The sequence below is a fragment of the Scomber scombrus genome, chromosome 11 (genome assembly GCF_963691925.1).
Source record: "Scomber scombrus chromosome 11, fScoSco1.1, whole genome shotgun sequence".
Lineage (NCBI taxonomy): Eukaryota > Metazoa > Chordata > Actinopteri > Scombriformes > Scombridae > Scomber > Scomber scombrus.
The window spans coordinates 21,151,191-21,212,138 of record NC_084980.1 but is presented as its reverse complement, the minus strand read 5'-3'; the positions used below and the strand labels follow the sequence as shown (position 1 = coordinate 21,212,138).

The window sequence follows — 60,948 nt, the reverse complement described above, 5'->3', positions numbered from 1 at the left end:
TCGATGAAAGTATTATAACATTTATGTGTATATAATTACTCTTAATGACACTGAGCTGGAAGTGATAAACAAGTTTATTGTCATAATGCTTTGTGGGAACACATATTACAAGACGTATATACAAAATGTATGAAAAGACAGACATTAAAACAATTTAGACGTTTTCACCATTTCTATGACACACATTAAAAAAAGTCACTTACATTCAAGAATTAGTGTTTGCAATATACAAGTATTTGCTAGATTTCTGGACACATGCTAGAATTTCTCCAAATATTACATTTATACATGATTTTAATTCACACTCCATCACCATTTAGATAATTAAACAACTTATTTAGTGCCTAAAAATGCAAAAAATATGGTCACAAACATTCTCATTGAAGCAGCAATTGTATTAAAGGAACAAAAATGTAATGTGTGGTGGCTGGTTGGCATTAGCAGTCTGACACTAAACAGCCAAGTGTTGATGTTCTACCCACGTTTTGACCTTTATCTTAAGGCAGAATAAAAGCAAAAGTAATGCTACAAGATATCCATGATGCGCTCCTCCTCTTTTGCCCTGCAGTCACAAACCATAAAACCATAAATCCTCTTCAAGCTTAATGATGGAGACTTGCCAGATGGTGGAAGATGAATTAGGGCTACTGCAGCTTTTCTACAGCCGTGGTTGATATCGCTGTGGAGAACAAAGACATCCGTTTGAATACCACTTGACACTTATTAATTTGACTTTAAATGTTCAGGCCAAAAACTGTCTTCAGTCATCACCTTCCCGACGAGATTCCTGTCTTTCGGGGTTGCCTTTTTGTCAATCTTCTCCATTAGTTCTGACACCCATTGCTCCCTTGGGTTTGCACAAAGCACACGTCCCCTCCTCATGGTCAAGCTAAAGGATAAATAATGCAAACAGATCTTAGTTCATAAAAGCAATAATGGAAAACAACTACAAATATTAAGAAACACTGTCAAGGCTTTTATTGCATATGCACTTACATTACAGCAGGGATGTTGCAGCCTCCATCTGTCTCCTGTCGTCTGTATTTCATGACATGTTTCAGAGTTTTGTCGCTCAGTTTCTTCACATATTTCAGACAGCAGTCATCATAGGAAACTGAAGGATCATAAATCCAGTACAGCACAGTCAGACATAAACACCAGTGCCAAAACTATATGTATGATATAATCTCTACAATAATCAAAGTTCATTGAAATAAATTTGCTAATCAAAAGGCAATTTACGCAATTGGGGAGTGCTGAAGGCAATCAAGGTGAAGACACATCCTCCCACACAGGTATTTATGCAATAAAGAAGCCCCATAGACCCTTATTTTATCTATGCTGTGTTCACAGTACATGCCAGATACAGTACTTTACTGCGTCTTACCTTGTGCCAATGCAAGATAGATACTGCATAAGATCACCAGAAAGCACAGCGCATTGAACCGCATGGTGCAATAGGTACAGTGGCAGCTCTGTAAAAAAAAAGATCAATGCAAAGATATGTAAGGTTTACCTGCAATCAGCCTCATCTGATTATTTTTACTCAGCTCCTCCTTCCCTTTTCCACCTGAAACTTTGAACCTTGAGCAAACATTGCACATTGACTCTGTTTGTTATGTATTTATATATGCAACTCTCACTTTTTTTACATTGTAGACAATCTTTGCATGTGTTGAATGAAGCAATCATGGTTCTAAAACATTATCACAGTTGATGTCCATAAATGTTTGCTGAATTTCTGCTTTCTTGGGTTTTTGGTAAAGAATAAAAATGTATTTAATTGCTTTTTGCAGATGCAAATAAATAATTGATAATTAAGAAAAATCATATATTCACTGAATCCTTGAGTTAAAGCATATAATTATAATCCTTAACATAATGAAAATGTGCCTCTTGGCTAAATCAGGCATATTTATATGGATGCCATACATGCACATCAAATTAATGTGAAATAATGTGCAATAATAAGGGGAAAGTGCAAATAGTTAAATAAATCTTGTTCTTGTTCTATTTCTTAAAAAGGCAAATTATTCAGGAAACTCCAGGTAAAAACAAAGCAATGTGTCGTATATTAGGATTACAGGTCACTCACCTGTAGTGCTCCAGATGTGGTTTTTGAAGCTCTCTTCTTGTGTCTATCAACCTTTGCAGGTGCGGCTCTCTTATAAAGCACTGAAAAGGCATTATGCCAGGTATCATATTACCATTACTGCAACAAACCTTTGACCTCATCTCATCTTTCTTTTCTTTTCAACCCAACACCGATGGGTGTTGTTTTAGTTTCTTCTCTTTAGATAAGATTATATTCAAATATTAATCTTACCAGGTGTGATTTAGTAAAACAAGTGTAGTCAGAGCTACTTTGTGCAATGACAATTTGCAATATTCTTAAGAAGTAGCAGCTAAAAAGGAGCAGCATGCATGCATAGGAGTGTGGGGTAACATTTATTATGTGCAGGCAAAAAGAAGGTCCACACACTGCATTTCCCAATGCAGGTACATTTATTTAGGATATCACCAGTGTGACATTTCGAGCTCAAAGCTCCTCTTCAGACTAAAACATTTCTTACAAATTACATTTCTCTTTTTTAATCTAGATTCTTATAAATATAAATATGTATAAAAATGTAACATATAAAAATGTAAGTATGTAAAAAGCAGTCACATCGTACAAGAGAAATAACTCCCACATTGCCTAGGGTTGTTGTAATTGGAGTCTGTCCTGTTACACTGACATTTGCATGTTGAGAAATCTTGTTGAGAAGTCCTCCATAATGCCTGTTGAATGATGGTATTATTTGGCACATTTATTCTTACATAATTTGCCCTCAACAAATCCTTTCACTTAATGCCAGCAAGTAACAGAAAAGATGGAAAAACAGACTGGCAGTTTAATTTTATTCCCCTTTAAAAAAGCTGCTGTCGATCAAATATTGATTGAATGATTGTTCCTCAAATAATGTTTCTCTTTCAATACAACACATTCCTTAATAGCATCAACAGCATCGAAAGAATTGTTCATATTGTATACACATGCACACACAAATGTACATTCATATTGTATATCTAAATGCACACCACATACTCTTATAGCAAATTATTACATATACATAGTTGTTATGTACTTAGTATAAAAATCGGGGAAACAAGAATAGATAAAAACTCAGTATGTCTTCTTCCCCTTTTAATTCATCCATTTTCACACATTTAGTTAACCAAATCAACAACTAACCAGATGCATCTGTAGTGGTTCTATGGGTAGTCAGTAATTAACTCTTTATACACTACTTAATATTTCTAAATAAAAAATCTGTAATAATGTTTATGAGCTATGCTTTTTTTTTTTTACTGTGAAATTACTATGGAATGCTTTTTACTATGAGATGTGCTTGGAGAGGACAATATGTCCATGGATGATTTTGATAAATCAAAAATCAGCCAGTAATAATGATTTATTTTATGTTAATTACATACAAACAAGATAATGACTTTTAATCTCAAGTTTACTGAGTGCAAGTGCTCTCTGGGTCACAGGTTAGGTTAATTGTTAACTCTAAATTGCCTGCATGCGTTAATGTGAGTGTGAATTGTTGTCTGTCTCTATGTATGTGACCTGTCCAGGGTGTAACCGTCTCTTGCCCAATGTCTGCTGAGACTGGCTTCGGCTCCCTGTGACCCTCTAGAGGATAACTGTAAAGAAAATGAATGAATGAGTGCCCTCTCCATATTGGGGCCATAGGTAGTTAATTTTACTAGTAAATAATCAAAATAATACCACTGCTCTATCAAAATGATGGTTGGTGTTACATCCAGTATGAGATGCATGGAGACATCTTAAATATCTTTATTTAGAAAACTGTTCCACTTCCTTAATTGTTGGAGTATTTATTCATGTTTCAAAAAGATATAGAGCAGCATTTTAAGTAAATTTTAGTTAGTAGATTTAGTAAAACAAGTGTAGTCAGAGCTACTTTGTGCAATGACAATTTGCAATATTCTGAAGTAGCAGCCAGAAATGAGCAGCATGCATGCATATGAGTGTGGGGTAGCATTTATTACTGAACGGCTCTGTATGTGTCAGACACAGTAGAAACAAACTAGGTTTCCTTGTATACTGAATCATGGTTTTATGCTGTGATAAATTCTTTTTACTGTCCCTGCTTATCATTTTATGCATCGATACAGAAACACTGCCTATCACTTCGACAGCATTATGATAGTGTAATGAAAGTGTCGCTGTCACTCATTTACTTGTAATTATCTATGGAAGTCCCCAACAGATGTCACACAGACAGCTTTATTGTTTTATAAGGGCTTTATCTCAGGAACAATATAGTTTAGCTGACCTGAAAATCCGACCGAGACATTTTGACCAAAGGGGCGCACAAGAACAGAAGGAAATATCAGGTCATTAGTCAATGCACTTTTTAAACCATCAATGTAAAACTAATGGCTTGCATGTCAACACTGGTGGCCATATATGATGACTGATCACCTTGGAGATTTACGTTACTTGACAAATAATCGATTTTATTGCAGTAAATATGACTCTGATGCCACTGTTACTTATTAATTTAAGTAATAAATCAAGAAGAAATGAGTGAAGTGCAATTGACAAATGTAGAAGTTGGGAATTTAGGTTGTTACAGTCTGTACTCAATCCTCCCCAAAAAGAATGTTGTTGTGAAAACACACCGGTCTCATAGTAAAAACTTTCTCAGCTTGTCAGTATTCTCAGGAGAGCTTGACTGTCTGTAGTCATGAGTATGACATGTAGTATGACACATGAGTTGTACAGAATCAGACATGAGATGTCCTTTCAGTCACATTGTGATCCGACAGTTGAGAGGTTTTGCATTAAAAGCACTTGTCAGCATTGCCATGTTGCGTATCCACCCAAAGCTTTTCCTGTTAATTCATGAAAATAGGCTGGCTGTGTTTTTTTCACATGGAATTTTGTTGAACGCTTTGTGACAGATATTAATGAGCCTAGAGTGCCTGGGTGGACATATGATAGTGTTCTTCACTGTTTATACTCTCTTCGCAGCGCTCAGATTCAGCCATCTAAAGTCCAATGAGGCGTTTCATGGAACAGCCCTTTCCATTTTCTATGTCTGCAAGTGTACTGGTGTTCAATTCAGTTGTTTATTACTCTGCTCCTTCAGAACCCAAAAACTATATGTTGTGTTGTACAGAAGGAATCTGAGAATTTCCTCTTTCTTCCCAGTTGCCACCCAGGCTTTAAAGCTGTTTATGTAATAATGCTATGATTTATTCCCAAATTACAACCGTACAAATCTGGTCTTGCTCCCTGCTAACTGTGTGGGTTCGATCATAGTACAACATTAAAGAGCTCAGAATGTATTTTGGCAAAACAATCTTTTTTTTTCAAAGTATAGAGTTGGCTGTGATTATCTCTTTTCCTGGTTGCGGTTGCATATTCTGCAAACCTGATGGATTAATGGCATTGAATTTTTGTCAGAAGATGATGGTCCACTGCCAAGGGTACTTGGGTGAAGGCTGCGCGATGATACAGTGTGTTGTCTTCAGCATTCCTTCCCGACAATATGATCCGTTGTTTTATCCCATCACTGTTGCTGTCATTTGGCATCTCCAAAAAGCCATTTATCAGTGTGTGAAAAACTTTCTTTTGGCACAAAGTACAAAAAAAGCTGGAGTAGAGATTAGGACAGAGCTGAAGACTCAATAATGAAACTGATTTAAGATTTACTGCTGTTGCAACCATCCTTATGTCAACTGTATGTACCTGAAAAAGAAGAAATGAAAACAAAGTTATCATATATTGTTTTTTCACTGATTTAGAAGCCTTCCTGTTTGAAGGATGTGATGATGACAGTAAGTTCTTCCTGCTGGGGGCATAAATGTCATCAGCAAGTTCATTACAAAGCAGTCAGATAATATATTTATTTGAAACACATAACTTTTAAGAGAGGGCAGGGTTTACCTAAATCAAGGATTTTCTACTCCTGGGATAATTAATCTAGAGAGCCAATTTCATCTCAGTGCAGCCATTAATTTTATAACACACTATGCTTCTAACATACTAATTAAGAATAATGAAAGATTAATGCAACACATATTCTAAGTGAACAATGTTTAAAAACTAAAACAAAACCATATCCTCTGAAATGGTGTCACTGCAGTACTATCTTTATGTTAAAGTACTCTTTCAAAAAGAAACTGTCCCTGTAAATGATATAATCACAATAAATGGTACTTAACGAATGGTAATTGGTAATAAACCAATTAGCCATTAGTTATGGAGAGAACTGCAGGTTGATTTGGTTGAAGTTTAACACAGAGGCGAAGTTGTTGATGAATTTTGTGATTTTATTGGTTGAATTTTTTGTGACATCCACTGAAGCACAAAAAGGCCCTTTACGTGGATCTTTATTTAAACATTTTGAAAATAATATTTTTCTAAATATCCATCCAGAAAAGCATGTAATATGACCACTTTGATGTAGAAGAATCAGCATACAAGTGACATTTTTTTGTGGATAGTTTATAACGGTGTCGGATTAGCAGAGTTAATATAAACTAAGCAAACGACCAAGTTTCCGTTGATTCCGTTTGACCATTATGTAGAGAAGCAGAAGGTAAGGTTAGGGTGATGGATGGTGTGAATCACTTTTGACTTTTGTGGGGGGTTTTCAAACCATGAACACAATCTTTCCCTAAATTCAACCACATCATAATGTCCGTTCAGATATTGTAGACAATGTAAGGATTTGACAAAAACAAACATATTGAATCTGGTGTTTTGCACAATTGTCCAATATTAACATCATTTCTGGCAGGGTTGAAGGGTTAAAACACATAAAAATCTACAGTATGTAGCATGTGTCATCACTGGTAAATTAGGATTAATCTGTGGAGGGCACTGCAAGTCTCCCAGGTTTTCTTTTTCAAATTGTTCAAAGTGAAAAGTCATGCAGATTTTATGCTTGGCTAAACTGATTGTTTTTTGTTTTTTTGAACTATTGTTAAGTGTCGCTTTTCATCTGGCATTTGTATTTTATCCTGATTTATTCATCACTCAGATGTGGTTAGTGCTACCCACAGGCTGATATCAAATATAAAACCACACAGCAAATAAGTTAGTTTTGGGTTTAGTGAAAGAATGCATCGTAATTACTTTTGCTTTAAAGCCAGATTTTAAACAGAGTGTGCCTGCGGTGGTCTTACAGTACTTCAAAGCAGTCAACATATCAGAACTGTATTTTTTTTTGTCTCAAATGGATTCTGGTGGAATCAAGTAGCAATTTTTACTGTTTCAACAATATTAAAGAGACTGTTTGTTACCATCCAGTGCAGCAAAGACAAAAATGTGCAAATATTAAGCTGGAGTATAATTACAGTTTCATTTGAGCATACTTCCCTGGCCTGCAGCCAACAGAAATATATTGACTCAGATTTAAAGTGGACATTGACTACGGTGATGGATAACAAGAGAAATGAAAGTGCTGTGAATGCAAGCACAAGCCAAGCTCTCTTTACATATGAGGGCCTTCTGTGGCAAGCAGCATAAACACATGCAGTGGCTTGTTTGAGTTGTGCCCGAAGGGAAATTCGAAGTATGTTTCGTTCTGAAAACTTTTGGTCGACATTGTGCAATGCAAACTCTTATGAAATGTGTTCTACTCAGTGTTTTTAACCATAATTGAACTGACAAGGCAATGTTTATGGTAGTGTCCGTCCAGTGTTTTCTGTCTGTTTCTGGCATTTGGTCACAAGGGATACAAAATATGAGGTTTGTGTTGCATTGACCATTACTCCACAGCCAAGAAAGTATGTGAAATAAAGAGAATGTATGACAAAAAAAATCTTTCTTCCCCTACAGAGAACAGCTACACATATCATTTTAATCACATTATCTCAAGATCATGATATAATTATTTCACTATGTCCGGATGACAATGTCATTTTTTTCATGGTAAGAGGCTGATATTTGCAGAGATTTGGCAGTTTCTATATTTAGAAATTATGCACACAAAAAAAGAAGAAAAAAAGAAAAGAAAAGAAATGAAAAGGAAAAGGAAAATGGGAGTACTGTATTATCAATTTACAAATGGTATGTAACAATCAATGTAGCTATGACTCTATTGCTACAATACAGCACATACTGTGGGGCTTTTCTCATGTTAACTTCAGTAAAAAAAACACTATTATGCCAATTACATTCCCATTTGATTTAAATGGTAAATACATAAAAATATGGTATCCTGGGCTTGAATTATTTTACTTGATGTGAATGCTTTATAGTTTTACTGAAGTGTTTAAACAAGCCGATACATCATAACATACTAGATTTCATGTCAGCTTCATATTTAGGTGCTAGTTTTCCCTCTGGTGGCGGGTGAAGTGAACTGCACTGGCTTCACACAATGATAGAGAGCACCAGAAAGAAAGTCTCTCAACCACAAAAAATGTGTACAAAATACAAAGCTGTAAATATTCATATGAAAACAGCTGGATAAGACAAAAATGCCAGGCAATAATGGCTAGAAAAAGGTTCAGGGTTCATCTCTAAAAAAGTGACTCTTCTGAGTTTGATCAGAACAGAGCAGCATTTCTGTGTTTATAGTTCTGGGAACATAGCAGCACTGCAGAACAGCACATGATGCTGTCAGGTCTGATTCACAGCACACTAAATGTGATCTCCTTAAATGCACCGATAAAAGAAGAGAGGACAAGTGCAAGCTGGTATAAACAACAAAAGGCTTTGCAAATGTTTTATAAAGTAGGAAATGATTTCAACATGTTTGTTAGACCTTAAGGATACACAAGTGTTTTGGAAACGCTGAAAATAAAACACAACAGGCTATCTTTAATTGAATCTGTTTGGTAAAAATTACACATGCTTGACATTACAGGGGCATACCAAAGAGTTTTAGGGTTTTGTTTTGTGTTAAAGTGTTAAAACTTCTACTATTTAACTGATTTAACACACTTTACTACAGCATGATTCCTGAAATATGTGATATAAAATCATGTTATCATCTTTGAATAAACAGGATAGGTTTGTGACCACATTTGTTATAAGTTATTTGTATGTTTTGTTTGAAAACTGAAAAAAACATTAAAAAAAACTTTTATAGGACAACACAATTCTCACTCATACCTACAGTTTACACATGAACTAACTTACTCTTTGGACTGGGGGAGAAAACCCAAAGCAAATCAATGCAGATGTGAGAATAATCTCATAATCTCCAGCATTCACAGTGTGAGGTGACACTGCGCCACCATGTGTACAAATTTAACCATTATGATTATAGGAGAGACACAATCTGAATCCATCAAATGTGAACAGGGCATTGATCATTTACCTTCACATAGTTGGTTGCCATACTAAATACCACCAACTGCGACACTTCTGATGAAGGCGGTGGCGCTAAGCTGAAACTGGAGAGGTAAATTTAACAAGTATACTAGTGTATCAAGAAAGAAATATTCCACAATATACCTGACACCAGAGTATCCACTCCTCTATTTTCTTACAAAATGTATGGAATACTATTTGATATACTTTTTTGCGACTGGGTCCCCTTCCTCCCTGTCACATATGACTCGAAGTACTTTTCTTTGCTGCAGAAGCTTTTTGTATTTTTTGTATTTTTGTCTTGAAGCAAGGAATGTAAGATTCCTCAGGAACGTCTCTTGAGGTTTATCATTGCACTCTGGGCATCTTTCATCTTGCTGTGTGGCTGCTCTTGCTGTTGCACCGTGAGCAGATCTGTGCTGCATTTCTGTTGCAATTTGTCTCATCCCTCAATGCCTTTGGGGCCCATTTGTCGTCATCAATCATGATTGCAAAACAATGATTGATGACAACTGAGATATTTCCGTGACAACTAAACAAACTCTATCCGCTGAGGGAGACTATGAGATGTGGTTATGGTGTGGTTTTTTTTGTCAAACTATTCTTTCTACAAGGTCAGTAACTCATATTCTTATGTAGTATGTCTGTGCCACTCGGTAGTGAGTTTATGCAACCTCATCATAGTTGGTAACACTTTTGAAATCACAGCGTGGTAACACATTTCTATAGAGGCCTGTGGAGCTGCTGTAGTAGCAGGTTATACAATCCAAGCAAACTTTAAAGGACCAGTTCATAATTTTTCAAGTTGATCTTAAAACAATTGTCAGGTGCCCAAATGTTTTTCTTTCTTGGCATAATCATTCCTCCTGTTTATGGTGATTAAGATCCCTTCATAATGCGCTCACAATGTAAGAGATGGAGACCACAATCCACAAGCCTTTTTTCCTCCTGTGCAAAAATGTATTTAAAAGTTTATCTGAAGTTCCTTTAATTAAGATAAAGTTTATTAAAATAATAAATTATGAATCATAATTTAAATGTGTTTTTATGTGTAAAAAGTAGCATTTTGGTCACAATTAATTGCATATGAAATATGATGCAGATTTGGTGTGTACTCTTGTAACCAGCGGTTGTTGACGTTGTGTGCGTTGTGTAAGATTCAGACTCCTCTGCCACCTCTGTTTATTCTGACGACAGAAACAAGTGGCAAAGTCTTCTGGTCAATTAATCAAACACACGAGCCCCTACACAAATCAAATAACACAATAAAACATGTTAGCATACAAAAAGATTCAGGTAACAAACAGACAGAAAAGATGCTTACCTGTCCCATGGAGTACAGTGACAAAAGGGGAGAGGCAGAGGCAGGAGACAATAGGGGCACGTTGGGTGAACATTGGGGGACAGACACTAACACTCATATGTTCCACTTGACTGGAGGAGTAGCAAATCAGATAAGCAGAGATTTTGTGTAATTATAACACATAACTGGAGCACTTTGGTAGTCAAGTGGTTACAGCGCGTGCCACATAATTGCAGTGTCCCTAGTTCGACTCTGGCAAGGGATCTTTGCTGCACGCCATTCCCCTCTCACTTTCTCGCTGTTTCCTGTCAGTCCCTATGCCAGCTACTTTTAAATAAAAAGGTCAAAATATGCCCAAAATAAATCTAAAAACTAAATTATAACACATAACTGATTCATATTTAACTCAACACATTTCTTACTATATAATTAACTATGTTACACTCTTACTTGAAATAACGGAGGGAAGGGGCAAACATAGGGCCCCTAAAAAACTAGAAACAGCCCTGCTGAGGAAACAGAAAGGGAATTTTAAGCATTATTAGAAAGACTGTAAATGTGACAGATATAACTCAGACTGATGAAGCCTCATATAAGTTTCAGGTAAACTTTTAAAATGCTTTTTTTAAATACACAAAATTACTGTTTGGACTAAAGCCTGACCGATACTGGATTTTTGGGACTGATGCCGAAACTGATATTAGAAAGTAAAACATTTCTGAAATCAATATAGGCTAATAATCTTATTTATACAGAATATCTATCTATCTATCTATCTATCTATCTATCTATCTATCTATCTATCTATCTATCTATCTATCTATCTATCTATCTATCTATCTATCTATCTATCTATCTATCTATCTTTTTCTACTTCTATCAGTTTAACAATAAAAGTTGAGGAGCTGGGAATTTAATAATTATGAATAACTAAAAATAAAAAAGCACAAAAAAGAAAGAAAAGAACATTTTTTTTTTTTTAAAACGTGTGTATTAAACTTGAATTAAGGAAAGGGATCAGATATATATCAAATGTTAAAATGTTATGTTAAAAAAATAAAGAAATATTGGTGCATACTGGGCAACATATGCACCGATATGATATATCTGTAAAAGGCCAATATTGACTGATATATCGCTCGGGCCCTGGTGTGGACTCGCTGTGGATTTTGGCCCTTATCATCACTTACACTGAAAGCATATTAAGATAAGATAAGATATTCCTTTATTAGTCCCACAATGGGGATATTTGAATTGTTACAGCAGCAAGTGGACAGCAAAATAGAATATAAGAGCATCAATAAGAAAAGAATAAAGAACAATACATAATAAGTACAAAAACAATAAGAACAATAATAGTAAAAATATGTAATAAAAATAATCTTGACATTATTTACAAGAGTAATATTGGTATTGAGTGGTAATATAGGCTACCAGAGGTGATATTCTTATTGCACAGATTAAAGTGAAATAAACATGTGAATATTGCACAAAATTGAAATGATTAGTATTGTATTATATTTGAAGGGGATCCAATATGAACAGGAGGAATGATTACAGCGAAGACAAATACAAAACCTCTTTTAGTGTTAATTTAAGCACCTGGTTGTTGTTATAAGACAGATTTTAAAAACTTGTGAACCCATCCTTTAAAGCTGTTCCTAGTTTAAGCATACAGACACTGTTTGTGAAGCTTACAGACGGGCACAGGGGTGATAGTTGAGAGGAGGGGGGTATTAAACAGTGGCAATGTGCTCTCTTGCCACCGATGAAAACATTTCTGCCTCAACTTGTGTTATCTGCGCGGTGGGTTGTGGGTGTGTGAGCGTCGAAGTAAAATGGCGGACTTGGCAAACGAAGGTGAGTAAGTGGCAGTGTGAGAAAAAAACAATACAGACACCGCGGTGGTGTTGTATATATAAAAACGGCGTTTTCTTTTGCGTTGTCTGCATATCGGAGAACTGATGTAAAGCTACTTGGCCGCAGGGTTAACGCTTTGGGGTTCAGGTGAATCATTGAGCTCAGGCGGCGTTTACAAGACACACAGCAGCGTTAGCATGCTGAGGCTAACACTGCTAAAGCGCCAGGGATGTGGGTAATACCTGGAAATGCCTCGGAACGCCCTCAATTGCAGCCGCTAGCTATTTATGGTTAGGGGGATGTTTTGAGTGAGTTACAGTGGATATAAGCATATTCCAAAACCCTGTTGAGTCAAAGAGCTGAAGCACTGTTTGCTATCCAGCCCATGTAATTGACCTCCGTGTTGTTTTTAATGTAGTTAGCAGTCGGTTGCAGGATTTGCTTGACGTGCATTTAGGCGCGTAGAGAGAGGGGGAAAAACGACAGTCAAAAGACAAATGCTTCCTTCATGTTTTTAATATTCACCCCCTATTCACAAACACAGTGCCCTTACATTAATGTGCTACTAATGTGGTTGAGGCTCTTGTTATTTCTTATCAGGCGAGATGACTCATGCGAGATGGATTAGCATTAGCACGCTAACATTAGCAAGCGAGCTAAAAGCTACACGGGTCGGCTTTAAGGGGGAAACGACCGGCGGCCTCGGCTATGTGCTGGATTGGGTCAGTGTGAAGCGCCTAGCATGGTGGTTAACATTTAAACCGGGAACATGTGAATTGCTGCAGTTTTGAATACCAGTTTCGCTTTCTGGGAAATAATCCCCTTTTTTGTCTATAATCATGTTTGCTTATTCAAATCGCTTGATGTGTTTTTGTTTAAACAAATATAGGTCACACATACACAAGCGTTCTCACGTTGCATGCTGTGTTTTAATGTGTTTCATACATATATAAACAGCCATGAGGGTTTGGGTTAAGAGATGGCTAGTGTCGGGGAAAGAGAGGGGGGGGGGTTTGGATGTTACCGCATGGGTTTATAACACCGGCAAAAAGGCTTAAAAAACGACAACGATGCTACACCTGCTCAGTGTAAGAGGCCCAACCCAGACAGAGGAAAACCTTTTGTCTGCTAACGTTATAGGATTACACATCTTACAGAGGTTACTGTGTGAAGGTAGACGCATTAAGCCTGAGCTGACTGGGGGAAATTATTACCTGGCTGAAACAATAGCACACACACCAGCAAGAAACATGTTTTTTTTGTGTTAGTGACCTGAATAAAATCCTCTCCCCCCTATTTTTCATTAGATGAAAAAACTACTATTTGACAAGTTTAATGACTGTCTGATACATTATTTATTACATTAATGTCCTTGATACATTTGCACATATTGTGTTGGTTTCCAGTGATGATTAACATTTAGGTCAACTCTTATCCCATTCATCCTACTTCCTTACAAGCACATTCTTCTTAAATAGGATTTTATGCTTACTGCCTGTATAGTCTGATTAAAAAGAGTTGATTTTAAGTTGTTATTGGCTGGCATTGACCAATGTTAGTTATTATTCAGCGTTTGTGGGTATTATTGCGTCAGTTTTGTCTCACACTTCCTGCTTTTATACATTTATTTTTGGCCCCTAGTTATAAATCTGACATTTAAAATATTGTCAACAGTTGCTTCACCAGTGATATCTTTAAAAGTGGCACTGCAAGTTTATGAATTTATGTGGATTTGTTTCTTCTGTGTATTGATGTTTAGAAGTTTTTCAATACACATAACTTTCCATGTGTCATACTAGATACTCTGAATGTGTAGGCCATTGTTAAAGAACCAAACAGACTGGATTAATGTACACCTTGAGTTAGTGCTGGGATGACTAGCCTACATCTTCTCTTAACAGACAAGCCTGCCATAGCGCCTCCTGTGTTTGTTTTCCAAAAAGATAAAGCACAGAAGGTAAGTTTTTCATATGTTTTTTAATTGTTCAATCAGTGTTAAATTCATATTTTGTGATCATTGCACATTATTCTGTCTTGACTGTATTATTGGAAAAAGCACACATTGATAAAGAGTTGTTGAGCTAGTCACATCTTTCACCGCTAAACGCAGAACTGTAAACAAGTAAAAATCTGTTGATCTCATGTCAAGCACATCTTGGTTGAATTAATACCACTTTCATTTGTGTTAATAGTTACAGTTCCAGACTAAATACCAGTTTTTTTAATACATTTTTTAACAACTTTAAAATGGCCAGTACTTCTCTTTTTGGGATAAATAAGAACTCATCAGCGTTATGTTCTCTTGCAGCGATCTGCGGAGGGCTCGAGTGCAGAAGATGGAGAGGGTAAATCTAATATCCAAATTGGCTGCTTGCTGTGCTAATATCATCATTCTAAAATATTTATTTAAACTATAATATTAATATTTTGTCACTATTTCAGATTCAGACAAAGACGAGGGAACCTATTGCCCCCCTGTGAAAAGAGAGAGGACCTCATCATTCCCACCCCCACATTCTGGTAAGGGCACGTGGTGACTTAACAGATCATTTACTTTTTTTTCTTCTTTTTTTCTTTGGATGTTGCTTGTGGTGTACACGTTGATTTGTATGCTGAGTGCAATGCTTGTCCGCTACTTTGCAGTTCCCAAGAACAATGTATTCATGCCCTCAAGTTTCTGCCAGTCTCCGACTGGGAACTCTGACTCTGAGCCAGGTGAGGCATCCAGACCACCATTAATTTCTTTTCACATCTTTAATGCCCACTGCAGTGAAAATATTAGTCTTAAAGGTCAAAAACATTTCTTTGTATGAGTTCTTTCAACAAACACAATAAATTGATTTAAAGATTGTTTCTTAGCCTGAATATTCTCTATATCAGAAATGTTTGTTTTATAAAGTCATGTCATTATAATTAGAAATAAGATGTCAGCAATGTTTTGCATGTTCCCTGCCTGCAAATGCACCCCATTCACCGTGACCAGCTTTAGTTAACACACATGTGGTAATTTTACTTCTGAGCTAGTCCTACAAGTATCTGCTCTGGAGGTCTGCTGTTATTAATGGACTGGAGAAAATGTGTTGTTACAGAATACGAAGCAGCATACAGGCATGATTTGATTTTTCATTAACAATTTTAAATAAGTGAATGTGCATTGAAGAATTTGAAGAAACAGATTTCCTCTTTTGTGTAGTATTAATCTTATAGTAAGTCAAAAGCAGCGTACGGAGCCAGATGAGTGCAGTCCAAGTCCAGATTGATTCCTCTCGGTTCAGGCTGGTTTGTTGGGTTGAGATTTGGTTATTTTTGAAATGATTTGGTCCTTGTCTTCTTTCTTTCTCTCTGCGGCTGCACGGGTGGGCTGTGTTTCTGTGTCATGTGTTGCAAATAAAACCTGCAGAGTGACGTCTAGCCTATTACAATTGTTTGTTAAGATAATGGTCAGTATTGAATCAAATATAAGTAGCTAGAATACCTCCTGAAAATCCCTATTAAATCAGGGAAGACTCGGTTATTGTGGGAACAAGATGACCTTGTGTGACCTGTGGTGCTGCCTGTACATAATGTAGTTCTGTTTGGGATTATGACCGTTTCAACTGCCAAGTTTAGCTGGAAAACAAGTTCTGAGTTTACGAGCCAAATTCATGTTGCCAGTATTGGGGAAAAAGGCATATTTGAGGTTGATATTGGTTGAGGCAGAGGGTTTATTATTATAAGATACCATGGTGTCATGTGCTAGTAGTTGGCTGCACTTTGTGTAGTGCCACTGAACATGTCAGTGTGTGGCTTATAATAGCTAAAAAGACATTCCTGTGTATTTGGTGTGGATGGGCTGCTGTTATGTATTCTGTGTAAACTTGTGTGTGTGTGTGTGTGTATATATATATATATATATATATATATAGTGGCTGTTTCCAGAATATTCATTTTTTTAAATTTGTGAGAAAATCTTTCTGTGCATGTCTCAGAATAACATCAAATTTGGCAGTATAAGTCGGGTTTAGTTGGATCTTAAACACAAAGGTTTGGATCACCTATTTGAACCTGTGAAGTCTGCAGTTTTGCTGCAGTTTGGAGACTTCAAAACTCTAGATAAAACATATGTGACATGTAATTTGTGGCATGCTGTTAACCGTTTATGACTAAGAATATTTTTCATGGTTCACCGTGTGCATTTTACTGGAGGGGAGCATGGAAAACATAATCATTGGAAATGAAACATTTCAGTCAGTGGTAATAAAACATTTAAATTGAACGACAGAATCACTTTAAAACACATCAGCTGTACAGTAGGACATAGAGGCAAGGGGGGGTGGGGCGATTAATTTGGCTAAAATAATGACTGCAGTGGGACATAACATTATTGGAAATGTTTGTATGTTTAATGTGTAAGTGATTTGTTAGTAATATGCCTCATCAGAAAAATGGAATTACCTTGCTTTAGACTTGGTGGGTTGATGATGGAATAATTGTGTTTTTTTGTTAAACAACTCTGCCGTTATATTCATAATTTCGACCGTTCTCCTTATAACAAGCTCATTGTTTAGAAATGGCGAGAGGTGATGTCACCAGTTAACACAGCTTTACAGAGAGGACGAGACATCCACTCGAGCAAACAGACAGGGTATAATTAATAACCATTTTAAGTATATTACATAAGCACTTATTTGGAAGTGACAACAAAGATGAACACACCAGAGATCTCCACTGTACAGCTGTGTTTAATACACCTTCATGTCCTTAGAATTAAATAAGCCCATTTGTTTAAAAAAAAAAAAAAAAAAGAGAGAGAGAGTGGAGGTGTTGTTTGATATTAATATTCAATAAAAATGTATAGGATCTCATAAATGTTGAGTAAAAAGAAGATGCAGTTTTTAGATGTGATTTTTGTCTCTGCTTTAGCACTAACCTATTCAAAACGTGCCTGTTGGTACTGTTGATGTCAGATATGATTGAGCATGTACACTAACAACATGAAAGAAACTAACATATATTATCCACAGATGTTAAGTACTGTAATAGTTAATCATTGCTCCTTTCAAGTATAATGTGGACCGCATTTAAAAAATAAAATGCACAACGGAGAGTGTCTGGGGAAAAAATGCCTCCTAAACTAAAGTGGATTGATCATATCGGGCCTCTTAAATTTTATTGTCATTTGTGGATATATTTGTTTAAAAGATTTGTGCTCATATGAGACATTGGTTTTGAACAGCCTGTGGAAAGTAGCCTAAGAGTCTGTCCATTCTTGATTAAAAGCTGCATTTTTGCTGTATCCTTTTTTCTTTTCAGAGCATGCCACGTACAGCTCTGCTTACCAGCTGCACTCATGCTTATGTTTTTTTTTATTATGGATAACAAAAAGGCAGAAATATAAATATCTTTTGGCATAAACAACTTCTGCAGGGACTTGAAGGTTTTATGAACACTTGAACTCAACATTTTCAGTAGTCTGTTTCGTTATTTGACTATTACGCACGTCAGTTAGGCCCTGTGCAATTCCCAAATCATTTAATCCTGTCCTGAGTAAAAACATCCACCCATATGTCCAAACACGCCATGTGAAAATACTTTTCTCTGACTCGCTGTACAGTTCTGATCTCTGGCTGTGCTCGTGTCATGGAGTCACAGAGCCCTGAAGCCCCAGCACACTGCTGCTGAGCTGAGCGGCTCGCTGGTCACTTGTTCATTCAAAGTTTATTAATAATAAATGTGTCGAGTGTCCAAATTGTACTAAATTTGACTCTGCACATCCTTGGGTTCTAAGCAATAAACCTACCAATTGTAAAGTCGATTGGATGTACAGTTTCCAAGATAAGGGAAGGACATACATACAGACAGAATCCTTCATTCATAGTTCGATTAAGGCCAGGTTATGTCACACTAGTAAAGCCACTGACCCGCCAAATTACCGCACAGGAGGTGCAGCACTCTCTACTACAACTCTGGAGGCTCCTTAAGGATTGCTGTGGCCTGTAATTAGAGAGGTGCAAAGACAGGAGAAAACATTTATAGGCTGCGGTGTAACTTGGATGTTTCTTTAATGGCTTCTCCTGTTGTCCATCTCACCAGAGGAGAAGCCTGTGGGATTCCGTTTAAAGCCACCAACTCTCATACATGGACAGGCACCAAGTTCAGGTGAGTGTTTGATGTCTACAAGCAGAATTTTCTCACATTGGCTTGACTTGAAATGGGGGGAAAAAAACAAGCTTGCGCTAATTTTACAAGACTCCTCTTAGAAATGAAAATGATGCATTGAGATATTTCAGAGAAATCCAACCAGTAAGTTGGTTCTGTTGCAGGTGTCCCGAGTCAAAAACCTAAGGAGCAGCAACGCAGTGTCCTCCGCCCTGCAGTTCTCCAGGCGCCACCCTCAAAATCACATATAGAGTCCAGTGAGTAAAACTTAGCCATCTTCACTCATTCATTGATACTTAAATATAGCAAGTGCTTCCTGCATGTCCCTTTTTTCCCTTTGGGACAATAAACAGAAATTGATTTTATTCCTGTCTGTTCAATCAGATTCCAGTTGTGGAACCAACGGTGTGAAAAAGTCAACAGATGGGGCATCTGTGACCCAGTCCCTCTTCCTGAACAACACAGAGCACTCAGCCACCCTGGCCAAGTCACTGGTGAGGAGTAGCTAAATCTGTGCCATTTATCTATAGATGGATACTGAAAACAATCAGCCAGTCCAGTGCAGGTTATACTCTTCCAGTTTCATACTTTCTGGGTCCCTAAGCAGAAGTTATTTACAGAAGAGCTAAAGATTGGCAGCGTTGTGGTTGCTTTCATGTCGCTCTCTAATGAGGAATTATATCGAATCTGGTATTCATAAAAAAGTCATGCAAATGTTTGGCATAACATTGTCATTCAACACAGACGTGTAAATAGTACTATAGCATTAGTTAGCTACATAGATACCAGTGTGCCTGCAGTAGAAATGAGTAAAAGTTTGACCACTGTTTCTCTCTTTTTTTTTCTTGTTTCTTTCTTTTTGTTCATTTCAAGAAACATGAAAATGAGGAAGATGGAGCAAGTGGTAACAAAGACGAAGGCGGAAGAGAGAAGGAGACAGATGTAGCAATATCTTTTGTGTTTGGTCAGAATATCAAAGACAGAGCAAAGGTGGGGTTTTTTTCACTCTGTCTAACATGTTTACGACACACAACGAATAGGCAAACTTGAGTTGTGAATGTTTGTCAAACTGTCCAGACATACACAGTTAAAAGTAGCATAGGAGCGACACTCTGAAGAGTTGCTGTTTTTAGCCCAGGAGATGTAATTTCTTTGGTGTTTTGTACAGTGTCCACTATGATTTTTGTATATTTTTTGTGGTCAGTCTGGAACTGTTGTTTGGACAAGATGGAGATGGTTTGGAGAAAAAAAAGACTCACTGCTCACTTGTTAAGCTGCACATTCATCAGTTTCATTAAAATTGTTTTTGTCCTTCTTTAAGCTTGAATTAACACAACTGTTGTTTTGACTTTCTCTAGTTGGAGGAGAACAGTACAGAAGACAAGTCAAAGGATGGTGGGCCACCGGACTCTCAATCAGAGGGCACTAATTATTTCTTACAGTACATCTCTACCCCAAGGTAATGTCAGAATTAAATGGTGTCCTCTTTCAATTATTTTTAGCAACTCATTTTCATTCATGATTAACTTTGATCAACTTACTAATGTATTTTTTTTTTTCTCCTTTCCTGCTTTTGCAGTTCAAAAAATGCCGCAAACAGTACAGACAGTGGGGCAAAATTTGTTTTTGGGCAGAACATGTCTGAACGAGTATTGGTGAGTTTTTATAGCTTGTTTAATAGTCATTCTGCTCTCTTCCATGAGAACTCCTGCTGATTGAGCTTTGAACACGTTCCAATGATCAGCTTTATTGTGTTTTCAGAGTCCGCCCAAAGGCGAGTCCTCAAACGAGGAAAATAAAGAGGTTTCAGCTGCCCCTGCTTCAGAGCCCTCATCACAGGAAGCCACCCCAGAGAAGGGTAAAAACACAATCACATTAATTGAAAAAATGTTTGCTGTTTGGCTTGACTGCTAATAGTATGATGTAAGAGAGACAAAGAACATTTCTTGGCTACAGGAAGAGCTGGAAAAAGTCAAATAAATTCACAGAAATGTAACTGTGAAATTGTCTGTGAAAAATGTCCAATTTATGTGAAGTCTGTCAATATTAGCATCAGAGTTACCACGTAGCTAGTGTTTGATTAGCTATCTTAAAGAGCTACAGGTATAAAAGTAAAAAAAAAAAAGTAGGTAATTTGCATATTTATTTGTTCCATATTCTTTGTCAAAGATGACCGCCCCACAAGCGATATCTTTTTTGTTTTTCCTGCCAACACAAAATATGATATCATATGCACTGTTTGGTCAAAGCGAACAGAAATAAGTGCAGAAAGAAAGTGAAAAATTGTCTGTTGCACTATCTGGACCAAGTTTGAAGTGAAATCATGCAGCAGATAACTTGAAAAAGATTATCAGTCATGGGTGTGGAGGAAGAAGTGACCCCTGGAGCGACGTTACAGCCGCACGATGGCACACAAACTTCAGCTGCTGAGTTTCTCCATAATTCCACAAACAACAAACCAGGGAATTTTGAGTCTCAGGTCGACAGAGCTGAATCTAACACAAACAAGCACTTAGCTGTACAACATAATGTTAGAGCAGAGATGCGGCGCAGCTATTACAACTTAAATCGAACCATGGAATCAGACAAAACGAAACAAAAAAAGAGCATGCAGGAGAAAGCGATAGCTCTTAGAATGGCGCTGCAGCCAGAGAGGCTTTGCAGCATTGACCTGTGAGAATCTTAAGAGAGAACGGAGGCAAAACAAAAAAAATGCTGCAACAAACAAGCAACTCTGGTAATATTCTGGCTTGTGTTCAACTCCGCTTTGCCGCGATCCACGGAACTGACTGCAGCGCCGTTTGTTTAATGATCCCTCCATACCGGTACAATATATATTCAGACTCAATGAGGAAAAATGTTTTGTAAATGTAAATAAGCCTCAGTAAAGAGATATAATCCTTTCAGCTAACCAGCTGCTCTGCTGGGAAACGTACTCCGCCTCCTGCGCTCTGTAAACACACCATCAGTAGCTGATTGGATGGGACAGCACACAATGCATTGTAGGATTCCCCCTTAAGAGCGATATGGGGAATCTAAAGCCTTTTTCTAGGTTTCTCTAGTCATAGGGCACCAACTTCAAAAGTAATTGCACATTTACATTACAAATGTGACCTAGTTTAAGAAATCATCACATTTACAGTGGTGAATTTTCCCTGTGAGATTTGCTGACTGCATTATTTGGTTACAAAAAAGGTTTTTACAACAATATTTTTTATTATAATGTTTCCTTTTTTATTGGTTTTCATATTTAAACAATGATGAACTCTTACATTACAACTGTGGTCAATGTGTTAACACAACCGATAGTGGTCAGTTATTTTGTGGGTTTAACACAATATCATAAAAGGCTGTGTGACCTAGTGAGATTCTGTGTTCACATTTGTGGGATTTGACTGTATATTTTTCTGGCTGTCCACTTAACCCAATGACAATGGAAGAAAATTCAGCAATTCATAGCTGCTGTTGTTCATCATTGTGATGTTAGTGATAAACATCGGCCTTTACAGTATTTGTGTATAAGACGAAGTACCACCCTGAGTCCATCATGTCCCACAAAAATGTTTTTGGAGTGGGAGCACACTTCTCACAGGCACACACAAATTGTTGATCAAACTCCAGCTAAGTGCTTATTTCTTACTGCTGTGTGCTATCTCTAGCAGTGAACAGTGTGTCAGAGTCTTTGGAGGAGTCTGCAGCAGCGTACACCAAAGCCACAGCCAAGAAGTGCATCTTAGAGAAAGTCGACGTCAAAACTGGAGAGGAGTCGGAAAGCAATGTTTTACAGGTAAGTGGTTTGCTCACGGGATTCAAGACATGCAGTAGATAAATGTGGCAGAAAGCAACACAGTCCTTGTTTCACTATTCTCCTTCAGATGCAGTGCAAGTTATATGTTTTTGAGAAGACTGCTCAGTCTTGGATAGAGAGAGGTCGAGGTTTGCTGAGGCTCAACGACATGGCATCGACGGACGACGGCACGCTACAGTCCCGTCTAGGTAAACTCACATACAGAAATGTCTTGGGGGATGAACTCAGAAAATAAATAACTTAACTGTTTTGTGCGCAGCTTCAGGTTTTCATGGATTAATCAATATATGACTATAAAAATGTAATGCTTGTTTGTGGTTTGAATATTTGAACCAAGCTGACATGGATGGGATGATAAGAGATAGCGTTTATCTAAGTGTTTTTTTAATCAACATCATTATTACAGTATCACATTGGACACAAGGGGGAGCCCATTCCCACACTACACACTTCTGTGGACTACACATCACAGCAGTTAAATATGCTGTATAATGGTCCCTAGATATCACTAACATTTAAAGCAACCAATCTGTCTCATTCTGTCTTCTCTGACACAAACTAACAAAACTGAGATCAGTGTCCAGTAGAATAGCAACAAGTCGAGCAGTTTTTTTGGCATGCAGTTCATTGCCGTGTGTTTTGTGTTTAAACCCTTTCAGTGATGAGGACCCAGGGCAGCCTCCGGTTGATCCTCAACACTAAGCTTTGGCCCCAGATGCAGGTGGACAAGGCCAGCGAGAAGAGTGTACGAATCACTGCCATGGACACAGAGGACCAGGGGGTCAAGGTCTTCCTAATATCGGTACGTATTACCAAACTCTATACTGTAAATGAGCAGGTAGTATGTTTATTTACCTGGACTGCAGAGAGAATGAAGGCTGTGTCCAGTTTGTCCTGTTTATCTTGCCATATTTTAATAAGAGGCATCCTTGTTTTCGAATCTACTGCCGTTTTAATTTTCTGTTGATGGTTTAATGCACACGTATCACTTCCTCCATGTGTACCTTTGTCTTGCCAAATGTGGGATATGCCCACTTACACAGCAGAAGGTTCCCACGCATCCTGGAAAACCTCGACCAATTTTCAAGTCATGAAAAACACCTGTGTTGTCTTGTGCTCTCCTGGAAAATCTATTCAACAGTCTCCTATTTTCCCTTGAGTTGAGAATAAACAGTAAGATATAGTATCTATCAGAGCTCCCCATAATGCATAGCAAGGCCATCTAAATGAACTAAGTTATGTCCAGGATCATGTTAACATTTTGTTAATAAAAATAAGCCTCAGTACAGATAAAACTCCTGCTCACTCACTTTGTCTTTGCTAAACGGCTGCGCTGTCGTTCAGTCTGATTGGATGGATTTTTTTCTAAATCGTTCAGCCATGTGTCAAAGTTGCTGGACAATTAAAACTTTGAGACAAGAAATAACACATTTTGTGAGAGTGACGCCTTCAAAATACACAGGAGAGGGAAGTAGCTGTCTGACAAACCAAGGAGCCACTGTACATAAGATAAGTGGTAGTTATGGATGCACAGCATTTCAAGTATCCAGTACAAGTGAACAGGGAAAAGTTCAGGACCTTTTTTTTCTTTTCTTTTTTTCTTATTTTTCGCCAAGCCAAGTGCTTGAAGCAGAGATTCGCTCAGTAATCAAGATGGCCATATCACTCTCCCCATTCAACTGCAGCTCTGATATGTCAGTCATTGTTAGTCGGATGTTTGCAGACAGGGAGCCTGCCAAACGGTTTTCATGTGGTGCAATAAAGTCGGTTTAACTGGCATATTTTGGCTTGTGTCCCTGTTTCAAAGAGCAGCTGATCAAAGACATAAGAAAAGAGCAGTGCTCTGTAATGTCTTTTGATGACTGTCTAAATAAAGTGACACAGAAAGAACAGATGGATGCTGTTCTGCCAGACAAGGAAGAACTGCCATGCCCTCAGCTGCATCGTACTGTAGAGCAAAAGGGGCCACTAATGACCCCCTTTTTCAGGCTAAGTTCCAGTTTTTGGCATTTGTTGCTAGACCACTGAAGCCTTTCTTGGATATCTTCCACACTGTTGCCCCACTGGTGCTTTTCTTGGCAAAGGAGCTCCAATCCATTCTTGCTGTCACACTGCATCAAAAGAGAAGAACTGGAGTAGATGGATACCTGTACAGTTGATGAAACTGAACCGACAAGATAAAGTAATCCACGTGCCACTCAAACAGTGTGTGTCTGCCAGTGTGCCACAAAGCAAGCTTTGGAGAAGGCGTCTGAAAATCTCCAGGAAATGCCAGTGAATTTATAAATGCTAAAGAATGTGTCTCCATCCCTGCTGTGACCTTCAACAACATCATGGAGGGAAGTTTATGAACCCGACAGTGCGGCACATGAGCTCCCTTGACTTTGTGACAATGGTACCAGCAATATTTAAGAAACTCCTCCAGGTTGTCCTCAATGTGGGATGGTCCACTGCCTCAGAGTGTGACACAGTTCTTGCTCAGCATCAAGCAATTCCCATTTCATTTCAGTGCAAACCATGAAGCACAGTTCCAAGATTTTGTTTACAGCTGCAGGTTTGATCTATTGGAAGATTTATCAGCAGCAGAGCAGAGTATGCAGCACTGTTGGACCCAGTGAAATGTCGTCTCTTACTGTCTCGTGAACAAGCTGCAGTAGAGAGAAGGATACTCTGTCAACAAGGATTTGCTCATAGAAAACCTGAAGGAGAGGACTCTAGTAGTATTGCATTTGGTTCAGGATGTAATGGCTGGACATGAGATAGATGAAGCCCTGCCAAAAGCCCTCATTCAACACACAAAGGATACCAAGGATGTGGTATGTGCAGAATGAAAAGACCAAACTGCTGACAAGAAAACAGGAAAAGACACTCACCATGAAATGGCAATTATCAAAGCAAAACAAGACAAATTTGCATTCAGGGCAGAGTAAACAAGTTTCACCTTACTGTCAAAATCAAATGCCAATTGTTAGAGCGTTACAGAGAAAAGAGGAGCTGTCGGCTCTAGCAAAAACTTTGTAAAACCTTCAGGAAAGTGTCAAAAGACTATACTAAACTCAACGAGGAACATTTTTATTTGAATAGGAAATGCTTCTTTTTTTTTTTTTAACATTGACCACTTTACAAAATGAATTTCTGATACAGCAGGTATATTTTGAGTTAGTTAGAAGTTAACTTTTGTGGCCATGGACATTTGGCTGTTGTTCAGCTCTATTTAGTCTAATTTATGTTAGGCTATGCACAAATCCTGATGGGTTTTCTTTTCTTTCTCTTTTTATCGACGTAGGCAGGTGCCAGATACTTTGCTGGCTCTTTATTCTTTTACTTTGTCTAATTGAGTGTGTATAACGTAAGAATTTGGTGTTTGTTGTCATATTGTAAACTGAATCAAGACATTTGAAGGTATCGTCTTGCGCTCTGAGAAATTGCTTTGGACAGCTTTTCACTATTTATTTTGAAGTAACAATTAAGCAGTTTTACAGGAAAATAATGAAATTAAACCATTATGAAATCAATTATTTGCTGCCTCAGTGTTCAGCTGCTATTGATAAAACTCAGCAGTTTCTGCACTGATGTTTCACATTAAAATCCTTGCAGTGACTAAGGACCTAATCCCTCCCTTTTCAGGTTGAAGTGTTGAGTTGTACTTCATGACTGCTGTGATCACACACTGATGCGAACAGCGTAATGTGAAAGTGTTGATTTGTTCATTGTGGTAAAGCTGTCTCTACCACCTCTCTCTCTCTCTTTCAGGGTAGCTCTAAGGACGTAGGTCAGCTGGCGGCAGCGTTACATCACCGTATCTTAGCCCTTAAAAGCAGGGCAGATCAGGAGCCTGAAACCCCAACAACAACCATCCCTGAGGCCGAGGTGCCGCAGTCCAACGAGGACGACAGCGACGAGGAAGACAACGCCTCTGCCTCCGCTTCAGCCTCCACTCCTGCTACAAGTCAGTGAATTAATTTAAAAATTTCAAATTTCTGGTATTCTTATTGTTAAATCAAATGAATATCTAGTGTTTGTGGTGCCATCTTGGTCAACCTGCCCCCACTCTCTTCCTGCAGGTAATTCAGAGGGAGGAGAGGGCCAGGCAGCAGGAAGCACATAGCGTCACTCTCGGACAGCCTACTAAGATGCTGCTGTTGAGGCATTTTGCTGTAGGCATCTCCATGGACACCCCTTGACCAAACATGGTCCTCCAGACCAGTACTTTTGGATATTAGAAGTCTAGCTCCAGGAAATAACCCCCTGTGCCGGAGTGTCTCACCCAACTCGTGCAGTTCATCTTCTCTGCATTCAGCGTAATATCTGGAGTCGTTTCTTCCCTCCCTCTCCTGTTTTGTGTTTTATTTTTGTTTTCGAGTATTTTTTCCTCTCCCCGATAGCAAAAATAAAGACTTCAAAGCTTTGGTTTGGGACTTTTCTGCTCATCATATTGATGAGTGTAAGGGTGTTTTCCTCTACATTTTAAAGTATGGCACATGTTAAGACTGCAGTTTCTACTTTGGGACCTTTTTACTCACTCTACAGCCGTACCTCTGGACGCCACACATCCAGAGAAGCTTCATTCAGTGTATTTGACTAGTCATCCAGATCAAGTCCAACCCCTCTACCCCCCCAACCCATCCCAACCAGTATGTGCGTTAGTTTTTGGCAAATGTAATTTATTTTTGGCTGTCATTTTCATGAGGCATCTCAACACATATGTGCTGTTTGTAATGGCTAGCCAAGACCACTCAAGTTGTCATTAATAGCAGTTTCTTATATTTCCTATTGACCTATATTATAGTGAATAAAAGACTTAAACAATGCAGTTTCTGCTAATGAGTTAATGATGTGAGGACAAAAGGGCAGAAGGATTCACCTCAAATTTGTCTCAAAATTAATAAGATGTTAGTCATTCACCCTTGTGGTTTTTTTAATGACCATTTTTTTCAAGTCAAGACAATTAACTCATCAGCCTACATTCTGCATGCAACTGTTTTTTTTTTTGTTTTTTCGGCATCCCAAGGATTTATTGTGTTACATATTTTTATTTTGAAAATGTACAAACTTTTTATTCATTTACATTTGGTAAACATGTTGGAATGAAGGCTTACTTCATGTGTGGAAAATTTGAGTGATAACTGTAATACCCTTTGAATGTCATGTACATTTGAATATATCATTTAGTAGCGCACCATGTTTTCTCATCTCCTTCAACTGCCCCCTTTACAAAATAAACCATTTTGGACTGACCTCTGCGATAATTTTCCTTCTAAAATCTGATTTTCTGAGTTAGTTCCAAACATAAATCGGTCTTGTAAAGCCAGGTATACACTGCTCGATTTTGTCCAGACGAAAGATGACCAATGTGAAAGATGTGATATCTTTGGTCGTGGCTCCAAAATGTTGGTCCTAAGTTGCACTGTTTGAGATGTTCATAGATGACCACTGTCACGATCTTGCCACCGAAGATAGCCCAGAACAAAATTCTGACTGCCAGAAATTTTGAATAACAATCTCACAATGTGACTTTATCTACTAACCAACCAATTAGAATGCAGCATGAAATGACACACTGGTCAATGATGGAGGTAAAATGAGTAAAATGAAATGTTTGGGATTCCAACAAAGATGAAAATCTTGAGTTGTGGCAGCAGAAGCCTGTTTTGTATGTGTCCTCCAGGTGTTATGATGATGGGACGTAGCGTGGAGCCACAATTCTTACTTACTGTCATTGGATGACGTACGCTGATGATACCCTCTTGTATATCACAATTAAGTTGATGTGATTGTCATACAGTCTTCATACATCAAACTTGATGTCAAACTCAAGTTTATTAGATCCATGTGGGTCAGTGTGGCTTGCAATAAAATTATACGATTGCTGAAACCTCAGTTTGTAGGCGCCATAAAACATAAGTAGAGTCTGGTGTACTTTAACACTGATTGTCTTTAATCAATGCAGTAAGCACTTGAAAACAGTACAATAATGAGTAACAACACAAGCCAAATAGAGAGGAGGGGATTTCGACCTTGGATATCAGTGAGAGTCTGAAATGAGAATAGTACATTTGTTTTAGTATTCATGTGTTGGATCTGGCCTACAGGTTGATGTATGCTGTGCACTGACTGCATTGAGCAGGAATCAGACCAAAACTTGCTTATATACTGTATTCATCAGGCGCAAAGGCATGAATATTTGATGCATGTACCTATCATACAGCCGGCACTATCATATATATCCAAACTAGGAACATCACTTTAGCCGCTCCCAAAGCCTTCCCTATTTATCTGCCTTACTGTGGCACCCCGGTAGAAAAACTGTTTTCCACAGTGTCTCCTGTTTGAAAGTCAAACAAATTTTGACCTTAGATGCTGGGACAGAATAAAATGTATATCTCTGTATAAATTACAGTGTGGAACTCCTACACAGTCTCTCCACCAACTAATTATGTTTACTCATGTATATGCTGTCATGCTCTTGCAGTGATGCTAAGACCTAGAACGTTTTTCCTAGATGGCGAGAAGATGGTCTGATAGGTATAAAGGCAACAGACAGCCGCTCACATTTGGAGGGAGGTTAGAGTCTCTAAGCAAGGGGTTGGTAAGTAAGATTGGCCTCGGGGCCAGTTTTCTTCTAAGCCATTAGATGGCGGGCCACAGAATAATCAAAGACTAATACTTTTTTCTTCTTTTTTTTAAAATCCCCCTCTCACTGGATATAACTGAAAATGCAGTGGGACAGACAGAGACACAGAGAGAGACAGACAGAGAGAGAGGGACAGAGAGAGAGAGAGAGTGCATTTTCACAGATATATCCATTAAATAAAACTTAAATAAAGTGACATTAGTATATTATTACATTATCGGCTCCAGTTATTACATTTGAAAAAGTTTTTTTAAAAACAGGCAAATAACGTATTAAAAAAGTTATCACGTTTTTTGGTTCAGGACTTTTATTATGTTATTGGCAAGTTATTACGTTATTGGCTTATTACATTAAAAAAGAGGCAAATTTATTACGTTATTGACCGTTATGACGTTATTGGCTTCTACAAGCCAATATACATATCCATATATAAATTAATGAGTACGGTTTAGACTTACTCCATTTGTAAAGTGACTTGAGATGACTTTTGTGGTGATTTGGCACTATAAAAATAAAGATTGATTTCTCCGCATCTCTACATGTAACCTCACTCACTGGGGTTAATTGTATAGTATCATTCCAATGATCTGTATTCAGCTCATTTCCCATCAAGTTGCCCTGGTTTCTCAACACCTGATGCACACCTTATTGACCTGGGGCAACTGAGTCAGTATGACTCTCAAGTTTGTAGTTTCCCTCATCCTGTAAACCAACACCATCAAGGATGATTTCACCTCTGCACTGTAAATTCACATATGTCTTGTTCCAGTAGTAGTTCAAGTTCATTTCTCATCAGGTTGCCCTGGTTCCTCAGCACCTGACAGGGACAACATCATTAGCTCCCTGTCCTGCTGTGTCAGCATTGATTCAGCTCTGTGACTATAGCCTACCTCTGCAGCCGGTTCTGTACCTTTTATACAGAACAGAGAGGCAGACAAAAACGCACAGCATTCCCGCCTCAAATGGTAATCTGAGGGGCCAGTTATTATTGCACTTTACAGATGAGTAGGTACATGAATATAAAATGTGACCTGATGCCCTGTTGTCTCTGTCACTGCAGGAAAAAGAGTTTTCTGAAATGTAACGTATTATATTTATTACATCACGTCATTCCCCCGTATGTACCTGCCTGTTGCGGTGACTGCAAAACTCACTTGAAATCTCATTTGAAATATTATGTCAAATGCCCTGTCTTCCAATTCTACTTGTCTTCTCCTGTTTAAAATCAGACCTGAAAAGGGGAGGCCAATCTGATATAGAGTCAACCGTCTGGGACTTCTCTACATCATGCAAATGATATAAATAATGGAACAATAACTCCCACCTCACCCAGCCAGTTGTTTCCAATCTTTTTGGCTTTTGACATCTTACAAAAAGCCTTGTGTAGGAGCGCCTCGGTAGCTGAGTGGTTATGGCTCCTGCCACATAAAAGCAGTGTCCCTGGTTTAATTCCAGCATGAGACCTTCATGGCAGATCATTCCCCTGTTGCCTGTTGGCCTCTATGTCACCCACTGTAAAATAAAGGAGAAAAAAAACCAGTGATCTTTTTCTCTTCTCTCTTTCTCCCTTTTCAACTTCCCACATGGTTTAATTTCAATACATGTTCAAATGATCCAATATTTAAACAAGAATTAAAGATAAAAACTGAAAAAGGTTGGTGTATCAGAAGTTTTTTTTTCTTTGCTCTCCCATTATTATCTCACGACCCCTCACATTTATCTGATGACGTTTTGAAGGGGCCCCTAGGTTGGACTAAACTAGCTAACTGTATATAAAGTCGTTGAAACTAGCTCCACCTGCAGCAGCTACAACAGTAACATGCTGCTTTAGTATTAATAATCTTATAATGTCATATATAATAATAAGTCAGTCAGAGGGACCAAACCATTACTTTTACAATATGTCACCAGGTGACATACTCAGATTACATTAGCTGACTTTGTCAGGAGTCCAAAACCACTGTAATGTACAAAACACACAGTTGTGTAGCTTTTAAAAGCAATTAAAAGCAAGATTTAAAAAAGTGAAGGTTAAAGCATACTTCTTCTAATGTTTCGTTTGATTGTTGTTTTTTCTCTCTTCATGAAATGAAGTTGACCGTGAAGTCAAAACACTCCACTCCTCTTCTCTTGTACTCTTTGTTGATTCATGAGGCTTAGTTGTTACGTAAGGACTCAGCACCAAAATAAGCACACGCTGCTCCACTGGAGAATGTGGAGTTAGTAGAATCTTCAAAGGTGGTGTTACCTGATGTTGCATAGTAACATAACAGTTTTTTTCTGAATCATGCCTTTCTTTTTTTATAACAATGTGTGCTTTAGTAATCAAGGTCACATAGGGGCAATAGTCTAATCTTAGTAACCATATATTCACTATGTGTTGTCAGAAATATGAGGGATAGGAAAAAGGAAAAGGAACATTTTATCACAAGGGGGAAAAAAATGAGGCAGCGTTTCCTCACAGTGAATTTCCCAAGAAGAATAAAATAAACATGACATTTTATATCGAAGCCTTTAATCGTAGTTAATCAATCTGACTTTTCTCTAGCGTCACTATGAGGTGTGCATTTTAGGTTTTGAGTGAAATAGTATTAAGTATTAGATCGATTGGGATCAATTATATACATAAATATACAATAGCAGTCAAAAGTTTGGACTTACATTCTCATTCACTTGATAGAGGAAGTGTGTCCAAACTTTTGAGTGGTATCGTACTGACGTTAGTATTTAGCTTAAAACGCTATGCTCAGTCTTGGGAACTCTTTACAATGTCCCAAACCCTAACCATTGGTGTAATTGGTTATCTGGAGGTACTAAGTGTTAATTAGGGAAAAGTAAAAAATGTGCTTTGAAGTAGTTGCTTAAATAATATGTTTTTGTCTTGTGTTTCAGTGCTGTATTAATTTGCAAATCAAATGAATACACAGACTGTGTTCTTCAGCCCAATAAATGCAAATGATGCAGAGTAAAAATGCATTACTTCAGACCAGGTGGAAGCTGTAGTAAGGTGATACCTCTCTGTTGCAGCAGCCCCTGGATTTCAGGAGACTTGGACAACTTTCAAACCTATACATGTCATGATGTCAGCATGAGAAATACCTAATATGCATTGTGAAAAAAATAAATAAGTCCAGGAATTAACCTCTTACACGATGTCATTACTCAAGCAGCTCCTTATAAAAATTCCTTGCACTTGGAAAACAAATTGCATCTGCTGACACTGCACTCATTCTTCTTTTTCCCAGTCAGCTCTGATCTCTGACCGCTAAAAAGAAATGAGAAATGTAAATTACCTTATTCCTAAGACCTGTTATCACCTGTAAACTGTAAGCATGTTCACAAGAGGTATATTTGTAAATGAGTTATGCAGTTCTAGTTGACTTGGGAAGTGTTGGCAATGCTTTAAGGGCAATCATATGAGGGAAGATTACATTTGAAGGGGGAAGTTGATAAAAGGTTGCAATGAAAATACTTAAAATGAGAATTCGTGGAATGCTCTCTGATGGAGATGGGGAGTAGTGTTTTTAGATTAGTGAAGAGAGGTAAATATATATCAAAGTCACATTATATTCATCCCTCTGAGCAGCTTGTGTAAACAGCAGGTGCTACATAAAAAACAATAATCAAAGCAGGGGGAACATTTATATGATCTCCCATGTAGAGCTTCTGATGATTCTTTATTTGTGTCATTTATTTCCTTACAAGGAGTGAAGTCATTCCTAAAAGAGCTGGAGGTGGGGGGAAGGGAATCACTGAAACTGTTTCTACTATGAGGCGTTTACAAGAATCACTCTCCTCTGGGTTGGAAATGTCATATAAATAAAGTAAGATTACTAACGGGAATAAAGAGCATGACGTGGATTTAAGTAAAGTGTCCAAACTTTACTTGATATATAAACAAATAAATCGCTCAATAGTCAAATATGGTTCCATGTTGTTATCGGAGCCTGGGGACAGTCTCAGTGTTCAAGGATGTTAACAGAAAAAATGCTGGGAACTAATGTTTTGTATTTTTTCTGGGAGACCCTGAGAATTACTTATCTGATGACATAACATTGAAAATAATCGAAATTGACTGTTTGTGGGTTTGCATTCACGCAAAAGTTCAAACTAATGTGTTGAAAACAAGTAATATCACAGCTGTTTGTTATCAGAGTTGAACAATTATTTAATTGATTATCGACTACATTAAAATGCTTTTTACGTTTATAAAGTTTAATTTAAAGTTTGTCTGTACATTAAACAAACTGTTCTGCTTTTAATCCAGATCCAGTAACTATATCTACAATTCTTATAGTTGACAAAAAAATCTTACCACATGATCCATTAAGTAGCCGTTCTGGAGTTTGCCCAGTCGTTGTGAAATTGTTGATATTAACGCCTCAATTTTTCTGAGTGCTTTAAATGGTAGGTTCACAATCTTTCAAGTTTGTCTTTAAACAACAGTCAGGTGCCCATATGAGCACTGCACAGCAGTTTTCCTTGCTGTAATCATTCCTTCTGCTTGTACTGGCTATTTAAAAAAATCCCCTTCAGTTGTGCTTTCAGTGTAAGTGATGGAGGCCAAAATCCACTGTGTGCCTAAACAGCAATTTTGTGTAAAAATGCATTAAAAAGTTTATCTGACGCTTCAGCAGTCTGAGTTAGTCGAATCAAATGGATACCTGCCACATTTACAGTCTTCTTAGAATCAAATTCCGTCTTTGTGTTTCCTCGGCCAGTGTTTTCCTCTTTAGCTGCAGTACAAGTATAGCAACAAAAACAGAGACTTTGGCCCTAAAAGACTAAAGTTGAAAGATATCTACTTGATTGAACTCATTTGGACATCTGAAGCTTCATATTAGCTTCAGATAAACTTTTAAATGCATTTTTTCACAGACGGACGCTTGTGGATTTTGGCTCCCATCAATTGCACTGCAAGTGCATTATGAAGGGATCGTCTAATGTCCAGTATGAACAGGAGGAATGATTATGGCGAGGAAAAACCCCCAAAACATTTGAAACAGCAGTTGGCCAATAAATCTCACCTCGAGGTCTATTTAGTAGCTGCTCTTGACCGTATCTCAAACTCAACATAAATGTAACAGTGTTAATTAAGATACACTTAATAATAATTAAAATGTAGCCTTGTAAAGATTGGCAGAAGTTTTACCTGTCTCCTCATGAGATTAGGAAAAACCTTTCTCATGTAGGCCTATTTTTACTTGAGTACTTCTACTTTATGCTACTTATGCATTTACTTCACTACATTTCAGAGCAAAATATTGTTTTTATTGCTGTTTTTTTAAAACCAATTTCTTTGCAATGTAGTTACCGATGAATATTTTACATGCAAACTGTATTTTCAGCTATAAAATAGAATACGTACTGTACATAAAATCAATCAACAGTATGAATTCACACCAGCTGGACTAGTTGCATCGTTCTGCTATTGTTTGATACTTCTGTTAAACATTTCTGTTACATGTAACATTGAGTATCACACTGTTGCTACTTTTACTTAAATAAAAAAGATCTGGATATGTCTTCCATCATTACCAGTTTGTCTTGAAAAGCTGTTATTATTTATATCATCCATTTACTATTAATGATTATATTTATTTGATCAGTCATACTATAAATACTTTTTCAATTAAATATACAGTACCATATTCATCCATTACATTTGAATATGGCCTATAGTAATCCCAGTTCAGTTATGTTTGTCTCATTTGTCATCCTTGCATTATTCCACAAGGGGGAGCTGTCATGTGAAAAACTGTATCCCTAGATACCTCATCAAAATTTACACATAATACTGCAAGATTTATTCATTTAAATCAGGTCAATTAAAGCTGTAAATCACAGATCAAAAGGAATTTCAGCCCTGAAAGTGCTTTGAACACTTTGACAAGGAATATAAAGCCATTTAAAGGCAGACAGTTAAAGGGGACCTATTGTGCTTTTTGTGGTTTTCTGTTATATATATATATATATATATATATATATATATATATATATATGTATATATATACACATACATATATATGGCTATAATGTCAGATGTCTATGTTAAACATAGTTCCAAAAAATTTGATTTTGTAAAAATGCTGCCTGCAAGTCAAAAGCTAGGGCTTCAACCTGCTCTGATCACTTCGTTTGAGGCATTTCTTTCTACCTTGCCAACGAGCTGACATCAGATTGTCATGCATGCCTGTAAACAGTTGTATATTCTGCAACCTTGGTTGCTATGGTTGTTGTTAAGGTTTTTCCATGTGTTGTTTGTGTTGTTCACGCGCATATTGGATTGGAATCATGCACAGTTGTATTTGAGAAGTTGACATTTTGTGTAAAGAACATTGTAAACAAGTGAAATCCTACTACTATAGTTTGTTTCATTGTTTGTTTATGTAGCGTCCTGAGTTACCTGAAGTCAGGTTCATTAAGAGGGTGGCCTTAAAGAGACAGGAGATAAAATGGCTTCATAAAGAACCAGTATAAGATAAATAAGGATTTTTTTTTTTAAACTGTGACTCATGCAAAGCTACTCTGGTGGAGTCCCAGAATGAAACTATAGAGATGGAAATAAATCCCTTTAAAATTAAATTGAATTTCAGAGACTCCAAGATGTTTTTGTTAATTATAATGATTCAATATAAAAACGTCAAGGTTGTTTGTTTCTATAAATGTTTCACGTCACAAGTACAGTAGGAACAAAATTTAAACCAAAATGATTTCAGCCACATCAGAGCGTCCTGAATACAAGCCTGCTGTGACTCGTCAGACTGGACAAATATACATTCAGCCCAATAACCTCATTCATTTCTCCTTTATTCCTTCTGTCCTTCATCCTTCTCTCTATTTCTGCTTCTAATCACTCAGCACACTTCTTTAGGCGTCTACTACTAAACAGGGCACATTTTCAGTGTTTTGGTCTGAAACTAATTATAATTCAGCACAACTTAATCTCTTGGGGATTTGTTGATTGGGACAAACCATGTCAAACAACTGGGAGGAATCAAATATTCGAAACAAGTCCAAACATTACATTTGAGGAAAGGATGGATCCGCACATGTAACACTGGAGACAATTTTTTGATAACTAGAAGCTTCTTTTCTCCATATTTAAAGTCATGTTATTTAAATCAAGACTTTCAATGTGAATTCAGTGCACACTTTTAAATATAGTAATTTAATATATAATAATACACATAATAAAAATCTATATCTTCCTGATTTTGGGTGTCAGGGGTCAGAAATCACCAAAGGCTGAAGAGATTGAACTGAGCTGGAGCATCATCACTTTTTCCGACTTCCAGCATTACAATGTCCCAAACTTCAACTAATCCCCCTTGTTCCATCAAATTCTACCACTCCCAATCACTGCCCCACCCCAAAGCCCCTACAAACTCCTGTGCACACTACAAACACTCCCACACCCACCAACATTGAAAAAGAAACTTCCCAGGAGGCATATGTGACTTGAATTGCAGGTCTTCACTGGTGTTACATTTTCCAGTTTATTACAATCGGGGAATTCTTCTCAGAACTTTCTCTATTATTATAATAATAACCAAGTTCCAAATTAGATGCTTAGATCAAAGAATGTAGCAACATTGCTATGGAACAAGAAACAGAAGTGTGGCAAGTATATCACACTGTAAACAAAGCCCCAAGGTAACCAAGCTTATTAGAGACTAAACAAACTCTAACCAGTTTAATATCTTTCACAGTTTACGGAATGTGAACAACTATTTCGTTTGTTTAAATCATCGGGGTAAATTCTTCTCTTGTTTACACACTGTGATTGTCTGGCTTTTTCATTTCTTGCCCAGGTGGAGTTTTTTGCAGCAATATTACATGTTCCCACAGCACAGCACTTACTTTGGTGAGTATGTTATCATGATCAAATGAAAAGCTGGTCTAATCTACCATAAATAAAAAAGACCAATTCAATTATCATATAACTGTGGAGCAGCACTACAACAAGTAGCACAGAAAGCAAAAGAAGCATATCCTGCGGCAAAGATAACTGTGTCAACTTTACTACAAAGGTCTGACATATCTCCTACTATCCTGCCTACTATCAGTAACATTAATGTTGACTGTTGAATGTACCCATCTGCCAAATGTCCAAACAGCTCTGCACAGAGACCGTTATCAGCACCGTCTAAAGCCGCATCCACCTCAAGAAGAGACAAGTGAGACTGTTTGCAAAGAGTCTAAAGGACTCAGACTGGCGTATATTAACATCAGAAAACAGAAGAGCCTCTGTTCAACCAAACTCATGCCAACCTCTTCACAGAATGGCCATCATTCTTTTCTACAGCAGAGACAATGCTATATGAAGTCTATTTTAAGACAGTAACGCTGAATTAAGCAGCCTTTGCACCTCCAGTACCACAGCCTCAAAGTGAAACCAACCAATCAGAGAGCTACGCTTATGTAGTTGCGACACCAGCAGCCTATCTGGACCCTGTCACGTTATTGTGCTCGAGGGCTGTGTTGCACCAGCTGATCGTAAATCCATCACTTCAAGTTTTTATGTGAAGTCCTTCCGAAGTTCTTAGTGAGTACTAGCTAGTTTCAAACTAGTGATTGTCTAATCAAGTTGCAACATTAAGACATGTAAAATGTTTTAGCAAATAACCATTTAAGTAATGTGTAAACTTGTTTCTAGGAGAGTCAGAGTCATGTATAAACAGGAAGTGACTGTAGAATCACAAGCTGTAACAACAAACAACTGATCTGTTGATCATTTTCTCGATTAATCAATTAATTGTTTGGTCCATAAAATTCCAGAAAATTGTGAAAAACGCCAGTCACTGTTACAAGCGGACGTCCTCAAATATCTTATTTTTTCCAGCCAACAGTCCACAACAAAAAGGTATTCAGTGTAATATCATAAAAGATGAAAGAAACCAGTTTGAAAACTGAAATCAGATCATTTTGACTTTTTTCACAAAAGGATCATTCAATTATCAAGTTGGTTGGTGATTAATTTAACAATTAGCAACAGTTGCAGCTCAAGGTCTGATTATTTCATTTCTTTTTGCATTTCTGGAGAAATACGTGTTTTAGAATTAGAAACCTCATATTAATGCAGTTTAAAATGAGAGTCTGTATATGCTAAGCTAAGCTAACTGTTGTTATTTGGTCATTTAGTCATTTAGTCTTATGTTACTGGCATCTATTTTGTTATTTGAGATACATTGTGTATTTTTTTCATGAAATGTAAATATTTTTGGGGCACCAGTTTCAATTAAGCAAACCTTCGTTTAGTAAACGTAAAAGTAAAGTCATCACTAGGCCAAGTTTGACACACAAACAGATCATACAGATGGCAGTGAAAGGACAGTCACTTACCTTCATGGCCCATTGAGCAGTTCATTCTGAAACACAAATTGCACACACACAATGTCAACTTTTTCTATTAGCAGTTACATAAATGTGGTGAATTATTAATGATTATCTAGGTTCAAAGGTTTTAAATATTTATAGATGCATATTGTGGATTGCACATGAATTATGAATGAATATGAGTCAATGAGTCAACAAGAACACTTCTATGACTTGAACAGTTTTCATTATAAAATAATATATATCTGTGATCTCCCCAAAACGAACCCTGTATAAATCTTACAATGTAATAAAAAATGTAACGCCCAATGTTTAAATGTAATAATTTGATTATGAAAAAACACGGCCAAATGGATTCTGTTAATTCGTCTTTAGAGAGTTCAGAGTTGCTCAGTAAGAGGAGTAACACCTGTTCGCTGCAGTTGTCGAGGCTATTCGAGTCCTCCAGAGTCACCGCTGCATCCTCCGTCCGTTCTGCTGTCTTCCTCTAAATATGTCTGAACTCACCAACATGCTGCAGCTGGACATGGGAGGGGAATGTAAAACTTTGGCATGTTTATTGTAGATCTTGTCAGCACTGTTACCAACAACAGATGTCCTTGATTCACTACCACTATTAACTTCCAACATGCTTGAATGTTGACATGAATATTGAGGGGGGGTTTCCTTTAAATCTCCAAATGCAAATAATAGTTAATTTGATCTAACGTGCTTTAGCTAGTGTCAGAACAAGAAACCTACAGAAATATAACATGTAGAAGAGTATGATGGATAAACTTAGTCTTAATGAGGATCCTGTCTACTCAGTTTAAATCGCTTGCTGGCAAAGAGTTTCACTTCTTTTAGCTCATTAACTCCCACTGGCCCAAGGTCTAGCCTGCCATTATCACCCCATGAAAAGCATGTCAGGAAAAACAAATAACCATAATGATTATTTCTTTGAAACCACACTCCAAAAGTGTGGTGCAAATTCCTTAAGATTAATCATACTTTGTGATCAAATAGGTGCCATGTGTTACTATACAGTTTGATTTTCTCACCAGTGTTGCTTTCATTAACCAGCTATCGTTTATTCATTCCTGCTGATCTTCCAGATCTCTGCTGTGGCAACTAGCGGAAATATCTGTTTGTGTCTGAGGTAAAGTAGCTCCACTTTCATTGCTGTTGTAAACATCTTAAGGCATGGTTTTGGCGCTCATTTTGGAGCATGTAAAAAAAAAATCAGGAAATCACATAAAGAAACTATGTAAATACAGCATGCTGGTTAAATACTTTACTTTTCCTCTTGTAACCCAAGTGGACAATTTATAGCAATATCCAGGGAAATTCATCATATTGCATATTTCATTGCATCCAAATGTTTGAGGGTGGTATGCTTTTGATGTAAGGGAGTCATTTACATATCTGTTATTTCTGTATTTGGCTTTAAAAATATGAAATTGCTCAAAATACAAACTGTTGAAGTCATCTCTCCCTCACAGCTGTAGTAAATACAGTAAGTCACAGTCAAATTGAAGCATGTGCTCCAGTTGGCCAAATAAATCCCAAAGGGAAAGGATTATTTTTTCACTCACAATAACACAACAGTTGCCCAGGACTAAACATGAGCCACATCATTCTGTGTGACCTGCCTCTGACCGACTCAAAACTCAGATAACTCAACTCCACTTCTGTGTTACCTCCAAAAGCCTGCAGTCAGGGTTTACGTGTAAACTCCAAGAGGTGGTGTTGCCTCATTGAAACTGTGCAGGAAGTTGTGTAAGCTGTGTCTCCCGGGGAAAACAAGCACTAAGTCTTCGTGTGTATAACCCAGGAGGAGGCTTTTCCTGCTTAATATAACTGATACTTAGGGGATGAAATATGGTCATAACATATTAAATTTGAGATAGCCCAAATAAGTGTGTAGATTTTTAAATTGGGTGGACTGAAAAAGGGAGCAAAATTCAACAAACATACTGCATTGCACAGCCATTACCGTTCATGAAGAACATGAGACTTTCAGTATATACTTTATGTCATACTAAAGAGATGAGATGTGCAGGGTGTGCATATACCTTACACAAATATTGTTCTTGAATTACCTCCACATGAAACCGATACTGTATGTATAGACATATATATATCACTGTCCATAAAAACCTTCTGACCCCACTTTTGGAGAATTTAATGTTCCGACTTTTTCTCTCCCCGATGATTCCTGCTCAGATACTCACAAAGTGTCATATATTCTAAACTGTGATTTTCATAGAGTTGAACGAGTTGACATGAAGTGTTGTTGTTAGCTTTTCTGATTTACCCTTCAACCTGCTTTCTCTGCCTCCCCTCCATGCAGCAACAGACCGTTTTCACAACAGACATTATGACTTTTCACAGTAGGTAAAACACAGGTGTCAGAGTCAGAGTCAGAGTCAGAGGTAAATACATATGTTAATGACGGCTTTGTGACCATTACGTTTCATGGAAAGCAATATCAATGACTCCACCTGACACACCTGTGCTTTACCTGCTATGACCTGTCAAAATATCTGCTGGGGAAAAAGCATTTTGGAGAGATTTTCCTTGATTAAAATAAAGAGTTAGTTAGTATTCAAAATATTTCACATACCCCTATTGACAGATTCAGACAGTCACAACATCTTTGACTCTGTCTGACTGATTGTCTAGTCAGTCTAAACAGTCAGAGTCCGATATAAGCACCACAGTGTTATGAATTTTGAGCCATTGGCTTAACTGATGTGTGTACTGAAATGCAGTCGAACAGATAGAAAAAAGGAAACAAACATCATGCCAGTGTCTAAATTTTTTTTAAACTAAACTGAACAAAACGATTCAAATCCAAAAAGACATTCCTAATTTAACCAAAGTGTGGTTCCAGACCTCTTAATTAATGCCCACATCTCATTGACAGCTGTGTCCTCATCAGATAACCCGCTGAGCCAATAACACCCTTGTAAGCGTGATTAAATATGGGGATGTCATTCTTGTGCCAAAGGCAGAAAAATGGCAACAGAATTGCCACAATAATGGTGACAAGCACAGATGAGATTGACGCAGATGTACAGGTTTTTTTTAATGGATCTACTAAACCCTACAGGAACAGCGCTCGGCTTTAAAGCCAATTTGACATAGTGGCTGAACTGTGTAATTACAATATCCAGGTTCGGGTCCACAGCCATGGGAAAAGGAGTGGCTGCAAAATGATGAATACATTTTTTAAGCATCGCAACCCCCACAAAATGATCAGAATGGATCAGAATTTGCCCCATTGGTCCGATAACACTTGGAAATACTAAAAGAACACGACTGAATTATTTTATCCCCATTCAAGTTAGCAGAGCCCAAACCAGAAGTCTCTTGTGTGCATGCGCTATTGGCCCAATGATCAGGAAATGTGAGCAATATCCGAGTAATTACTTTACAGCAGAAGTGGCTTTTTTGGCTTCATGCGCCTCTGAGCAACCTTCATAGGAATTAATGGAGCCTCACCTCCAACACTGTATCCAGATCACTTTATGCATTCATAAAAAAAAAACTTTCTTTCTTTGATCATTTTGAAAAATGTTCAAAGTTAATTATTCTTTGCAACCAGTGCTACAGCTTCTGTATTAATTGAAAATGGTGTTTATAATAACCCCTCCCGAACAGAAAACAGCTAACATGGACAAGAAGTTAAACAAAAATGAAATGACCATTCAGTCTGATTATTAGAAAGGCTAATCCACCTCACTGTCGACAGTTTCCATAGGAACCAACAACCTACTTCAACTCAAAAATAGTCCCTGGTAAAACATTTCACAAAGGTCCTGTACTAAATGCAGAACAACTGGACAACTGTTTGCTGGAAATACAAGTTGCTGTTGAATTTTTCTGTGCATTTTTTCAATAGTCTGAGCAACCAAAACAACATTCTCCTCACCTTATTTGGCATGGGAAGCAGAAATCTTAGAATAAAATAGCTCAAAACCTGCCTTAATCTTAACTCTCAGCATTGCTGGATACAAGTGAGAAAATGTGTTTCTTCATGATTTTTGTGACCCTTTGAGATGCAGTTTACCTTTTAAAATTTAATGTTTAGAGGTTGAGGGAGTGCATCAGTTCTTGACCTCATGAAGCTCTTGTAAAAACCTATGATATAAGTTCAGTCACAGGTTTTGACCATGCAGAAATGCATATGACTGAACAATGCAGACTATGTACCTCTGTATAGCTTTATAACCTATGACTGAACATTATGACTAGAGTTTAGTCATAGGTTTTGAGTATGCAGAAGTGCATATGACTATGTCTAAACAGACTATGCATTTCTCCATAGTTTTAACCTATGACGAAACATTATGACTAAGGTTAAGTCATAGGTTTTAACTATGCAGAAGGGTATAATGGTCGAGCTAAAAACAAGGCTGTTTATGTTCACCATTGAGAAGTTTACTTTTTTGAGATACAACATTCTGGGTTAAAAGGGATGCATTTTCCAAAAAAGAAAACAAAATCTGTCATGCTGTGCACATGGCAGATTTGTTAAGTTCTTACAAAATTAATATGAACCTTATTCAAACATAAACAGTGGCAACAGAGTGAAGGGTGGCTCAAAGTTGATTTTTCCTGTCCAGTCAAGAGGGATGAAAGCGTCTGGTCACATGTCCTCTTGTATAAGCTTATGTCATCACTGCTGTTCAGTACAGAGGCTGTTGAGCTGCTGTATAATAGATGAGTCCAGAGAATGAACCTCCCAGAATGAGCCAGCGTCATCAAGGAATGTTTACATATCAGCATTACAATGGCGCTGTGTTTTTAATCTGCTAAATGTTTTATTTATTGTAATCTGATCGCCAGCATCTCCTCTGCTGCTACATTCCCCTTAAAGATCTCACCATCCTATAGCAATTTATTTCATTATTAAAAGCATCATGCATTATCAGAGTTGTATTATTTTATTAATGTATTTATTTATTTTAAATACAGTCTGAGTACAGAGTATTCGACCCCCCAAAATCTTGGGAGAAATGATGAACATCCATACCTCTCAAATATGTTTATTCAGCAGTCAATATAGAATGTCAAAATGATAAAACATTTTTTGGCACAGTTGCTTAATGATAATAAGCTGTCCCGTTTCTGTGTGGTAATCTAAATAAATATGCAAAAACCATAATTTACTTCCAAAATAAATACAATATAAACTACAATAAAGATGCACCGCATCCGTGCCCCACACTGCACCTCCTTAGGAAAAAAACAAAAAACATAATTTATTGTACTTCAGGCAAACAGTTGCAATGGGTTCAAACCAAATAAAGATTATGGAAGGTGAAAAAAAATGCTTAATGAGTCATTTCAACAGCTTATTTTTCCTCTAAAAGTCTACCAGGCAATACAACAAGGAGGCATTTGACGGGCCAATAAAAGGCTGTACTCTGGGCTTAGGATCATAGTACGTTGCAGGGTTTTATGGATGGGTGCAAACACAACTCCAGAACCTGAGTTCATCCACACTTCAGCCTCAGATTTCCTAAAACATCTGAGTGTCAACTATTAAAAAGAGTTTTTCACCTGGAACATGAGACATTTTTATGGGTCTTAGTTTATGAATTCATCCCATGTGTTGAATTGACTTAGTGTGTTTTGGCAATTCTTTGAGGAAAATAATTCCAGAGGATAATGGGTAATTACAATACTGGCTTGCATGGGGAAAAATTTATAAAAACAGACTTAAAATGATAATTTCTTTGAGTGTGATGACTTATTCTATGGGGAGAAAATGGTATCAAGTTTCATATTGTTGTACTGTGTTGCTTAAGTGTTTCTATGTGTTTTGATGCAGGGCCTGATCTACACATTAATATACAAAACACAAAATTTAAAGGTGGGTATCGGAGCTGAAGCTATAAAAAAAGGATTTTCTTTCATCGTCTTATCAATAACACTTGTTTTTCTTACCTGTGTAATAACACTGCAATCAGTAACAGTAATGTAGGGAAAGAGGTCATAAAGTCATGGCCTGTGATAACAAAAACTCAACACACCTTTAAGTCAACATACTTTTCGGAGACAACTGACATTATAATTTGTTAAATTGTCCAAACTGTCCTGCACAGAATGTAAAGTAAACATTGGTGTATTACATATTTTATACATTGTTTTTTTTATGGCTTTGAATTGGTTTTTTGAGCACTTTTTGCCCAAGAGGTGATTTAGTGTCATCATTATTATAATGTAAACTACAAGACCTGGACTTACGGAAGTTAACGCACATGGCTATGAAATGTTGTAACAGCAAAAATTTATTTCACCATGGCTCGTCATTATCATGAGCATGTACTACTACTCAAATATAATATCACAAATATAATGTTGCTACATTGTTGTTACACCACAGTTTACAGTGTTACTACACAGATAGAAAATATAATAAAAATGTTGTGGTATCAGTAATTTTCTGTATCTCAAACAAACACTTTCGCATTTGTTGTCCGTGTGATTTGATCCAACAGGTGGTGACAGACACCAGAAATTCAAAGTCTGTCTGTCAAAAAAGGCCGCCGTGGAGCAGCCATAAACATATTCCTGGTCTTTCTTCCTTGAGTGTTTTTTTCCCCCGTAGTTTGTCTTTTAACAGCATCTGTGTTAAACTCTTCTGACAGAGGCTTTGAGCAGCATGAAGAATTGATAAGTCCATTTCTCTGGGTCATACACACCCACAATTCTTCGCCGAAACATTCTGTATTGTGTGATAGCGGCTTCTGTTGTCCAGGAAGGAAAAGTCCTTCTCGAATGCAATCGGCCGGCAGCAGGGGCCTTTGCTAACCTTGTCCTTACGGCCCCTCTTCCCGAAGCCTGTCCGCATCATGTAGTCCATGGTGATGTCGTAGTTGTGACGGTGGGCTGTGCATTTGCCGCTGCAGTAGCGCAGCATCACCGTCTCATCGCTTTCATAGCCAAGACCCAGTTCACTCACAGTCACCTCCAGCTCCCTCACAGAGCAGGGCTTAGGCCTCTTGGCTCTTTTAGTCCTACGGGTCTGGCCCTGGCTCAGGCGCCGGCCCTGTCTTTTCCTGTCCAAAAGTTTCCCGACCACATGCTGAAACTCGCCTTCTGTGAAGCTCTGGAACATCATGGAGACTAAGGGAGAGGAGACACATCAACATTTAGGTAATAAAGAAATTATCTGATTTCTGCATAACTCTGGGAAGCACATTCTTGATAATAAGATTGAACGGGGCAGATGGTTCAGACAGATAGCATATTGTAGATGGCAAGATAATGAAAGTAAGGTGCCAACAGAAGTACACAAATGTATCTTATCTGATATCATGACAGCTGCAAACTCTTATCTATCACACTGTTCCTGTTCCTGTTCCTGTGAAGCCAATTTTGTTGACAAATGTTCGTTAATGAGACAACAATAAAATGGGTGTGTCATCTCTTCCAGAAAGGCTATAACCTTCCGCCTGTTGAGAGCGAGTCAGTGCTAACTGCCTGCAGGTTATTGTAAGACATTACAAGCTGCTCTATAAACAGTTGAGTATGAAGTGCTCTGTCTGAACCTCTGCAATCCTTTCACACGACACCTTATCTCAGTCCAGACAAATAAGGCAGAAAATAACAGTTTATCTTACACTCTGAGAGGATGGAGTTCACTTCGTCTGTAGAGCGGGTTTTCCGATGAAGACCACCCATCGGCCTGGACAACACCGTCAGTTCTGCTGAGGAAGTTGATGATGATGATGAGGGTGATGGCAGGGAGGTTTTGGAAAGTGATTCTGATGATGAGGACTGTCTTGATGCAGATGAAGATGAGTATTTTGTCTTTGGATTGAACTGTCCGATAGTGGCCATGTTTCTAATGAGGAGGATGGACAGGGCTGCGCCACAGAGCATGAAGGCAAAAGTAGCACCTTTCCATAACTTCATCTTAGAACGTGGAGGAGCATTGAAACTCTGTCGAGAGAGGCAAAATGCAGAACGTCAGACATGTTCAAACAGTTAAACCTTCAATCATGTAAACCATCTTCTCAACACATTATAGCACAGCGAACAAAGCCCTAATTGTCTTTATTCTATGCCATCACATTTCTATGACCTATCACAAATCCACTTCTCTCAACCAAGTTTCCTCTGACAGGACTTTTCTGATTCTGTATTAACACCCTGTCAGCTCATTTTCATTCTAAAGAGTTCATGATCTGTAAGTTCGACATCACTTGCTGACACCTGAGAATGCAGTGTGTATTTAAAGTCATATCACTGCTGCCTGAGGACGAATAAAACTGAAATTTCTTATTTGAACTGAAGGCAGGTTGGATGAGTTTTGTACCCTTTTGCCCCTTTAAAACTCTCTTAAAAGTTTCTGAATCATTTAAAAAAAATACCTGATGTGAATGACAATATAAGCTTCTTTTTTCATTTGGGAAGATTAAAACTTTGTAGGAATTGTTAATGTCCCTGCACCATGCCTTTTGGGAGGGGAAATGTATTCCATCCTTGACAGGAATCACTTAACCACACCTATTTTCATTGTGATGTATGATGAGGCCTCAGTGAACATGTGTGTTTGTACATATCTCTATCTGACACAGCCCCTTCCTTTTCAAATGATGCTAAGCTACAGCTACAAAACTCCATTTCAAGGAATAAAACCTTACATTTTTTCATTATTGTCATGCCACAGGTATTTGAGATGTTTTAAAAGCTTGCTGCTTTTTATTTTTTCATATCATGTCACCAGTGAAAACATTTTTTTCCCCAGAGCCGGAAATGGTATACTGGCAGCGACTAACAGCAAATCCAGACAGGCCTTAAAGTGTTTTGCCAGACTGGATTCTGTAGCGTACATATACAGGCTGCTGGATTGTTTATAATGAGTGGAAAAAAGTCACATATCATCATCTAGTTCTGTATAGACACAAAAATCTTAATCAATCTCCTCTTAAAAGCTTGCACTTTCAGCATGTGAGTTGCTTTTTCAGGTCACAATGAATTCAAACCAAATATTAAAGAAAAATGGTAAAAAGCAGGAACTTTTTGGTTTTTCTGGTGGAATTAAGCTACTTGCAATGAAACAAAGTAAAACAAAAAAGAGAGAACTAAATGCAAATTTAGAGAACATTGCAGTCCGTGTGAGTGTTTTGGACACCGCAGAGGAAAAATAAAAAGACACTTTGCACATGAGTTGTGAGCAGTGGCATGAACTGCATATAAACAGGTATAACCAGTTCTATCAGTCAAAGCTTGACTCATCACTCATGATTTTATAGGGTAAGCAGTGTCTGCACAATGAAGGGATAGCATGGTATTCATTTGAAAGTCAAACATTTCAGCTAACAACCTCATTTGACACACAGTTGATGCCAATCAAATGTGGAACTGCGGCTGCTGCAGAATATTACCCGGGGCCAATCTATATGTCCGATGTTTGTCTCTCATTGTTTATTATTTATTCGCCAGGCATGATAGATAAAGCCCTCAATGGAAAGTCTCTTTTTGTTTCTGTTGGTTCAACACCAACTTCTAACACTCCTGCTCTAAATATGATAAATTCAGAATTTGAAAAGACCCAGTTTGTAATGATATATTGCAGAGGATGAGATAATTGTTTTCTTATGCTATTAATAGGTCAGTTTGGGACAATTACTCAGCCTTGGAGTTAGTTATTTCACACGGCCACAATACATCAATGTCTGTGGCCTGTTAGCTCTGTTGCTCACCTTGATAAAACAATTAGCTCCTCCAATGTTTCAATTGCTGAAGACATTGGATGAAGCCTGGTCATCAAATGCTGATCTCATGTCCCTGAAGACACTTTGATTGTCATAATTGCTCCACTCAGGATCACATTAGTCCCATCTGCAGTCGATTGGCAACAATAAAAGTGCCAAGGAGCATTCTGCAGCTTGTGTAGATCGTCACGGATGATTAATCAGCACAGACATTCAATATCTACAACTGGCCCCCACTGTCATCCACATAAATATACTGATATTGATAGAAGGAAGGGGCACCAGTGTTTTCTTTGGAGAGCAACGGAAAGACATGAATGAGTACTCCTCTTCCTGAGAGGACAAATGCTGATGTTTTCCAGCAAACAGGAGAGCACCAAGGCAGAGGATATAGAGGAACCCCAGAGGACTCTCCAGCAGAAGGAAAAGCCATCCTCAAACAGAGACATAAAAGTGCAGATGAGTCACAAAGACAACTAAAACCCCTACACAGTCGCAGCATGTCTGGCCCTCACAAAACACTGCTACCGATGAGCCCATCCCGTTTGTGGAGACGAGGCCGGACAAATGCGTGACGCCCTGAACAAACGGAGAAAACCATCTATTCACCAGGAGAAAAGATGAAGTTTGCACTTATGACAGTCCTCATTAGGATTTTGAGTTTCCAGTGAGAGTGGGAGTGAATACGAGGTATGTACAAAACAGAACACTTGATATTTGCTGTCAGTCATATGTCATGAAGTTGTACCAACAGAGTGAAAACAGGATCATTAACATGTTTGAGGCCAACCATGAAAGTAAACAGCTTAGCCAAGAATTTCTGAGTCTGTCAAGGCCATTCCTGAGACATGATGCATTCTCGAATGTATGCGTCGTACATAACAAACGTGAGCCACATCCTCAACAGGGCTCTTGTTTGGACTCAAAGATTGCATTATTTCAAATGACACAATAAAATTGATGTTTTCTAGGAATAATTGGGTCAGTGGCCATGGCGCTGCTAAGCTGGCAGTAATGTAATTACAGCAGCATGGCACTCATGTCCTCCCCTCCCTCCCATGCTAGAAGGAGACACTCAACAGAATGCCACAGACGATGGAAGATGAACTAAAGATCTGTCAAAATGGGGATAAGGGGCGTCTGTGGTTAACACTATTGAATGAAGTTGGCAGACAGGGGGGGCCTTCTTGTCAGCTTGCTTGGATCTCGACCACTATGACATAATTACTGCGAGAGAAGATCACAGAAAGCCATGTATGAAGAGCTTCTTTGTGCTGGAAAAAAGCAGATACCAACTTTTATGTCCCAGTGCTTTGTAGCATTTGTTCCTATACATTTCCAGGATACTTCCTGTTCTCCCTCAGCTCACTCACTCTCTCTTGCTGTGACTCACACATACCACAAACAGACGCATGCAGCACTTGCGTGGTTTCACTTTCCCAAATTATATGACACAGGCTCATGGAGAGAACGAGATAATGTCCAACCTTCCATTGCTGGCCAGACACCCACTTCACTTTCCAGGGCGCACACATGTTCCCAGCAGCGCCATCACATAACACTAGATAATCCATCTTACATAATACTGCTGCTTCTTGACATCTAGAAATGTTCACAGGTCTAACCAGACAGCATTCATTGTGTATTTGCCACTGCACAACCTGAGGCCTCTGCCTACAGAACATTATTACCATGCTGTGTTTCAGCTCAGCTCATGTGACCAGCTGTCTCTGCGCTATACTCTGAACACACCCCATGAATACCCACACTAAAAAGATAACAGAGGAGCACAACAAACAGCGGGAAAGGCACCTACTGTGTTGTTCCAAGGAAACAATGTGGATTAGGGAGTCCTAGACAGGCCTTTTCTTGTCTTTTCCCTCTTAAGTGAGCATCAGGAGGCATGGGGACAACTAGAGAGTGCTTGGGGAGGTAATAGGGACATATTCCAAAGATCAGGGCGGGATTAGCACTAATGCCTGCCGGCTTTATCTGTTGTCACGTGGGTTAACACCTGGCTGCAGTGTTGGTGGCAGAGCTGAGGCCTTGCCGTATGTGAGTGTGTCTGCGTTAATCCATCAGACACCTCTATCTGAGGGGTTAGGCCAGCATGCAGGGCCAACTGAGAGAGCACCAGAAGGCTTCTTCTAAAACCTGCTTTCAGTCAGAATAATGAAGAAGAAAAGTGACAAGCTTGAAGAGTTAGATCGGTTGTGTTGGCATCGGGAGGGCCAAAAGTCTGTAAAATAAAGTGGATGTTCTGAGCCAGGATTGGCTGTTCTAAATCCAGCCCTGGTTCTAATGCAACTGAAAAAGGCTTAGGCTAGAGTGTGCTGTAATTTTGCTGGGCAACAGCTTCGGTTGGCTCACACTCTGTCACTCAGTAACCAGAGGATAATTAAAACAAGCCTGTTCCTTGTTAGTGATAAAGCTGCAGTTCATTATTGAGAAGAAAAAGGGACACACTAGTGTGGGTAAAAGCCAGAAAAACAGTGATAATTGTTACACATGTAATCTACAAATTCCCACTACTGTCTCTTTTAATTTACTGGATGTAGGTGAGTAGTTAAACAGCTTCAATTTTATTCCTATGGATTTATACAGATTAATCCAGTGACCCAACAGCCTAGCATGAAATCTCACTACTCAAACCTGTTGCTGATAGCGTGGTGCTAATGAGGTACAAGGGGGCAGATACACATATAGATGCACATTTAACACCTGTCCCAATTTGCCCTGCTAATTATGGGAAGACTTGAGTCAAGGTATAGTCCTGACATGCATTTAAATAGCCTTTCCAACTGACAAAGAGGGTTTACATGAGACTTGGCAGGTAAATGTCACCATGCCTCATCATTTTTGTGTGAGCTCGAGGCAAGATTGAAATTGTCTCGGCAACTTTCTAAAGAAGAGTCTATTAGCTGCTATTCTGGCTGCTAATCTGTCTATGCCAGATCCTCTTTTAACACAACAGCATTGCCTCTAAACCCATGTTAAACTTGTTGATGTTGCTGTTACAAAAGGTTGCCATCTGGCACATAATGACTACCACCTTCAAATATGACGCCAACGAGCACAAGCAAGTGCAGATACACATTTCTGAGATATGACAACATTTTTACATCACTATTAGCTTAAGCTTACTTATCTGCCAGCACAATATGTATTTTAGCAAGAATCTAGCAAAAAAAAGAAAAAAAAGAAAAAGCTGATGAGGGCATGAGGAGTGATGCATCAATGTAGCGTTTCCTACAGTTATGATCAGCTTTGGCAGGTTATGAAAGTTGAACAGCTCAATTGACTTCAGGCTTAACCTCTATCCGGCCTCTCGGGGCTCCACTAGATTCAGTATAATCTCTACGTATGATATGGGCTTAGTGAGAAGGGGATCATCACTTCAGTAAAATGCCCACAGTGAGTATAGTTTGCTTTTCTAAGAATGCCCACAACATTCAGAGATGAAAACTTTACCAATTTGATCAGGCTTTTCTTAATTGTTTTAAAGTATCAAAAGTGCATCACCGTAAAAAAAGAAAAAGAAAAAAAGAAGTAAATCTACAAAGTTATTTATAAGAGAAAAACAATTATTTATATTCAATATTTTGAAACATTTTAACTAGTGCTCCAACTTTTGGTAATGGAAATCCAGACAGTACTTGTAGAGCAATTATGCATGCTAATGAGGCAAACCACCATCTTGGATCAGTGACAGGAAGGGAAAATATCCCTTTCTGACAAATAGTTCCTGCGTGGTGCACGGTTGTTCGAGTTCTGCAAAAACAACTGAAATAATAGCGTACTTTTCTTATTGCTCTTCCAACATAGTGGGATGGTCCCTTGTAATTACTATTAACAGCTCTGCAAACATTTCGTGACAGGCTGCTGTGCACTATTGACATGTGGCTCCAGCAAGGGCCACTTGTTGATACAGATTATCCAGCGTGTGTTTTCTGCCACTCAAGCACTTGGTGAGGCATCCCTGTCAGCGGCACCTAACGCCTTCCCCATAAGCTGCCGGCTTAAACTAACAAAAGAAGATGTGGTGTTCTTACCGTTCGGCCGGCTAATCCAGACTTAGCTGTGTGGCGTCGTCTTCAGCTGACCTCCACAGGCAAGTGCTGGCTGGGTAAGTCCATCATCATCACAGGCGAGGAGTGAGGGCAGGACTTCTGCTTGTTCCTCTGTAAATCATCCCAACTCCCTGTGCCTGCAAGTAGGGGAGGTGTCCTGACTTGATTCAGGTCCAGGCTGTATTATTCATGTATCATGTTTGCACTTCCATAGAACTCTTTTAGGTTTCAAAGATCAAGATCAGCATTCCTCTGTACATAAGCATGCGCTTCATGGCACTATGGTTGATCCATTCAAAAAGAGAAGAGCCGGTTGTTTAGAAAACCATCTGGTTCACGTCAGAAAGCCCCTGTCATCATGCTTGTCCATACAGAACTTTTGGTCCCTCTTTGAGCACAAACCTGAACCTGAAACGAAGCAACCGGACAAAACAGAGGTTGTGTCTTTCAGATCTACTAACTTTTATTCCATCTGTTACTTAACTCCTTCCAACTCAGAACATTTTTATCTCCATATAAGAGAGCTGTTGGAAAGATAATGCACATCTTCTTACCCTCTCTTTAGCAGCAGGTCTTCTCTTCAGCTCCAGGGAGGGGAACTCTGTGGGTTGAGATGGGTTAGGGTGAGGAGGGAGAGCGTGGTTACCGTAAGTGGAGCAGAGAGCTTCTCTGATGCCTCTGCCTGCCTCCCCCCCTCAACTGTTGCTCCTCCTCCTCCATAGTTGTGCTTGTGGGCCGAGTCGGATTACTTCTGACATGATAATCTCCCTGGCTCTAGCTCCAGGAGCACTAAAGGATGCTTTGGCCTGAGTAAGGGCTTACATTTACCTTCTGCCGCAAGAGAGTCTGCCATCTTAAGCGGCTGATTGGTAATAGCTTCAATTGGGACGATCAGTACATTTAGAGGGGTCTGCTGAAGTAAGTGTCTTCCAATCTTTTAGGGGGAATTAAGAAAGTTCAAAATTGGTTTAAATGCAGCTAAGACAACACTAACCCTGCTTAAATGAAATTACCACAGCAAAGGTATTTCATGATGATTCAATCTACTGTTGGCCGGGGATAAAACCAGGGGTGTTGTTGTTGAGAATCTCACGTTCACGTCTCCTCCAATACAAACCAGTATTTTAGCCCTTGAGCCTCAAGCAGCAAACGAGGAGCAGATGGTTGTGCTTTCGGGAGGTATTGGGCACTCCAGACTGCAATCTAAATAAATACCCCATCCATGGAGGAAATGCGTCAGGTGTGTGGGGTCAGTAACAGACATATACTGTATAAACAAAGGCCAACCAGTTTGGAAAAGAGTGATGCATGAGGGAGGGAGAGAGATAAGAAAGGGACACTCAGCCTTGCAGGTGCTGTTTGGGAGCACAGAATTGGCTCAATATATATCTGCAGGTACAATGTTGATCCAAACAGACCTTTAGAATAGCGTCTGGAGCCAGGAGATGGTGAAATACAGTAGAAATCTCTGAGTAAAGAAGTCAACTTCACAACAGGAAACACATTATTTGCTAACACATATCTCATTCTAACACCATGAGTCATTCTGATATCCTGGAGCCAAATTATACACAAATCACACTTTGTGAAGTTCCACTAGTGAGGCAGAGATGAGGCGAACTTTATAGGACTTAAAATTCCTTCATTCCTTGAGTGAAAAAAAAAACAACCAAAGGAATCTTTACCCAAGCTATGTCTCATAGAAAAAATGTCTATTGATGGATATTCTATGGTTATTATCACAGTGACCGAAAGTTTAGATTTCATGTTTGTTTCATGTCTGAACTGCAGCCAACAAAAATCATTTTTTACTTTCACCCTGCAGCACTTACCTGAAGGATAATGCTCTGCCACAAATCAAGAAGAAGATACCTCCTTTTCTTCAAGATGAGAATATTTTAGTGACAGTCAAGCAGGTGCAAAATTACCCAAATCGCCCTCCCTAAAAACTAAGAAAACATGAGAATTATTTTAACTAACTTGTTTGACATACACCTCAATTATTGGCCTGGGGTGCAGATGTAGTAAATACTTAATGACTTCCAGTTAGCAGGGGATATCGTGCTTTTCTAGCCTTGAAAAAGAACGATCAGCACAGAAACATTTCCTGACATCAGGCGGGAACATTTCTACTCAATACATATTGTTCACAGATGTCTAAAGTTTTCATAGACCAGCCTGGCCTGCAGTGAAAAGTGCAACAGCTGTTAATTGCTAAATCAAGTCTGAGACAATAAGATGGAATACTTTATCTGTATACGATGCAAAGTTTCACTCAGCAGCTTAGATTACATTAGTCACGAGGACAGGCTGACATTCAGTATATACAATAAGAAAAAAACCCAACAAAGTATGTTTCCAATTTGAATATGATAGAATCTCATACACATAGGATTGAATTTTTTCCACTGGGCGTGGATGAGTGAGGAAACACATTTTGTTTAGGTTCTGGGCAAGATTTTAAGGAAGCCCTCAATCAGTAACACTATAAACACTCGATTCCAGTCGAGGTGTCATTAGAATGGCTGGAAATAAGACACAAATGTTGCTACTACACTCGTCTTGCACAAGATGCGGTTTGATGATTGGATAAGTAGCCTTCAGCCAAATGTCATCTTACCGAGTGGAAAACTACTTTTTAGAGAACCAAAATCTAAACAAGCATTTATGAAAAAGAGACAGTTGGACAATGAGGGCTTTTTTGTGTTGAAAGACAACACCTCTTTCTCGGATAAGTGGTAACAAGGTAAATCCATTCTGGCACAAGAACAAATATACATTGCAATTTGCAGTTGTGACCGGACGAGCTGAGGTCCCAAGGGGTGCAGAGGCCACTCGTGTTTAAAAAAAAGGCATGTGTTGATTTGGTTTTACTTCAGCGCTTTAACACCTCAGTTTGTGTAACAATTTGTAGCCCTAGCTAATATATGTTTTAGCCTATTTACATGCATTACAGTGTATTTACTGCCTACGCAAATGCAGCTTGTCAAGTAAGACAAAGTGAGTGTTTAAAATAAGTTGGGATCACAGCTAAATGCTGCCCCCATCTGTCTGTGGTTTACAACTACACGCCACTCAGAATAAACAATTTTTCACCAGTAGACATACTTAAATACCTTCTGTTATTTATTGAGAAAAAATATTTTATGTACTTCATCAGCTTTTGAACTTTTGTAGTATGTTGTCCCTGCATATATCAGTTATTCAGAACAGGTGGTATTACTCCATCCAGGGGAGAGTTTGAGCTCTTCCTGCTGCAGCAGCTTCCCTCTCCCCCTACCACCCTGAAAAGCCTTTGCGTCGTCAGGGCCAAAGGGCTGACGCAGCACTCTTTGTAGCAAGCAGGGTACGTTTAGGTGCCCGGTTGCCTTAGTGTTTAATGAACCAGCTGCAAATTTGCGCCTCAGTACCCAGGGGCTCTGAGAACTCTCTTTCTCACAGTCTCCAGAGCACCAGCTCATCCTACTGTACCTGTGATTCAAACCACAGAAGGACTGGCCATTACAGTCAGTGGTGATCTGGTCAAAGGGTCTTTGCATGGAGGGGTCCAAAGGCTTTTGGGGCAGAGATATGTCCAGAGTCTCATCAGAAACCTTAACAGACAAATACAGTTTGTCCTGGACTGAATCCTCTGAAGTTTTGAAGTGACAGTTTTCCTGGGAAGGCATCTCCTCAGGTTGGTCCTTGCTCTTTTCCTCTGTTGGTTCGTCCTTGGTGATGTGGTGCATTGACTGAAATCCTAAAGTTTCCACACACATGCCTTCACCATTAGACTTCTCCTCCTCTGCTTTCAGGACACTGAAGGCCTTACGAACTGCCTCCAATCTATCAAACTTCACTACTGCACACAACTGTTGCCCTAGCTCTTTGTGACGCTTTCCGTAGCACTGTAGCTCCTTGGGAAGCTCTTTGCCAGGATTCAGGATCCAAAGTGAAGTGGCGTTGCCATGAGCTGTGAACTTTTGGAGGATCCTCTCTGAGAGTGAAGGGTGCTCCAGGCTTTGGGTCCGCTCCTCAGAAAGGTTATGGGCGAGGAGGAACTTGCTGGTGGGTGAACACAGTAGCCATTTGGGAAGCGGCTCTATCCGTTTCACTTTGGTGCGTTCATCGTTCACTTCCAGAAGCTCTGAGCACTCTGCTCCTGCCAGAGTTGTGTGCCAGTTCGTGGTCAGGACCTTTATCTGTGACAAACAGTGGCAACTTCAGCTATGTTTGCATTTGCTAGCATTTCACTGGACTGTTTTTATTCAAACTGATGGAATGTAAAGACCATAGAAAGCACACTCAAATCCTACTGAAAACAAAGCAGTACATACATATTTTTTTTACCTTTTTTAAACATGTGAGGAGCTTGAGACTGACGTATCCCTGCTTGTTCTTCTGCAAATGTTTCAGCAAGAAGCCGTCCTCTGCCAGGTGACTGTCAGTGAACAAATCCTCCAACTGGGTTTTAATCTTCAAGCAGAGCAACTCACTGTCACAGCCCTCTTCATCTTGGGTAGATTGTGTATCATCTCTACGAAAACACATGACTCAGCATCAGGATATAAATCTGTAGTGTACATCATATGCATCATATGCTCTCAAATCTCCTTACCCAGTTAGATTCCTCATGGTATCTCCTGAGATTATGGATAGCAGTTTAGTAAATTGTTCAGTTTGCTGTGCTGTTTCTTAATGACATAAAAGAGGCATTAATGGAAAGCAGCAGGCAAGATGGAGGTAATGCTAAGAAGAAAAAAAAAATGCACCTGGGCGCTGTAGATAGCATAGAACCATAAAGATGTCAGTTAGTTCTTTTGGATCCAAAACAAAATTTTGTAAAATGCTTTAACCAAAATTCCACATAGCAAAACAGCACCAGTCATAATAATTAGCAAATAAAGAAAAATGACTCTGCTGTACATGTAAAAAAAAAGAAAAAAAGGAGTCATGCAAACATGGTAACTGTATTGACACTGTTAAAATGAAGAAAAATAACACTGATCGATCATTATTATCATCATAGCACAAAAGAGAAACAGCATCATTATAGGTGTGAATTTCTGCAGAACAGTTCAACCTTAAGTGCACAATCAAATCAAAGGAAAATTGTGATAGTGCTGCATTGCCAAATATACAAATACACAACACCACACAAGTAATTAGACTTTTTATATCATGTTTGTGTCTTTTTCTTGAAATAACTTATCCTGTACAGCATCTTTCTACTGAGCGGAAGCATGTATATTTCATGGTGTTTGGTTTCTTTTTTGGCAACTAGAGTCCCACTGTAGGCCCACATATTTGAAAACAATAACAAATCCATCACTTACATGAAAGTCTGTGCTCTGTTTATGTTTCTATGTTTTATTTATGATCCGCCTCCTACTGGATACATATACACAACCCAAAACTTTTTCTTTTTATGTTAGTTATGTGCATTGCAGGAAGTGATTTAAGATGGTGTGTGGGCTGATAGTGAGAAGCAGAAAGAGGAAGATGAAGTTTTAGTTTGAGCATATGCACCTACATGGATACACACACACACACACACACACACACACATAAAAAAAGAGCAGTCTCACTGGTGGGGCGAGGCCGTCAAAAATAATTTAAGCACCTGAAAACTTATCTACAAGTATAGTTATTTGTAATCAAATTAGCAACCAAGCTAACGGGGAAAAGAACCCCCAACAAAACTTGAGTTTATTCATGATAAAGTACGCACTTATTAAAACTCAGAAGGTCTGCTTCATCAGGACTGTGCGAGTGTGGATTGATCTGATTTGACTGGCAGTGGCGACCATGGCAACCATGTGTAAACGTAGAACAAAACAACAGCCCTCAGATTCTTTATAATGTTAAAACTCAGATTCCTTTGTGGAAATATGCAGTATGACATCAGACTGTGAGATGTGATTGAAACGTGGACCTAGATGTCTTCTGTGAAATATGATCTTTGTTTTACAAAAACCCATCAGCCCAAACAAAAAACACCAATACTAAAATCTCTTCTGTGATATACCCTAAATTATTCTCTCTTTTTTTTGTTCCTGTGGATCCAATCAATTCAACATGAAACTCATTCAGTCCTTATGACACTGATTAGTTTACTCCACAGTGAGCAATGTGACAAATGGCATTGTTTAATTGTTAGCGGAAAGTAGAGTACATGCCATGGACATGGACAAATGATTTTGCTCCAATATAGGGATTTTTGAGACAATTATTTAGTATTGCACTCAAACTTCATTGAAATAAAATGGTGAAGGGTAAATAAATTAAACAGGGAATTCATTCTGATTAGTTTGTAGAAATGTGTAACTTCATCTGTTTCCAATGAAACCCCGAGAAGAGAACATACAAACACAAACACTGAGATATCTTGTGTGAAATAAGAATGGTTATTAAAGAAATGAACTCTGTCTTTTGATGAAGACAGTGAGATGCGTTTGAAAGCTCTGAAAAATGCCAGTAATTACACCTCTATCGAAAATTGTTCCAATAATTTTTTTTTCTTTGGTGACCTTTCAGAAGATAGCAGGGCGAGGATACCTTTCAGACACACACACACACACACACACACACACACACACACACACACACACACACACACACACACACACACACACACACACACACACAAACACACACACACGTTTCCATCACTTCAGAGGACATTACATTGACTTATATTAATTTCCTGGAGACTTAACCTAACCTTACCAAGTCTTTACCGTAAATACCGTAAATTAATGATTTACGGTACGGTATGTATGTTTACCGTATCACTTATGGATGGTAGGGACTTGTCCCCAAAAGGAAGGCAAGTCCCTACAACATGAATGAAAATACACACACACACTAACACACTTTGAAGTATGTGGACATTAAGTTGAGTGGAACAAGAAGCTCTTAGACTTCAAAGGAGAGATGCTAATAAAGTAAAACTGGACTTCAACTAGACGTCAGGAAATAATTTTGTTCACAATAACATCAAAATTTCCAGCAAGAGGACATAAAACGAGACACAGCTGATCTGCACCTGGAGTCTTGTGTCATATCTAAGATCTCTCCTCTCCAAACAACAGAATCAAAAAACAAAACATCTCAAGCAAAGATTTGTACAAAAACCCAATTATTTAACTTTATTAACATCAATGTTTTTTTCTTTTTCATCAACAGTTTCTTTTTAAATTCCAGTTCTTTATCAACAAATAGAAAACAGACTGTGTGTACAACAGATCGAACCCCTACAGCACTAAGCATTCACAAGGTAAAAATGAACATTTTTGTTTTTCGCCAGCGTTTTCAAGTCCCCCCTCCCTCCCACCGCCACCGAAAATTTTAGGCCTCGGATCGGACGCTTCCCCTTGCTGCGGCTCGTGTAGGAGAAAATGTGTGCTTGAGCAGTGCGATGGCCGGCGCTGAGCGAGGAGTTGTCCAATTTTGATGGGTGGGGTGGGGGGTTGTGCTGTTTTTCCTCATTCAGACGGACAACCAGCTGTCAAAGTTACTATGGTAGTACAGTAGATACAACGGTGTTTCCATTAATACACACTCTAGGACAGCAGGCTCTCTGCAGTGTCTCTAGGGTTGGTAGATCAGCAGAATTAATCCTTTTTAACAATATACTTTTGAAGCTGTGTATATATCTATGTGTAATTGTACATATATATAATCAATCATAATTATATATATATTTATAGTTCTATTTCTGTATAAAATAATATCAGGTTTCAGTCCAAAGGGCTGAGTCTCTTTCCCTCTGGTAGGAATGGTTGATTCTGTACAGGTGCCAGCATTGATGGCTCTACTCCTCAGCCCATCACGTCCGCTCCTTTCAGTCTGCTTGGTTCAACTCCAGCAAACTCACCAGACTAATGGGCAGCGAGGAGATGGGAGGGACTTGAAGAGCAACTATTTTCAGGAGATCAGGGAGTTTCTTTTTCTGTCAACTACCCTTTGGGTATAAAAGTCTGTTTTCCTCAGGTAAGTTCTCCGCTGTGGAGTATGAAGGCCTCAATGCCATAGGCTTCTGATGAAAAACAAAACCAAACAAACCAACATAGAAATCATGTGCTTTCCATTCCTGTACACTGCTGATTTTGTCTCTTGTTAGCTAATTCACTTCTTGTTTTTTTTGTTTTTTGAACTAGCTACCATGTTTACAGAAGGACAACTTTAGCAAGTGTGTGCTCTGAAATCAGTTTTCTCAAAGTGGATTTTTCTTTTTTTTATAGGAAACGGCAAGTGAAAAGGCATTTTTTTCGTTGTGTTGAACTGAGTCAGACCAAATGTTTATGACACATCATATGAATAAAACAAGAACATAATGTGATAAAAGAAATTGGACAGCAGCTCAGAGAACAGTGGTCCTCCTGTATTAGTACCTAGGAACGTGTTAAAAATACATGTCCCTTGTGCTAAAGTACCCTAAAATAAAAACAAACAAATAAAAACAAAAGTATCGATTATGAAAAAATACGCGTCCGAGGCCGGGCAGTTTAAGACAGAATAAATTTCTGATGTTAAAATGATTATTAAAATAAAAAAAAAAAGTATACTAAACAATAACATTTGACATAATGAATCATAATATTGACAATAAAATTAACAAAAAAACAGAGAGAACGCTCTCTTAGTGCTACCAGTAGCCTTTGACAATCAGGGAGGTTTGGCTTCGACAGAGCAGAGAGGCGAGCTGCCCGTCTGCACTGTCGCATCTGTACAAGAGTTGTCATATTTG

The 60,948-nt window shown here is 38.4% G+C and overlaps 5 protein-coding genes across 11 annotated transcripts in view; 1 reads left to right on the top strand and 4 right to left on the bottom strand.

Annotated features, from left to right (window-relative positions):
* Window positions 1-658: 658 nt before the first annotated feature.
* ccl25a (chemokine (C-C motif) ligand 25a) lies at window positions 659-1,451 on the bottom strand. Its single transcript, XM_062428236.1, has 4 exons — window positions 1,388-1,451; window positions 997-1,114; window positions 772-889; window positions 659-679 (listed from the first exon to the last, which is right to left on the bottom strand). Exons 1-4 carry the CDS (start codon window positions 1,449-1,451, stop codon window positions 659-661), a joined length of 321 nt encoding a protein of 106 aa, XP_062284220.1.
* Window positions 1,452-12,420: 10,969 nt separating this feature from the next.
* On the top strand, window positions 12,421-27,685 carry ranbp3b (RAN binding protein 3b). Of its 4 annotated transcripts, none has more exons than XM_062429087.1 (17): window positions 12,421-12,512; window positions 14,414-14,469; window positions 14,821-14,857; window positions 14,955-15,032; window positions 15,156-15,227; window positions 18,585-18,650; window positions 18,815-18,907; window positions 19,035-19,144; window positions 19,524-19,640; window positions 20,009-20,109; window positions 20,230-20,305; window positions 20,412-20,508; window positions 22,310-22,437; window positions 22,526-22,646; window positions 23,118-23,260; window positions 26,212-26,407; window positions 26,523-27,685. In XM_062429087.1, exons 1-17 carry the CDS (start codon window positions 12,491-12,493, stop codon window positions 26,564-26,566), a joined length of 1,557 nt encoding a protein of 518 aa, XP_062285071.1. In that variant the 5' UTR covers window positions 12,421-12,490; the 3' UTR covers window positions 26,567-27,685. The 4 variants fall into 4 exon arrangements, with proteins under 4 accessions (XP_062285071.1, XP_062285072.1, XP_062285073.1 ...); XM_062429089.1 differs by having other exon boundaries at window positions 12,451-12,512; window positions 22,313-22,437; XM_062429088.1 differs by lacking the exon at window positions 19,524-19,640.
* Window positions 27,686-45,116: 17,431 nt separating this feature from the next.
* LOC133991081 (neurturin-like) lies at window positions 45,117-46,342 on the bottom strand. The gene is made up of 2 exons (XM_062429546.1): window positions 46,048-46,342; window positions 45,117-45,550 (listed from the first exon to the last, which is right to left on the bottom strand). The coding sequence occupies exons 1-2, from the start codon at window positions 46,340-46,342 to the stop codon at window positions 45,117-45,119; spliced, it is 729 nt and encodes a 242-aa protein (XP_062285530.1).
* Window positions 46,343-55,417: 9,075 nt separating this feature from the next.
* On the bottom strand, window positions 55,418-56,831 carry larp6b (La ribonucleoprotein 6, translational regulator b). Its single transcript, XM_062428235.1, has 3 exons — window positions 56,815-56,831; window positions 56,547-56,733; window positions 55,418-56,398 (listed from the first exon to the last, which is right to left on the bottom strand). Exons 1-3 carry the CDS (start codon window positions 56,829-56,831, stop codon window positions 55,418-55,420), a joined length of 1,185 nt encoding a protein of 394 aa, XP_062284219.1.
* A 2,501-nt stretch (window positions 56,832-59,332) lies between these two features.
* The window catches only part of LOC133990931 (receptor-type tyrosine-protein phosphatase F), a 177,747-nt gene continuing 176,131 nt past the window's right edge, over window positions 59,333-60,948 (bottom strand). For all 4 annotated transcript variants that reach the window (XM_062429355.1, XM_062429357.1, XM_062429356.1 and 1 more), the window contains one exon: window positions 59,333-60,948. This exon is cut by the window's right edge and continues 318 nt beyond it. The gene's annotated coding sequence lies outside the window, so the exon portion shown is untranslated.

Excerpts from the sequence above, each read along its gene's own strand:
- ccl25a (XM_062428236.1), bottom strand. The coding sequence starts at position 1,451 with ATGCGGTTCAATGCGCTGTGCTTTCTGGTGATCTTATGCAGTATCTAT. Across the intron at positions 1,115-1,387 it reads CTATCTTGCATTGGCACAAG|TTTCCTATGATGACTGCTGT; the intron begins GTAAGACGCAGT and ends ATGATCCTTCAG. Across the intron at positions 680-771 it reads ACAGGAATCTCGTCGGGAAG|CGATATCAACCACGGCTGTA; the intron begins GTGATGACTGAA and ends TGTTCTCCACAG.
- ranbp3b (XM_062429086.1), top strand. The coding sequence starts at position 14,386 with ATGACTAGCCTACATCTTCTCTTAACAGACAAGCCTGCCATAGCGCCT. Across the intron at positions 18,908-19,034 it reads AAAATCACATATAGAGTCCA|ATTCCAGTTGTGGAACCAAC; the intron begins GTGAGTAAAACT and ends CTGTTCAATCAG. Across the intron at positions 19,641-20,008 it reads ATATCAAAGACAGAGCAAAG|TTGGAGGAGAACAGTACAGA; the intron begins GTGGGGTTTTTT and ends GACTTTCTCTAG.
- LOC133991081 (XM_062429546.1), bottom strand. The coding sequence starts at position 46,342 with ATGAAGTTATGGAAAGGTGCTACTTTTGCCTTCATGCTCTGTGGCGCA. Across the intron at positions 45,551-46,047 it reads GAACTCCATCCTCTCAGAGT|TCTCCATGATGTTCCAGAGC; the intron begins GTAAGATAAACT and ends CCTCTCCCTTAG.
- larp6b (XM_062428235.1), bottom strand. Across the intron at positions 56,399-56,546 it reads TCCTCACATGTTTAAAAAAG|ATAAAGGTCCTGACCACGAA; the intron begins GTAAAAAAAATA and ends TGTTTGTCACAG.